This window comes from Nicotiana tomentosiformis, chromosome 8 (assembly GCF_000390325.3).
Source record: "Nicotiana tomentosiformis chromosome 8, ASM39032v3, whole genome shotgun sequence".
In the NCBI taxonomy this organism is placed as follows: Eukaryota; Viridiplantae; Streptophyta; class Magnoliopsida; order Solanales; family Solanaceae; genus Nicotiana; species Nicotiana tomentosiformis.
The window spans coordinates 91333753-91397369 of NC_090819.1; the positions used below are offsets into that span (position 1 = coordinate 91333753).

The following is a 63617-nucleotide window of genomic DNA, read 5'->3' on the forward strand; positions in this document are numbered from 1 at the left end:
CTTTAATGCTTGTTCTTTTGACTGGGGTGTATTATAGCTATCAACTCTAAATTACCCACTAAATACCTCTCGGTCAGAAAGTGGTTTGGCTTTCTCAAGACCAAATGGGTATCACACAAAACAGTTGATAAAAGCCCAAGTCGGGTTATTACTATCTTTAGGTTGAACCCTTTAATTGGGTTAATCAATCTCTCAATTGACCCAATTCCTTGTTAGCTAGGTTGTCCTAGACTAGGTCTCTCTTTCTCAAGAAGAGGCTAAAACAAATAGGCATGAACTAATGTTTGTAACCATTAATTCCATAATTAAAGCATTAACTAAGCTAAATAATAAATACCCAATCATAAACAAGCACTAAATTAGATACCCATAAGGGTTACACACTAGGGTTGGGTCACAATCCTATTAAAAATCTAGCTATCATACTTGGGTTTGAAGAAAATAGAGAAGAAAGACTAATTAAACTCATAATGAAAGCTTAAAATGATTAAATCTATTGTAAAATACACCAAATAAAAGTAAACTTCCAAAAATGGCAAAGAAAAATGGCTACAATAACTGCTGATGTTCAAACTTTACCTATTTTTGTGAAACTCGTCTATTTATACAAGGCTGAAAATCTCAAACAAAAATACCCCTCGGGAGGTTCTGCGACCGCACAATTCTATGTGCGGTCCATAAATTTTGGCTATAACAGAGTTTTGATAGTTTCATTAGGTCCGGATGGCGCTTTTGGACTTGGACGTATGCCTATATTTGCATTTGGATATTTCTAGAAGAATTCGGTACCAAATTGGCGAAAGTTGAAAATTTGAAGGTTTGGAAAGTTCATAAGTTTGACCGAGAGTTGACTTTGAGGATATCGGATTCAGATTGTGGTTTCGAAAATTTGAATAGTTTCGTTATGTCATTTGGGACTTGTGTGCAAAATTTGGGTTCATTCTGGGTTGATTTGATATGTTTCGATGCGAGGTTTAGAAGTTGAAAAGTTCAAAGTTCATTAAGTTCGTTTTGAGGTGTGATTCGTTGTTTTGAGGTGTGATTCATTGTTTCGATTCTGTTATACGTGATTTGAGGCCTCTAGTAGGCATGTATTATATTATGGGACTTTTTGGTATGTTCAGAGGTGGTCCCGAGGGGCTCGGGTGAGTTTCGGACGAGGTTCGGATTTGTTTGGACCATTTATTGGCTAAAGTTGCTGGTGGCAGATCTGGTGTCATCGCACCTGCGGCTGGATTGCGCAGGTGCAATTGTCGCAGAAGCGAGTCCATGAGCACATAAGCGAAAAGCACTACTGGGCAGGAGTCCACAAATGCGGAGCTTTCGTCGCATTCTCGAAGGCGCAGATGCGGACACTTCATCGCAGGAGCGGAATTGGACTACAGAAGCGGGTAGACGAACGCAGAAGTGATGGCAGCTAAGTTTGGACTTGTTCGCAGAAGCGGAGGTTGGACCGCATGTGAGAGTCCGCAGAAGCGGAAATTGGTTCGCAAATGCCAATTTGCTGGGCAGATTCTATATATTTTGAGGTTTTGGTTCTTTTATCATATGTTGTGATTGGGGGCTCGGATTGAGACAATTGTTGAAGTAATTTTCACCATGTGACTTGAGGTAAGTATTCTTGACTCACTTGTGATTATATTTCATGAATTAATCTTCGTTTTCGGCTTTGGATTATTGATTTTTAAAGAAATATCAGAGGAATTGTCTATAGTTTCATAAAACAAATTTTGAGATTTGAATATCGATTCGGAGTCATATTTGAGTTAAACTAGTATGGTTGGACTCATAATTGAATGGGTTGTCGGATTTTGTGAGTTTCGTCGGGTTCCGAGATATGGTCTCGGGTTTGGCTTTTTGGCTCATTTTGGGCTTTTGATTAAAGATTCGATCTTTATTTATCGGGTTGTTTCCTTTTACATTAATTGATATATTTGAGTTGCTTGTGACTAGTTTCGAGTCGTCCGGAGGTTGGTACACGCGAGATGGCATTTTTGGAGTGTCGTTTGGCTTAATCGGTATGGGATTTGGCCTGTTCGAGGTAAGTAACACTTCTAAACTTGGAGCTAAGGGTATGAACCCTGATTATACGTGTTATGTGATTTGTTTGGAGGTGACACACATGCTAGGTGACAGGCGTGTGGGCGTGCATCGTAGAAATTAAGACTTAGTCGATTTCGTAGAGCTGTATAGTCAATTAACTTGTATTTTTCCATGTATTTGTCATGTGTCAGAGAAACCGAGCTGTGACTCATGTTAGAAATTATGCTTAGGTAAATGCTGGTATTATTGGGACCCACTGAGGTCATTTCTGATGTCGAATTATATCTTTAAATTGTAATTTCATATTCAGTCATATACATTCATTGCATATCATATCTCAGTCTCTGTTGTTAATTCTTAATATATCACATCATCATTTTGGGCTAGTTTCATGACATAGTGAGCCCGAGAGACTGAAGAGATTGATGACTGAGTGAGGTCGAGGGCCTGATTGTGAGGTTATTGATACTATAGCATGTGAGTTATCCGTGCAACACATGAGTTGTCCGTGTAGTACTTGAGTTGTCCGTGCAGCATGTGAGTTGTCCGTGCGGATCCAGATATTGATACTATAGCACGTGAGTTATCCGTGCGGATCCAAAAATTGATACTATAGCATGTGAATTGTCTCTGCAGCACCTGAGTTGTCCGTGCGGATTTTAGCGCTTGGGCTGAAAGAGCCCCTCCGGAGTCTGCACACCCACAATGAGCGTAGGTACCTATTGAGTGCGAGTGCGAGTGCGAGTGCCGAGTGATTGTGAGGACTGAGTGGATTGATACTCTGAGAGTATGCATATGGTTATTCACTATGTTATACTGCATTCGACATGCACACTTGACATACAAGCACAGAGATGCATTTTTCCTCATGTTGTACGGTTACGGTATCATGTCATTCATGACTTCTCATATACATTGACATGTAGGCATAGAGATGTACTTTTTCTCATGCCATTTGATAATGAAACATTTACCTGTTGAAAAGTTTTGGAAGGAAAATCACGATTTTACAAACTTACTCATATTGATGTTTTCGGTAAAAGATTTGGGTTTTCACTGTTATACTTGAAAAACATGTCTATTTTCTGGAACTGTGAACGAGCTGAACATTTTATTTCTGAGTTATTTCCTGTACCACTTTTATTGTATTGTTATGAGCCGTTGTTGGCTATTGGTGTTGGACTTTGACTTGTGTTCCAACTCGTCACTACTTTCAACCTAAGGTTAGGTTTATTACTTATTGAGTATTGGGGTCAGTTGTACTTATACTACACTTCTATACCTTGCGTGCTGATATTGGATCCTGATGTTGCTGTGATCGATGGGAGCGGGATTTCAAGACGTACCTGCGTTCCGGTTGTAGCTGCCTCTTTTTCATGGTAGCCTTAGATTTATAAAAATCTGTTTATGTACATTTCGAATAGATGATATATTTATTTCATACCAGCCTTGTAAATTCTAATTTTAGGAGCTCATAATTTGTACTACCAGTCCTTGAGAAATGTATAAGGTTCAGGTATTTTCTTTCACTTAATTGTCTTATTAAATTTCATTGGAATTGGATAGTTGTTATTTGGCTTACCTAGCGAGTTGTGTTAGGTGCCATCACGACTAGTTAAATTTTGGGTCGCGATATTAACTAAGCTAAATAATAAACACTCAATCATAAACAAGCACTAAATTAGATACCCATAAGGGTTACACACTAGGATTGAGTCACAACCCTAGTAAAAATCTAGCTACTCATACTTGGGTTTGAAGAAAATAGAGAAGAAAGACTAATTAAACTCATAATGAAAGCTTAAAATGATTAAATCTATTGTAAAATACACCAAAGCAAAGTAAACTTCCAAAAATGGCAAAGAAAAATGGCTACAGTAATTGCTTATGTTCAAACTTTACCTAATTTTGTGAAACTCGTCTATTTATACAAGGCTGAAAATCTCAGACAAAAATACCCCTTGGAAGGTTCTGCGGCCGCACAATTCCATGTGTGGTCTGCAGATTTTTGCATCTGACAGGAGCTGGAGTTCTGCGGACGCACAATTCAGAACTGCGGCCGCGAAGCAACTTTTCTATGGTCCGCACATTTAGAACTGTGGCCGCAAGATAATCTTCTGCGGTCTACAATGTTAGGGTTACGGCCGCAAGGCAATCTTCTACGGCCGCACAAATATTATGCGGTCCGCAATTCATTGATGTTCTGGACTTGGTAATTTGCATACTCTTTGATCTTGACTCCTAGCCCAGCTTTTGCGGCCGCATAATTCATGTGCGGTCCGCAATTTGCACAATTGTCTACAGATTTTTCCTTCTTTGCTTGCGGCTGCAGATGGAATTCTGCGGTCCGTAATTTCTTCTGCGGCCGTAGAATTCCTTCTGCGGATCACACATTTTGTGCTTCTGTGTCCTCTATTGCTTTATGCTTAGACTGTCCCGTTTTGAGTCGGATTTTATCTGGGGAGTCAACTTTCTGCTTTCCTACAATTTTGCATAATTTTATTAGTTTCGGGCACACAATTCAATGCTTTTAGTCTAAAACAAAAGTTAAAAGGCGCTAATAAGTAGTCAAAATCCTCACTTATCAGTCCCATCTACACCAGTCTACCTCATGATTAATAAGTCTAGATAGCATTTCCATACAAATTATAAATATATAAGGAGACAAAGGGTCTCCTTGCCTAATGCCTCTAGTTGGTTTAAAAAAGTCAGTTTTCGAACCATTAATAAGAATAGAAGTAGAGGTAGAAGATATGCAGGACATTATGAGATCAATTGAACCCGTAGGGAAATTCAGAGAAATTAGGGAGAATCTGACCATTCTAACTTGTCGAAAGCTTTCTCTAAATCAATTTTGACCATCATTTTCCCCTTCCCCCCTTAGTATTATTAAAATAATTTAAAACTTCATGAACTATTGTGGCATTATCTGAAGCCCTTCTTCCTTTTATGAAGCTGGTTTGTGTCGGATGGATGATTTTATTAAGTAACAGCTTAATTCTATTAACAATAATCTTAGTAACTACTTTATAGGTAGTATTACAAAGGCTAATAGGCCTAAACTGTTTCAGAGACTCCGCATTTTATTTTTTTTGGAATTAAGCATATGAAAGTACTGTTCAAAATTTTTATCATTTTTTTGTTCTTAAAGGTATCTTGGTAGAAGCTAATTAGGAGGTTGTTTGATTCTTCCCAGAAATTTTGGTAGAAGAAGAGATCAAGCCCGTCTGGGCCTGGAGCTTTTAAAGGTTTAAAGGAGAATAAAGCTTCCTTAATTTCACTTTCTAAGGGTTCTCTAATAAGAAGTTCATAATCATGCAGGCTTAGGGTAGTATACGAGGGCATGCATAGATTGATTTTATAGGAAATAGTGTGCTCCGTGGTATAAAGATTTTTGTAAAACTCAGTGATGATGTATTTTAATTCTTTGTAGTCGTGATACTAATTCCCTACATCATCCTTAAGACTAAAAATCCTATTCTTTCTCCTTCTTTGCATGGTAGTGAGGTGAAAGTTTTTTGTGTTAGCATCCTCCTCTTGGATCCATTGAATTCTTGATTTTAATTTCCAAAATTCCTCTTCAAGCTTGAGAATGTTTTGGTATTCGTCTATAAGGTCACATTCTAGATTGATGAGGAAGGAGCTGGTAGTTATTTTTGGGGATTTTTGAATACCATCTAGTCTAGCAAGGATTTTATTCTTTATATATATATATATATATATATATATATATAGAGCATTAGTAATAGCTAATTGGTTGAGCCAAGATTGCTGCACGAGTCCTTTAAAGGTTGGGTATGATAGCTACATAGTTTCTAATGGAAAAATGTTGTTGCTTCTGCTAGGCCTCTTCATGAAGTCTAATTGAATGGGGAAATGATCCGAATGAGTTCTTGTTAAGTGTTTTACACAAGCTTCTTGAAAAATATTGATCCAGTTCCCGTTAGCTACGAATGTATCCAGTCTTTCCATGATCAAGGTCTTGCTCTTTTTCTTTTATTAGTTCGAGTAAACCTAGGCCATTTAAACCCTAGATCTAGTAGTTTACAATGATCAAGACATTCGATAAACTTAAAAATTCTATTGTTATTAACTGGTAGGCCACTAAATGTTTCGCTAGTCCTATTAACTTCATTAAAATCTCCTAAAACTAGCCAAAGCCCTTTAAAATTGTTAGCAAATGTTTTAAAATTATTCTATAATATTAAATGTTCCTCTAGTAAGCTATTTGCGTAGATAACTGAACAAAACTATTTTTTTGGAAGATTTTTTACCTTAACCATTGCGTGAATCTCTTGGCCTGTTCCCCCGATTTGATCCACAATTACCTCTTCGTTGTTCCACATGAGTACCATTCCTTCCGAGTTGCCTTATGCTGGCACTTGAGCCAATCCTGAAAAGCCAAAGTTCTCCATTATGTTGTGGTGGTCTGCTAGTCTAGTTTCCAGTAATGCTACCACGCTGGGTTTGTGGTAATCAAGCATCGATATGAATGCTCTTCTAAAATCAACATTTTCCGCCCCACGATAGTTCCAATAGATGAAACTCATACTAATGTTTCTGTTGTTTGAACTCCTCCTCTAGATGAGAGGTGAGCTCTGACTGCTCGACATTCCTTCCTAGTTCATCCAAAAGTTGGTAAACATTATTGGAACCATCACCAGACGTATTGATATATCCCCGGTGGGTTAGCTTCCCTAAGGTTATTGAGTATTTCCTCAAATCCAGCGGGCAGCTTAAGATGTACCTTTTTTCTTTTCTTGCTTTGAACACCAGAGTTCTTGAGGACCTCAACACTCCATGTTCCACTATCCTTTATGTTGGTATATCAACATCTTCTTCCTCCTCTTCCCTCTATGTTTGGATTGGATTTGTTTGTGTTATTGGAGGAGGGGATGTTATTGGTGTGATGTTTAGTTAGTTGTGGTATCCTGGGGTAGGTATCATTGTTGGTGGTTGGTTCATTGTTAAGTGCTGATGGCTTGGCATATTCTGAAAAATAGAAGCAGCATTTGGGGGGGGGGGGTGGACGTTTGGGAATAGTGGTGAGTCATGTTGAGAAGACTGGAGGGGTGTTGTGGTGTCCATGCATGCTGATTTTTCCATACATGTTGACTCTATGGTGATGGTATCCCCTAACTTAGGAGTGAAGAATGTGCTATCCATGGATTGTTCACTATATTGCTCATGGCTATCCTCAGTCCCTCCGCTACAATTTGGGCCAGGTAGCATGGATCCTCTATTTGGATCAGTATGTCCTCTCCATTGATATGTAAACTCAAGCTTAGGTTGTAGCCCGTTAGACCATGCTCTAGCCAGCTTTGAGGGACATGGTTCGAGGGTAAAAGTAAGGATGTGTATAGCGTTGGTGCATAGGAAGTGGGTGGTGGGGGAACCTGTTCATGGAGTTGTTTCTTTGGCGTTAGTCCCTCACCTGCACATTCCTCCTTGTCCTTACATTTCTCCTGTGGTAGTTGTTTGGAAGTCTTGGCATCTTTGATAGGCTTGTTTTTAATTTCTTCAAAATTGTTTGTGTTTATGGTGAGAGAGTTATGTGATAGGGATGTTGTATATATGTTAATAGGTGGATTTAAGTTAGTAACCGCTAGAGAATTTAAGTTGTCTTGCTCATTAATGCTCTCAGGCATTTCGATATCAAAACCATTAATGAGATTGTGATCTATTGTCGTAGGGGAGATGGATTGATGTGAGGTTGTGGAGCTTTCTAAGGAGATAAAACGATTTTGTAGAGCTACATTACCTGATTTTTAGCCCAATAGTGTGTACTTTCTCTTTACCCATTGTGTGCAACGAGTCTTTGCCTGTGGAGGCCTCCTTTTGTCCATTTTCTCTTTTGTTTGGTTGTTTGCCTTGGCTGCCTCCGCTGTGAGACTCCGACGAGCCTGCTTGGTAGTGACTCCCATTAGTGGTCTGCTTGAAGCTCAGAGTTTTGGTATTGTTTATTTGCCTCTCCTCTTGTTTCTTTTTCCTTTTTTGATGGAAAACTATTGTCCAATTTCCGATTTTGCTGGTTATGGAGTCCATGTCCTGAGTAATTTTGTTACTTTGTTTACCATGATGGTTTCCTTCTAGGGTGTCATTCTTGACGTGAGGACATATTGAGAGGTTATGTCCCAAGCAGCCACAGTTGGTGCATACAACATTAAAACCCTCACAAGAGACCCTTTGGAAGTGTTTACCTAGAATAATATGGGTCTTAAGAGGCTTTTCAATTGGGACTAGGATACATAATCTCACATATTTTCCTCTAAGAGCTGAGGAGGTACAAGCATTTATACGAATTAATTCCCCTAGTTTGTTTCCTATTTTTTTGTAAGAAGTTATAGTCATAAAATTATGTAGGAAGTTCTAGTAATCTAGCCCATATGGCCGAGTAGGTTAGAGAAACTTCAGAAACCACATATCTAGGCTCCCATTTTCTAACGGTAAAGAACTGATTTCCTATGAACCAAGGCCCCTCATGGAGAGCTTTGTTGTAGTTCTCTAATTTATTGAACTTAATAAGGTAGTAATCATTCCCCAGGTCAACGAGGGGTAAGGTTTCAGATGGTTTCCATATTGCTTGCAATTTTTTTTTTTTTTGTAGGAATTGATAACCCACCCTCTTCCCAAAGACTTTAATTATAAGGGCATTTGCCCAATTTTTATAAATACGATCTTTATCCGAAGATGTAATAGGTATGAAGACATTCTCTTCTTCGAAAACATCCTCAGTTTCATCCGTGGTGAAGTGGTTTTCTTCTATATCATTTTGAACAGAAATGTAGTTTGTGTTATTATTAATTAACAGGCTGTTACTTAGAATATTTAGGAAGGAAGGTTTGTCCACACAAGAGTCCATAGATTCCTTGAACTACATATCATGGCCCGACCTTGGAATGTTGGTATTAAGGCTGCTTAGTTCACGAGGTGATAGCTCCATATGAGAAGGACCAGTCATGATATTATGAGACTCATGATTTTGGAATTTAAAGGTTGTGCTATGGATCATAACCATGGTTTTCCTTAGGGTTTTGGGGAGGAAGATGAGCTTGCGTGACTTCCTAGCTAGGGATTTGGGTCAAGACTTCTTTAAATTGGATACTGGTACTTCAAAAGCTTGCTAATAATACATGAACTACTACTTGACTTAATAAACAAAACTTAGAGGGAGCTATAACGTGCTAGAGTTTTTCTTTCTAAATTTTGTTGGATTTTTCTGAATGGGTTAGGAAGGAAAACAAGAAGGGAGGACATCTGGTGGGATTTGGACTTATACCTTTTTCTTTTTTCCGATTTTGGACTTGTATTTTCATTGTCCAGCAAATAGCAATCGCTAGCCTGTTCAATTGCAGTAGAAGTAATTTCTTTTCAAAGAAAGAAGAAAAGGAAATGGAAAAAAATGCTTACCAATATATGTATCGAAAAGCAAATAACATACATTGACCAATCTTAAAAAACCCTAGACAAGAATTATATGGAAAAGAGGGTCCTCAACTACAAGTAGGAAATTAACCTAAAATAGAGGGGATCGAAATTAACAATAGTAACCTAGTAATTAATCTTTTAACAACTTTGTGCCAATTCTATAGGCAAGAAAAGTTTCCAACGATCCAAATTTAACCTTTTCATCTGAAAGAAAGTCTTGAAGGCGATAATCTGCATTGGCCCACCAGTTCATGTTAGTAGGCTCCTTCACATCCCATTCATCACCCAAAACCTTCTTAGCCAATGTCACCACACTACAATTATTAGCAATTTGACCATAACCCTTTTTTCTAGCCTCAATTCTCAAATCAACCCATTTGCTAATCTTTATATTAAAATCGTTCTCAAGTTTCTTGGCCACATCCTCAATCCCTATGCCAACTACTATATTCTTGTTATCAGAGAGAAATTTCAAGAGAGAAGTTGGGGGACTATATTTACGATAAACATGATGCTTATTTGTTGGAATCTCGGTTTGATGAAAAAGGCAGTGATTATCAACACATACTTGTAATAGCTCAAAGGGATTTTTTGACAAGTGGTCTAGCCAATCATATCTCCATAAAAAAAGTGCTATTCCTGTAATGTTCACTACGATCGGCCAAAAGACTAATGATTAGTGACTTTTCTCTCTTCTTTTCTTGAATTGTTTTGATCATAGATATCCAATTGTTAACGGGGGCCTCATCTGAATAATTATAAAGGCGTCTACCATGCCATAACGTTTCCAATATGGTGTCTTTATTATTGACACTTATAGTAGTTGTGTAGATCATCTTCTCCACTTCATCCTTTTCTATAGTGATTTCCATGGCCACAAGTATAGAGGTCTGCTTTTAAAGGGTTTAGGGTTTCATTGTTATATATAGGGAGTTATAACCGACATAGTCTTTTTATTCCACCTTTTTTCTAGGAAAGAAAATATAACATGGGGCATAACTATTGGAATATGGAAAACTAACTTTATTAGTAGTAACTAACATAAATGTATTTCCTTTTGAGAGGGATTATGATAAGGTAAAATTCCTTATATTTTGGAACGATCCGTGTTGTAAGCAAAGTTTTATACCGACGAATTGTTACCATTCTTTTAAAATGTGTGATAATGACATAAAAATTACAAAATTGGCATTTATTTCTTCTAAGAAGGTGTTTGACTGAGCTTATAAACTGGTTAAATCGGCTTATAATTCTTTTTCAACTTCTCTACACGTTTGGTAAAATTAAATTTGCTTATAAGTCAAGTGCTTATAAGCCAAAATAAATTATAAGTTGATCACTCCTAACTCATCAAATTTCAGCTTACAAGCATTTTAGGTTTGACCAAAACTTTTAGTACTATTCTATCCCTAATATTAATATACTACTTCCAACGAGGAGATCGTCGAACGAGATGCTGATATCCATCGCTGCCACTTTTCTTTGCATCAATATACGGATGGTTTCATCATAAGAACCACATGATTTCCTCGTAACTCTTTACAAATGTTCTTTAAATGCATTAAGTACCAAAATCTGGTTATGAAAATCAAGAAATTTGTTGGTTCAAGATTTTACTTCAGTTAATCATAAAAATCTAATAAACTTCGTATTAAAAATAAATTGAGACATAAAATTATTTTGTATTTGAATCGCCGTAGAATATAAAATTTTGTAATCATCATGCCCTTATTAGGGTTAACAACTTTGAGGTATTTAAGTCAATTAATAGAAAAAGTGCTTATCTGCATTTTTTCCATCAAATATTTCAACAACTTATTATCAGTTTCATCACTTTTATCCAAACACATAACTGCTTATTTATTAAATCAGTTTCAACATTTAAAAGTGTTTTTCAACACTTGATGTTTATCAGGTAATTTAAATCAGCTAAGCCAAACATGCTCTAAGTTACTTTCTCCGATCCATATTAGTAATCCTGGTTACTAAATATATCTGGTCCAAAATAGTTGTCACTTTTAAAATATCAAGGTAAAATTAACTTTTTTCCCATTTTGCCCTTACTAAATAATATTCTTGAAAGTAGAAATATTGACTACATAGCATAAGAAACATAGAATTGAAGAGTATTAAATAAGGGTATAGTAATAAAAAATCCTCTTATTAATAATTTCTAAAAAAGAAACAAGATAATTAAAATGAACCGAAGGGAGCACTTAAGTACACTAAAGAGGTAAAAAAAGAAAAGAAAAGGAATGGTCCGTTAAAGTAATGACAAACTAGTATTGCCATTGTATTCGTCCAAGGTACATGAATACAACACAAAGGATCATATCTCAACATAACTTCGCTGCCATGCGTGAACCCATCCAAATGCTGGTCCATATTATATACCTCGAGCCACCTTGCTCAAAATCAATAACCACGCGAAATTCGACATCAAGTACCCCAAGTGCATTACCATAACCGTGGAGCTGAAGTAACCCAATAACACAATCCGGAAAGAACATAGCCAACGCGCAATCAATCATGCAATACCCAAATACTCATCTTGCTCAAATTCTGCTATAAAGCTCAAATAGAACCGCACCAGATGTGCGTATAACCAACGAATCACAACTCCTCGTGGCATAGAAGAGTAATTCACAAATCATTTCAGAACACGAATAAGCTCAACAACAACCGAATGGCACATCCTTCAACAATGGCAGTTTGGAGCCAACCAGTCCGACTCGGTGCAGAACACACATCCATATTGGGCCTACCAATGAACACCAAATCAACTCTCGTCACCCACAATAGATAAATAACCCTCTGAAAGTTCACAATAACTGAATCACAACACATACTATCTTCTGACTAACCTTGGCTACATTTTCACAGTCCACAACTACGAAACAATCTACTCATGAGAACTCCCAATCTCCAAATCTATAGAACACACGAATCACCATATCTGATCTCAACTCCACCGCCTGAATATCTGACACATCTCTCATACACGATTATCCCACGAGGAATACTCCTAAAATTCTTCTGTGCCACAAAGCAAAATTGAATATCAGCCGTCGACCAACTAGGAGAGTGCCACAATGCCCATGAAGTATCCATAAATCAAAACACAATCCTCCTTCTGAAATGTACACCCTCATCAAGCAATACCAAATAGTAATATCATTTACCTAGTCCTCTGAAACCGTCCGTGCTGCCTAAGGATCCATGACCTCCCCTTCAAAACTGAACCGTGACCTTACACATGCAATTCTCAATCCTACACAACACACCGCACATACCATGCCATCATACGAAAAATACGAGAGCTTCGTAATCCACTTCGAGTCACAAGCAACTGCATATTTAATTAGCCAAGAACTTTACATTTGATCCCATCCAGGAGAAAATCACTATACATCATATGCTTCTCACGCCGGTAGGAAATATACATCTCTAACCGTGGTATAAACTATCAAGAACTTTCCGAATCCTATTTGCACAAATCCAGCCCGTCAGGATTGAATCCCTCTAACTCAACCAAGCTATGCAGGTCGCCAAAAACACCAAGAGCATTGCCATGAAATACCTGTAGAAACTCGCTACATCATAAGAACCAAAAGAGCCAATCACATCTGTTACTGTGCTGATCCAACCCGTTACCAAGCTGTCCTCATTCTCTGAGTTCCTTCCGAGTTGCCTTCGAATTGATACATTTCCTTGCTAGAACACTACTAACCTTGACCAAAACTTGCCCCACGAACTTTAGCATATGATCACACATCCCTACGGCTTATAAGCCCCTGAATTCCCTCTTTATGTATCCCAAAAGTACCACAACCAAAATACTTACTCTGAAGAGACCTTCTGTGAATTTCAAGTTGTTCATCTTACCTTCCTGATACTGAAATGTAGAATCCACAATGATGTATAAATACTGTGAGTCTCGACACCATCCAGTGTAACCCTCTGATTTTAGTCATGCACAAATCTGCAAAATTCTCAATCGCCATATTTAAATCTTGCATCCATTAGAACTATTCTCGAGAGTCATCCACTCTACTCAAATCCCAATTAAACTGATCAAATATACCAAACGACATGTGCCCCATTTGCACACCAACACCCTAAGAAGTAATCCACACTTCTAAGCAACCGAGTGAATTCCCTACTCCATGCACCCTACATTCTTTACGGATAACAACTCAATCATTCAGTGTTTCCTATATGCCCAGAAGTATAATAAAACCCGTATCCAGAAATTCCTTTACTCGAGTCATCCTCGAACTCCACCTCTGCCAGTCATAACTGATTCACCAGTATGCCTCAAATTGAAACCAATTCAACACATAACAGTGCAATCAACTTATCCATAACAGACTCCCCCACTTGGCTCCAAGCCATAGATCAGGGCACACAATAACTCACAATGCCCATACTCTATTACTGCTATAATTCCGTAGTGAAATTCAACTAAATCCTTCCTAAGCTCATGTGACACAAACCATATAATACCTCAATCATTTGCAAATCTGGCATTCATCCTCGTAACAGTCAAGCCAGATTCCACAAGCGATCCAAACTCAAATTACACTACATATAATGCACTGGTAAAAGAGAACTCTCAACAAAACAACATAGGGATCGCGCAACCTCAGGACATCCCTCAAGAGATACCCCACCTGCTTAGCCTAAACTAACATCCTTCTATACCCTTCTACAGTCATATCTATTAAGCAACCCCTTAATCCTCCTGAGTCTGAACTCATATCACGACATGAAAATCTACTTCATTCCCCAACTAAATAACATGAAAAGATCCTTCAACACACCCATAACTCGAGACTATACGTCAAATCAAGACGGAAATCAAGCACCAAATTTACATCTCAATCAAACTCTTTTCGTCACATTCAAACAATCTGAATACTTTCCGCAGTCATATCATACTCGTTATATAGCCATCCAACAGCTCATCGAGCCACAAATTTCACTCATAGGGACGCTACCGGACATATAAGTCCAAAATCACGTGCTCACACAATCAACATCTCTGTGCTCAAGCTACAGTCAAACCCGGCCTCAAGTCCTTCAGACTGGCCCATCATCAGCATACTGAAATCACATCTCACACCTCTTCCATGGAATCACAAACCGTCAATGCACAACTGATATTGAGCGCTCATGTGCGCACACGAATGTGTGGAAGGAATTCAAAGAGTTAGGCTTCAAGCTGAATCAATGCCGCACGATAAGGAAAGAAATATGGGAAGTATATCCTAAATGTCCTATAGTCTCTCAAAGATAGGTATGGACGCCATCATACCGATCTGCAAGACTCTACTGGACACTTGCTCATGACTTGTAGAATCTATGAACCTAGAGCTCTTATACCAATCTATCACGACCCCAAATCCACTAGTCGTGATGGCACCTAACCCAACCCGCTAGGTAAGTCAATTAACTTCTAACCAATTCCAATAACAATCAATAAAGTGATTAACTAAAGAAATATCTGAATCTTATACATTCCCTAAGAACTGGTAGTACAAATCATGAGCTTCTAACAATAGAGTTTACAAAGCGAAAATGAAATAAATACATAGTCTGTTTGAAAAGTACACAAACAGAGTTTTACAGATCTAAAGCTACCACGAACAACAGTGTCACGACCCAAAACTAACCCCTGTCGTGATGGCGCCTATCGTGGAACTAGGAAAGCCGACTCATTTCCAAAATAAAATGATATTTTTATTTCAAAGATAATTTCAAGGTTATTTAACATAAAACCTCCATTTAAAGAGTTCAAATAAAAGAAAAACAGAAGTGCGAAAAAGAAAAGACCGATATCGGGGTGTCACTAGTTATGAGCACATACTACAATCTGTCTAACAATATCAAGGCTAACTCAGCCCGGAAAATAGCTAAATACAACTAGAGGAAGATAAGAGGGAGAAGAGCAGGGGCTACAATCGCCAAACAGCTACCTTGCTATCTCCAAAAAAAATCTGCAACCAGAACACTCAATAACCGCTACCATGTCCAGTTACACCTGGATCTGCACACAAGGTGCAGGGAGTAATGTGAGTACGCCGACTCAGTAAGTAATAAAGACTGATCAGTAGTGACGAGTAATAAAGCATATAACGTTCATATCAGGAAATCTCAATAAAATACCACATGCTCTTAAAAATCAGGATTTGAATCAAACATCTCGTTTAAACCTAATTCCAGTAAAAATCATTTAAAGACATTTTCCAACAGTTTTTCAAACAAAGGCTCAATGCAAATGTGAGCAAAAATGATGAAATCATAAACAACCCCTTGGGCAAAACATCACTCATATACAGCCCCTCGGGCAAACCTCACAGTCACTCGTGCCACTCGGGCATACGTCACAATCACTCTTCCTATTCGGGCATACCTCACAATCACTCTTTCCACTCGGGCATACCTCACAATCGCTCATGCCTCCCAGTCACTCAGCACTCGGCACTCGCACTCAGTAGGTACCTGCGCTCATTGGGGTTATGTACAGACTCTGGAGGGGCTCCTTCATCCTAAGTGCTATAATCTACACAGACAACTCACGTGCGATAATAATAAAGTATGCTGCAGGCGGGCAACCTCGATCCACACTCATCCTCACAAATCAGGCCCTCGGCCTCACTCAGTCATAAATTATGCTGCAGGCGGGCAGCCCCGATCCACACTAATCCTCACAAATCAAGCCACTCGGGCATTTCAGTAAAACAGGGCATTCGGCCCAAAATATTTATATGCATCAAAATGGAGTCATAAAACTGAGTTATGCGGTAAACAAGTATAAACATGACTGAGTATAGATTTTCAATCGAAAACAGTGAGAGGATGATAAGAAACAACCCCTAAGGGTCCAAACAGCATTGGCGCAAGGCCCAAACATGGCATTCAGCCCGATTTACAGAAAATCTTTCTAAATCATATAAGTATAAATGGTTTTAACAAAGTATGCAACTTTACAGTTGCTACGGGATGGACCAAGTCACAAATCCCCAATAGTGCACGCCCACACGCCCGTCACCTAGCATGTGCGCCACTTCAAAATAATAGAATGATACGAAATCTGGGGTTTCATACCCTCGGGACTAGATTTATAATCGTTACTTACCTCAAACCGGTCAAATCTCTATCCCACAATGATCTTGCCTCTAGACTCGGCCTCCAAATGCTCCGAATCTATTCAAAATCAGTACAATACCATCAATACGTGCTAATGGAATAAATTCCACAAGAAAAATTACAAAAATTAGACCAAAACCCGAAATTAGCTCAAAAATCGCCTGTGGGGCCCACGTCTCGGAACCCAACAAAAGTTACAAAATCCGAAAGCCCATTCAACCACGAGTCTACCCATACCAATTTTACCAAAATCCGACCCAACTCGACCCTCAAATCTACAAATCTTATTTCCAAATTTCTAAGTTCCAGTCTCCGATTTACACCTCAAAATCATGTAATCTAGTCGGATTATTCGATGATAATTCACTATTATGGAGTAGAAATGATCACAAGGGACTTACCTCAAGTTTTCCTTGAAAATATATCAAAAATCGCCTCTCCTCAAAGTCCAATTTGTCAAAAATGGCAAATGGGATGAAGTCCCTGTTTTTATAATTCTGCCCAGACATCCTCGGTTCTGCCTCGATCTTGGCCTTCGATCGAGGTCCTCGATCCCGCCCCTCGATCCTGGCCCTCGATTATGCCTTCGATCGTGGCCCTCGACTCTGGACTCGATTATGGCTTCGATCGTGGCCCTCGACTCTGGGCTCGATCTGGGCTTCGATCGTGTCCCTCGACCCTGAGCTCACATCTGGGCTCGATTTCTGGGCAGAAGCAATTTCCAACAGAAGAAAATTGCAGCAGCTGTTCTATTTCAATTGTTTTGATCCGTTAACCATCCGAAACTCACCCGAGGCCCTCGGGACCTCAACCAAATATACCAACAAGTCCTAAAACATCATACGAACTTAGTCGAATCCTCAAATCACCTCAAACAATGCTAAAACCATGAATTACACCCCAATTCAAGCCTAATGAACTTTGAAATTTCTAATTTCTACAAACAACTCCGGAACCTATCAAATCACGTCTGATTGACCTCAAATTTTGCACACAAGTCCTAAATGACATAACAGTAGTATTCCAATTTTTACAATCGGATTCCGACCCCGATATCAAAAAGTCAAACCCTCGGTCAAACTTCTCGAAAATAAAACTTTCGGCATTTCAAGCCTAATTCCTCTACGGACTTCCAAATAATATTCCGGACACGCTCCTAAGCCCAAAATCACCATACAGATCTATTGGAATCATCAAAATTCAAATCCGAGGTCGTTTACACATAGGTCCATATCCGATCCACTTTTCTAACTCAATTTTTGTTTTTTCAATTATGAGACTAAGTGTCTCATTTCACTCCGAGTTCCTTCTGGACTCGAACCCACTAACCCGATATAACATAATATAACTGAATAACACAAAAAGAAGTAGAGATGGGGAAAACGGGGTTATAACTCTCAAAATGACCGACCGGGTCGTTACATCACCCCCCTCTTAAATATCCATTCGTCCTCGAACGGGTCTAGAAACATACCTGGAGTCTCGAATAAGCGTGGATATCTGCTCCGCATCTCCCGCTCGGTCTCCCAGGTGGCCTCCACAGGCTGACCCCTCCATTGCACCTTTACTGAAGCTATATCCTTTGACCTTAACCTTCGAACCTGCCGATCCAAAATAGCCACCGGCTCCACATCATAAGTCATATCACCCTCCAACTGAACCGTGCTGAAATCCAAAACATGGGACGGATCTCCAATATACTTTCGGAGCATGGAAACATGAAACACTGGAAACTGGGACACCATGCAGGCGAACAACCTCTCAGATGTAAATCTCAACCAACCACTCTGAAGAGTAAGTAGTACCAACTGGAATGAAGTGCGCGGACTTGGTTAGCCGATCCACAATAACCCAAATAGCATCGAACTTCCTCGAAGTCCGTGGGATCCCAACTACAAAGTACATAGTGATCCGCTCTCACTACCACTCTAGGATCTCTAACCTCTGAAGCAAGCCACCCGGTCTCTGATGCTCATACTTAACCTGCTGACAGTTTAGACACCGAGCCACAAATCCAACTATATTCTTCTTCATCCGCCTCCACCAATAGTGCTGCCTCAAATCCTGGTACATCTTCGCGGCACCCGGATGGATGGAATACCGCGAGCTGTGGGCCTCCTCAAGAATCAGCTCTCGAAGCCCATCTACATTAGGCACACATATCCGGCCCTGCATTCTTAGCACCCCGTCATCACCAATAGTCACATCCCTAACATCACCTCTCTGAACCCTGTCCTGAAGAACGAGCAAGTGAGGGTCATCATACTGACGCCCCCTGATATGGTCATAAAGAGAAGACCTGGAGACCACACAAGCCAATACCCGACTAGGCTCCGAAATATCCAATCTGACAAGCTGGCCTGCTAAGGTCTGAACATCTAATGCCAAAGGTCTCTCCGCTGCTGGAAGATATACTAAACTCCCCAAACTCTCTGTCCGGTGACTCAAAGCATCGGCCACCACATTGGCCTTCCCCGGATGGTACAAAATAGTGATATCATAGTCCTTAAGAAGCTCCAACCATCTCCACTGACACAAATTAAGATCCTTCTGCTTTAACAGATACTGCAGACTCTGGTGATCAGTATAGATCTGACAATGAACCCCATACAAATAATGACGCCAAATCTTCAAGGCATGAACAATGGCTGCTAACTCAAGATCATAGATATGATAGTTCTTCTCATGGGTCTTCAACTGGCACGAGGCATAGGCAATCACCCTACCCTCCTGCATCAAAACACAACCAATGCCTATCCTCGAGGCATCACAATACACGGTGTAAGAACCTAAAGCTGATGGCAAAACTAACACTGGAGCTGTGGTCAAAGCAGTCTTGAGCTTCTGAAAGCTCTCCTCACATTCATCCGACCACCTGAATAGAGCACCCTTTTGGGTAAATTTGGTCAAGGGCGATGCAATAGATGAAAATCCCTCCACAAAGCGACGGTAGTAACCTGCCAAACCAAGAAAGCTCCTAATCTCCGTGGCTGAGGACGTTCTGGGCTAATTCTGCACCGCCTCTATCTTCTTCGGATCCACCTGAATACCCTCACTGGACACCACATGTCCCAAGAATGCTACTGAACTGAGCCAAAACTCACATTTAGAGAACTTTGTATAAAGCTTCTCCTCTCTCAATCTCTGCAATACAACCCTCAAATGCTGAGCGTGCTCTTCCTGGCTACGAGAGTACACCAGGATGTCGTCAATGAATACAATGATGAATGAGTCCAAATAGGGCTGGAATACACTGTTCATCAGATGCATGAACGCTGTTGGGGCATTGGTCAGCCCAAAAGACATCACCAAGAACTCATAATGGCCATATCGGGTTCTGAAAGCTGTCTTGAGAATATTTGAATCCCGAATCTTCAACTGGTGATAACCGGACCTCAAATCAATCTTGGAGAACACCCTCGCTCCCTGAAGCTGGTCGAATAAATCATCAATACGAGGCAAAGGATATTTGTTCTTGACTGTGACCTTGTTCAACTGCCTGTAGTCAATACACATTCTCATGGAACCATCCTTCTTTTTCACAAATAGAACTGGTGCACCCCAAGGTGACACACTAGGCCGAATAAACCCCTTATCAAGGAGTTCCTGAAGCTGTTCTTTCAATTCCTTCAACTCCGCCGGTGCCATACGATACGGTGGAATAGAAATGGGCTGAGTGCCCGGCACCAAATCAATACCAAAGTCAATATCCCTGTCAGGCGGCATGCCCGGTAGGTCTGCAGGAAACACATCCGGAAAATCACGTACCACCGGAACAGAATAAATGACTGGAGTCTCTACACTAACATCCCTCACAAAAGCCAAATAAGATAGGCAACCTTTCTCAACCATGCGCTGAGCCTTCAAATATGAAATCACCCTACTTGGTACATAATCTACAGAACCACTCCACTCAACCCTCGGAATTCTCGGCATAGCCAACGTCACCGTCTTAGCGTGACAATCTAGAACAGCATGACATGGAGATAACCAATCCATACCCAATATCACATCAAAGTCAACCATACTGAGCAATAATAGATCTACTCGGGTCTCCAGACCCCCAATTGTCACCGCACATGATCGATATACGCTGTCCACAATAATAGTATCGCCTACAGGAGTAGATACATGTACATATAAAACTAAGGACTCACGGGGCATATCCAGAAAATGAGCAAAATTCGAGGAAACATATGAATACGTGGAACCAGGGTCAAATAATACTGAGGCATCTCTGTGGCAAACTGAGACAATACCTGTAATCACAACATCTGAAGCAATAGCATCTGGTCTGGCAGAGAGAGCATAGAAATGGGCCTGACCACCCCCTGATCTGCCTCCCCCTCTAGGGCGACCCCTAGCTGACTGACCTCCACCCCGAGCTAACTGGGCGGATGGTGAGGTAGCTGGTGCTGTAGTCGGAGGCTGACTCCTCTGCTGAGATAGACCTCTATGACGACGAGGACACTGCCTCCACATATGCTCAAGCTCCCCAAACTCAAAACAACTCCCTGGTGCTGGCGGCAGAAACTGAAGGGAACCCCTAGCACCAGGATGACTGGTAGAAGAACCTGGCATGGAAGAGCCCTGAACAGGTGGAGCACGGGACGAACTCTGAACTGGAAGGGCACTAAGTGATGAGTGGCCCTGATGAGAACTGTGAGAACCATGGCCAGATGATGCACCCCGATGAAATGGCCGAGCTGACTGAGCCTGTCTGAAATGACGACCTCTACCGTGCTGGAACTGACCCCCAAAAGGAGCACCGCTAAATCTACCCTGACCACGAGGCCTCTTGGCCTCCCGCTCAACCCTCTCCTGACTGCGAACCATCTTAATCTGCCGAGCAATGTCGACAACCTCATCAAAGGTAGCACCCGAAACCCGCTCCCTTGTCATGAGCAACTGTAGCTGATATCCTCGGTTCTGCCCAGACATCCTCAGTTCTGCCTCGATCTTGGCCTCAATAACATAAGAAGGTGGACAAAACCACTACTCCCAGTTTACTTTAATTGATTTTATTTTGTAGTTCATAATATTTAATTTTTTCAGATATTAAAAAGGAATTAACATTTTTTTTGAAGTTGCCATTGGAGTGAAGAGTCTTGGAATGTCTATTATATTTTCAATAAATAAATTCAGGTTAATATGATCAATTTTATTGTTAATTAATGCTAAAAGGTAAATTCTTTAATATATTTGAAAATAACCAAAAAAATCAATTAAATTGGACCGGAGGGAACATCATTTATGGGATGGGCTCTGCTCCAGTAACGCTAGCTCCAGCATTTGTCAATAGTCCTCTTGATAAATACCACGTGGACAAAAGAACTTTTAAAGGCTAGATTTGTTTTTTCATTAATTAAGTGATACTCCCTCCGTTCACTTTTACTTAGTACGTTTTAACTTTTTACGCATCTTAAGAAATAATGATTGGCATGATAATTTTACCACAATAACCCTATTAATTGATACTCAATAATTGAACCGAAATTTCCAAATAACTTCTAAAGAAAAAAATGCTCAAAAGAACAAAAGAATAAAGATGACTTTAGTATTTAACGAAGGGGGATAATAAAGAGTTCTCTGTGAATTCTAATATTAAGCATTGGAAATCTAAAAATTGATCATTATTTATTCAATAAATGTTGGTTAATGAATTAAGGGTAAAACATGAAAAAAATTGTCTTCTCTTGATATGCGTAAAGTGACAAATAAAAATGAAAATATATTTTCAGTATACGTACCAAGTAAAAGTGAACGGAAGGAGTAATTCTATAACCAAAATGTAACAAAACAAAGAAATTGTTATGAAATATAGATCAAAATAAAAATATAGAACAAGAAAAAATAAGTTAAGAGATATAGAGAGAAATAGAGAAGAGATTCTTATTTCTTCTTCAATTGTGTGATCTTTCCATCTATTACAAGGACTTTATATAGGCATGAAAAGTAAATAAATATGTCATTAAGTATTTGAGATCATGAAGGAAGATCATGGGGAGGTTATGGAGTTACAATCATAACTCCATAGGTATTATAGTAGTGAAAGTTATGGAGATAATGGAGAAGAGTAGTGAGCATTACTCCTTTGGTGGTTGTGGACATCCAACATAATTCAAGATTTTATAACACTCTCCCTTAGATGTTCATAGATAATATGCCTCGTTAAAACATTGATAGGAAAAAATACTATGGAAAAAAAATCCCAGTGAAGAAAAAAGAGTACACATATCATGTAATACGCATTCCTTGCTGCCTCATTAAAAACCTTGACAGGAAAACCCAGTGGAATAAAACCGTAGCTAAGAGAAAAAGAGTACATCGCGTATTTGACTCCCCCTGATGAAAACCTCAATTTATTTCACCTAGATGATGTGTTTCGATCCTGTATACCTTCTCAAATGTTGAGGTGGATCATGCTTCGTTGAATAGAATCACCAAATTATCAAGCGAACAAATTCATTAAACATCTATTTCACCGTTCGGTCAAGATTGTATCTGATAAAGAACTTTGATGAAATATATGATTTATTATGTCTCTTTCAATATATATTTTTTTCAATTGAGATTAGAAAACATCATCGTCTTCACTATTATTGGAGTCTTCTCTTCAAAGTAAAGTCACACATCGATTGTGTGTTGAGTGACTTGATTTATTAGTTGCTAGTATATTGACATTGTTGAATAAGTATCAACAATTGATTGTCTTGTGAAATAATAATATAGCAGTACCCTCACATACAAATAGATTGTTTGAAGAACGAACTTCAGAAAATGCCTGCATTTGCATAACCAACAAAACTTTGGCAATATTTGTTAGAATAAACAATCTATATCAAGGATTCCTTTTGCAATATAATCCTAATAGTATTCCAATATCTTCATATAGGAATAAACCTCTATCTTGCTTGCATATTGTTGTGCTCATAGTTCTAGCAAGATACATTAGTGCACCAATTATATTAGACACAAACAAATCATGTACGCCATGATCGCTCTAATTCACATAAGAATTTTCTGAAGCTTTATTTAATAAATTTCCTGGGAACCTTAATATGCTTCAGAATAATTTAAATCCTTCGATAATTTCCATTATATGCATGTCAAGGTTTTCATGTATTGCCAGATTAAAATCTGAAATGACTCTACCACCACAGGAGAACATGTCTCCATATAATCAATGCTAGGATATTTACAAATCTTCTTGTGTCACAAGTCGTCTTTATGTCAATCGACTTGACCTTTTTCGTACAAGAACACATTTATACCACCACTGAATTTATACTTTCAGTTGTTGGGATTATCTGTCCAACTTCACATTTTTCAGGTGAAGTCAAATTTCATTGCGTATTTTTCATTTGACTAATCATTTATCTGTCCAAATTTCATGACAGATTTGAGCTCAAGATCCTCGTCAATATTAATGTCATGACCCAAAATACATTAAAGGTCGTGATGGCGCCTAACATCGCGGTCAGGCAAGCCAACAATAAATGATTATCCTAGTTACTCATATTAGTATTTGAAATTAAAATTTTCTTTAATTACATAATACAAAATGGGATTTACAAAGTGAATGAAAATATTTTTTGCAACTACATTAATGAATAACCCGTAAGCACCCCCAAAATCCGATGTGACAAGTGCATGAGCATCAACTAAGAAGTAAAATAAAATACAGCATCTGTCAGGAATACAAATTAGACAGAAAAAATATAAATAACTCTGAAGGAGACTCTGTCGGCCACAAATCGTAACATGAAATGCAGCTCGCGGTATGTCCCCGCATCATCCGCGCCTACGCGCCAAAGGACCAACAAACATAAATGTACCTGCACAAAAATGTGCAGCAAGGGTAGTATGAGTACGCAAATCAACGTGTACCCAGTAAGTATCCAGCCTAACCCCGGAGAGGTAGTGACGAGGGGTCGACATCAACACTTACTAGTGGTCCAATAATATCGGGTACAGTAAAGAGGTGAACAATTATGAGGCAACGTAAATAAACAAAATAAACAAGTATACATACGTGGTACAATTCTCCTCTTTACAATAAACTCGAACCCTCAATTAGCAATTTCCTCCTTGACCGGAGCATATATATGTATGTGTGTGTATATATATATATATATATATATATATATATATATATATATATATATATATATATATATATATATATATATATATATATAATGGACCTCACCAAATAGGTTAGAATAATTCAAATCAGGAAAAGTTCACAGATACACTGGCTTCTTGCCATATGTTACGCACGATTTCATGAGGAAATTTTATAGAAATGCCGAGGCGTATGGCCTAATCCCACCATAATCTGTGCACCGCCGAGGGTCGAACGACACAAACCATAGATGCATCTATTAATCTGCCGAGGCGAACGACCCGCTCCCATGAGAGTGTGGTACATAAATTCTACCGAGGCGAACTACCCGATCCTATTAGAATAAGAAGCTTAAACGGGTCCTTGACCCCTACTCACGAATAAATGCGTGAGTTATAATTTTTTTAAAGGAAAACCTTTCAATGAAAACGCATGACGCGTGGGAAATCTGTAAGAGGAACACCATTATTGCGCGGCAAATCATGAAACTTATCAAATCTCTACAAATGCGAGTCTATCACTCTACGCATTTCTAGTCTCAAGTCGTAAAGCGAAATAAAGGAATTTAACGAGCAAGGAGAACCCATATAATATAAGTATAGTATGGTGTGAACCTAAGTCTACACGGACAATGACATGAATCTAGCTACGTACGGACTCTCGCCACCTCGTGCGTACGTAGCCCCCGCAACAAGTAATAAATATCAATTACAACACCTAGGGGGTAGTTTCCCCCTCACCGAGTTAGACAAGAGACTTACCTCGCTCCGAAATTGTCACGACCCCAAATCCACTAGTTGTGATGGCACCTAACCCAACCCGCTAGGTAAGCCAATTAACCTCTAACCAATTCCAATAACAATCAATAAACTGATAAAGTAAATAAATATCTGAATCTTATACATTCCCCAAGAACTGGTAGTACAAATTATGAGTTTCTAAGAATAGAGTTTACAAAGCGAAAATGAAATAAATACAGAATCTGTTTGAAAAGTACATAAACAGAGTTTTACAGATCTAAAGCTATCACGAACAAGAGGCAGCTACAACCGGGACACAGGTACATCTTCAATCCAGCTCCCATCGAACGCAACAACATCAGCAGCCAACATCTGCACGCAAGGTGCAGAAGTATAGTATGAGTACAACCGACCCCATGTACTCAATAAGTAACAAACCTAACCTTAGGTTGAAAGTAGTGACGAGCTTGTACCAAGGTCGGGTCCTAACTTCAATAACCAACAATAGTTCATAACAACATAAAACAAGTAATAGCAGAAGTAATCCAACAATCAAATGCTCCACAAAAATATGATTTCTGAAAATAGTTCTGCCTTTCAAGTACTTCAATGAAACCCAAATCGTTTACCAAAGTTACCAAAAATATGAATAAGTTTGAAAACAATAATTTTTCCAAAATTCTTTCCATAATAAATAAGATGTTTCATTTTCTTTCCAGATAACCAGTGTAAAACAAATGCATCACTATATCCATCTGTCAATATATGTGAGAAATCATGAATGATGTGATACCGTACAACATGAGGAAAATACATCTCTATGCCGGTATGTCATGTGTGCATGTCAATGCAATGTATCTCAGAGATGAACTCATGTACTCACACTCTCAGAGTACTCAATCTCACTGTCTCGCATTCTCTCTCACTATGCTCAAGGCTCTGCACACTCAATCACTCAGCGCTGTACAATACCTGCTGTGGCGTGCAACCTGATCCACACATATATATATAGTCGACTGCGCTCACTGGGGGTGTGCAGACTCCGGAGGGGATCCTTCAGCCCAAGCGCTATATTGTTGCGGCGTGCAACCCGATCTAATATTGTTGCGGCGTGCAACCCGATCCAATATCGTTGCGGTGTGCAACTCGATCAAATAATATATATATATAGCCCGAAGTCTTGTTGCGGCGTGCAGCCCGATCCATAAAAAATATAATCAATATCATATGCTGCGGTGTGCAGCCCGATCCCAAAATGTCACTCTCACTCAGGCCCTCGGCCTCACTCAGTCATCAATCTCTCCAGTCTCACTCATGGGCTCACAATGCCATGAAACTAGCCCGACAACAATGATATGATGTATCAATAAATAACAACTGAGACTGAGATATGATATGAATGCATGAATATGACTCAGTATAATATATCAATGAAATCAGTGAGATGACAACAAGAAACAACCACTATGGGTCCTAACAATATCAGCATAAAGCCTAAACATGATATTTAGCATGATCGACAGCTTAACTACTTTATCACATGGTGAAAACACGGATATCAACAAAATAGGACCACTATACAGTGCCATGGGAACAAAGAGTCTAAATTCACATGGTGCACGCCCACACGCCCGTCACCTAGCATGTGCGCCAGCTCAATACCAATCACATAACACGTATTTCGTAGTTTCATACCCTCAGCACTAAGATTAGAAGAGTTACTTACCTCGAACAAGCCAATATCAATGCCGAGCAAGTCAAACGATGCTCCGAAGATGCCACCCCGCGCGTTCCGACCTCCGAATGGCTCGAAACTGACCAACAACAATTCAAATACATCAAACAATGCTAAAGGAACCAATCCCGATCGTAAAAGATCAAATCTTGAATCAAAGCCCGAAATCGGCCCAAAAGCCCAACCTGAGCCCGCACCTCGGAACCCAACAAAACTCACAAAAAGTCAACAACCCATCCGTTTACGAGTCCAACCATACTAGTTTCACTCAATTCAGACTCCAATTCGATGTTCAAAACTCAAAAATCTATATTATAAGACTTTAGGCCAAAACCCCCAATTTCTCTTTAAAATTCATCAACCAATTGCCAAAAATGAAGATAGATTCGTGAAATATAATCAAAACTGATTAGAGAACACTTACCCCAATCCTTGTGATGAAATTTGCTTCAAATAATCGCCTCAATCCGAGTCCCACATCTCAAAATATGGAGAAATAACCAAAACCTCACCAAAACCTCGATTTTTTTATAACTCTGCCCAGCTATTCCGCATTTGCGGTTTAAATGTCGCATCTGCGACCTCCGCTTCTGCGAAGCCCATGGAGACTAGCCCTTCCACACCTGCGGATATCTCCCCGCTTCTGCGCACACGCAGGTGCACCCACAACCTTCGCTTCTGCATCACTCGCCGCTTCTGCGGCTCCACTGTCGCTTCTACGACCATCGCACCTGTGCAAACCAGCCGTAGGTGCGGTCACACCAGAACCAGCAGCAATGAACCTTAGCCAAAGTTTCCAAAATGCTCCAAAATCAATCCGAAACACGCCCGAGCCCCTCGGGACCACGTCCAAACATACCAACAAGTCCCATAACATAGCACGGACCTACTCGAGGCCTTAAAACACATATAACAACATCGAAACGACGAATCACACCTCAATTCAAAATCATTGAACTTTGAAACTTCAACTTCTACAATCGATGCCGAAACCTATCAAATCACGTCCGATTGACCTCAAATTTTGCTTACAAGTTACATTTGACATTACGGACCTACTCCAACTTTCGGAATCGAAATTCGATCTCGATATCAAAAAGTCCATTCCCGGTCAAACTTTACAAAATTCCAACTTTCGCCATTTCAAGCTAAATTCTACTATGGATCTCCGACCCACAATCCGGACGCGCTCTTAAGTCCAAAATCGCCCAATAGAGCCAACGGAACTATCAGAAATCCAATCCGAGGTCAAATACTAAAAGGTCTAACTTGGTCAAACCTTTCAAATTTAAAGCTTCTAGCTGAGAATCTTTCTTCCAAATCAATTCTGAATAACCTGAAAACCAAAACCGATGATTCACATAAGTCATAATACATCATACATAGCTACTCATGCCCTAAAACTACCGAGCGAAGTGCAATTGCTCAGAACGACCGGTCAGGTCGTTACATCCTCCCCTACTTAAACATACGTTCATCCTCGAACGTGCCCAGAGTTGTTCTCATAACCATCAAACCGCAGTGTAACCTTACCTTGCACATACCCGGGGGTGATCCCACATCACCCTATCCTATATAGGTGTGATAACACAACATGACTGAAATTTATTAATCCAACCTAGGCCATAAGCCTTAGAATCCAATTTCCACATCCGAAATTTTAGATAAGATCAGAATCTCGCATATACACACTGTATAAGTCTGAACAAGTTGAATCCAGTCATAGCCATAACTCAAGATGAAATCACATGATATACCACATAACTCAAACACTCATAGCGATAATAGATAAATACAGTAGCTGCTCAAAACAACCCAATGCTAGTAATAAACCTCTTATCAAACAAAGCCTTATTCTAACAACTTCATATACTGCCAACGATGAAAGAAACATGCAGAAACTCAAAACCATTCGCCAGATCAACAAGTTGTGGAACTCCCTCACCTTCGATAGGAACTATAGCAAATTTCTAAGCCGATAAGCATCAATATCCTTCCAAATATACTGTAATCAGATCCGATAGCACCCATTCTAGTACGATGACCTCATCCCATCTAACATAATCACTCTGGTGACATGACACATCAATACAGCTTAAAGCCACAATCCGTGCACCAAATAACAACATACCAAATGTACTGAATCCTGAAAATGACTCAAACGAGAGGACTGTCCCGCCAACTTAACAAGTACCATCACAACACCATGCTAAGAGCCTAGTACACACCGTAGAACCAAAACACATGAATACAACACAAAGGATCATATCTCAACATAACTTCGCTACCATGAGCGAAAATATATATAAATATGTAGCCACACATATTTATATTCGCGTACATTCGATATAAAAAATTGAAATATATATAAGTATGAAGCAAAACCACTCAATCAAACACAACTGCTAGATAAGGAAGCATTGTAACATTGCAGAGAGCGAATATATTACCAAAGCTTGAACAATTCCTTTGTACTCCTTTTTTTTCCTCCCTTAAATTCAGCCGCCACTTTTTTTCTTTTTAGAGAAAAAGCATTGTAACATTGAAGAAAGTGAAAATATTACCAAAGCTTGAACAACTCCTTTGTACTCCTCTTTTTTTTCCCTTAAATTCAGCCGCCACCTTTTTTCTTGCTAACCTAAAAAATAATCTAATACAAATTTCTTTGACTACGATGCTAAAAACGTTTTATAACCATATGAATAATGTGAATCCTAATAGTAAACAACTACCCAATAGTAAATAACTACCCAGGCTCGCGAACGCAATTGCCGGGGACAAACCATCACAAACGCGTACAACCCCTCACGAACGCGAAGGCCACTGCACTTCGTGATAGCGTCAGGCCAAGAAGGGCTGGCGCCTAGTGATTTAAATGTCCCAAAGATAGGATTTCCTTCATTTTTCACCATCTTCACAATAGAGCTCAGCCTAAAGGCGGTTTTGAAGAGGAATTTTATCCCCAATTTATAGGTTAGTATATTTTAACTCGTTTTCTTCCATTTCCATCAACACCCATTAACTTCTAACCTTAATCTATGTTCTTTCATGGTAGAAAATTAGGAATTTGGGTAGAATTGGGGGTTCTTTGTAAAATTAAAATTTAGACCTCAAATTGAGGTTGAATTTCGAAACTAATCACAAAATCGGCCCCGTAGGTGAATGGATAATTGGGTTTTGGTCCGAATCTCGGGTTTTGACCAAGCGAGCCCAAGATTGACTTTTGTTGACTTTTTGAAAAAGTATAAATATCTTTGCTTTATATTGTAATTAATTTTTCTAGTGTTGTTTGATGATATTAAGTCGATTTTGGTTAGATTCGATTGGTGTGAAGGCAAAATTTAGAGAAAAGGCCCCGGTTGAGCTTTGACTTGATTGCGGAGTGAGGTAAGTATTGGGTTTAACCTTGATTTGAGGGAATGAGGTACACTTGAACTATATGTTATGTGAATTACGTGTGTAACGCCGAGGTGACGAGTATATATATGCCGTCAAAATAATTATTTCCATGCTTTCTCATATTTCATGATTGTCTTATTCCATGTCTTAACTGTTACATGTATTAATTACTTTCTATGCTGTAATTTATTACTTAGTCATTAATTATTCTTGTATTGGAATGTTTGTCCCTTCCATGACCCCGTGATTAATTGCTACTTACTTTAATTGTTTTACTTGTACTCCTTAATTGTCACGTACTTGACTTGTCTTGTTGCTATTGTATTATTCGTAGCATTCCTTTTATTTGTACATGGTTCCTTTATTGGTTTTGTCACGACCCAATTTCCCCTCCATGTGACATCGTGACGGCACCTAGTCTCTACAACTAGGTAAGCCTAACATTTTGCGGCATAATAAAATAAAAATATAAATTTAACCAACTATTTAAAAATACACAACAAATCCCAAAATTCGGAACATCGTGAATCACAAACTACAAAAGAAAAAATCTAGTGTCTCTATACATCAGAATCTAACAAGGAAAAATACAGAGGATAATGGACATGAGAAAGAGTAGAAGGGGACTCCGAGGTCTGCGGACGCGGCAGATATACCTTGAAGTCTCCAAAGCTGTCCCGGCTCACTGATAGTGCGGCTGATAAGGTGCACCTGGATCTGCACACGAAAAAACATGTGCAGAGAGTAGCATGAGTACACCACAATCGGTACTTAGTAACTGCCAAGCCTAACATCGGTCGAGTAGTGACGAGGTCAGGTCAGGGCCCTACTGGTAAATATATAATAAAATAATATAGAGTGTAATACCGCAATAAAATAAAGGCTGAAATTTAACAACAATGAAATCATAGAAGGTAACAACTCAGTACACAGAAACACAACAGGGGATCTCCCGAGATACCGTCTCGTAGTCCCAAACGTAAATGTGCAGGGGGATCTCCCGGAATACCGTTCCATAGTCCCAAAGTAAATATGCAAGACAGAGGGATCTCCCAGAATACCGTTCCATAGTCCCAAAGTAAATATGCAGCGCGAACGATAGAAATACAACTACATCACAACATTCTTACAATTTAGACTAAGTACCGGCCAGAGAAGAAGAAGGAAATTCACTAAGCATGCTGCACAGAATTCACATGAACAATTAAGACACATAGACATATTATATTAGACTAAACATGATAGATACACATATTGGAATAACTCAATTAAGAATGAAAATAGATTTGTACTCATAAAAATGGTATAACTCAAAATAACAGGAAAACATGTTGTTGCTCAGTAAGAAAATTGATTTTTACCACAACTAACCCGTGTACGTACTCGTCACCTCACGTACATGGCACTCACATATCACAATAGTTCCAAATCTTAAGGGGATTTCCCCCACACAAAGTTAGGCAAGCCACTTACCTCGAACCAAGCTCAATCAATCGGTCACAATGCCTTTCCCACGAATATCCGGCTCTGAATGGCCCAAATCTAAACAAAAGCAATTACATATCATAAATACAACCATAATAGACTCATCTAATTAATGAAATCAACACTTTAACAAAAATTCCGAAATTAACTCAAAAATTTTCTGTGGGGCCCACATCTCATCGGGTAAAAGTCACAAAATACAAACACTCATTCATTCACGAGTCTAACCATATAAAAATTACTCAAATTCGACCACAAATCCCCTTTCAAAACTCGAAATCTTTGTTGAAGAAGTTCTTCCAAAGTTTTCCCAATTTCAACCCCAAAATCCGAAATTAAATGATGAAATCAACCTTAGATTAGTGGAATATAACCATAAAATAGTTAGGAATCATTACCCAAAAACATCCTCCGAATATCTCTCAAAATTCCGCCTTCTACCGAGCTCTCAATCAAATTTTTGTGTTATGAACTCAACCCTCATTTTTGAACCTTAAATTCTGCCCAGGTGCGTTCTTCTTCGCGAACGCGACATCACGATCGCAAACGCGATGAACAATCTTCCACTGGCCCAAGATTCCTCCTTCTCAAATGCGAGGGGACTCTCACGAATGCATACCGTCCACTGACGGACCCTTCGCGAATGCGTAGGCTTAATGCCCGAAGCTCCTTCTGCCCCGTTCCTCTACGCGAACACGAGAACCATATCGCGAACGCGTAGGCTTAAGATCCCACACCTTCGCAAATGTGGGAACAACATTGCCAACGCGAAGAACAACTTAGCTGCCTTTCCCAGATGCTCTACGCGATCGCGAGGCACCTCTCGCGAACGCGATGAAGGATATTTCTGCAATAAAACACCAGAAATCTACTACTTCTCTAAGTCCAAAAATGACCCGTTGAGCATCCGAAACGCACCCGAGGCTCCCAGGACCTCAACTAAAAACACCAACAGGTCCTAAAACACCATACAAACTTAGTCGAGCCCTCAAATCACATCAAACAATGCTAAAATCACGAATCACCCTCCAATTCAAACTTAAAGAACTTGAAACTTCAAAATTCTACAACTGATACTGAAACCTATCAAACCACGTCCGATTGACCCCAAATTATGCACACAAATCATATTGAACATTACAAACCTACTCCAACTTCCAGAATTGGAATTCGACCCCGATATCAAAATTTCTACTACCGGTCCAAAACTCCAAAAAATTCGACTTTCTGCAATTCAAGCCTAAATAAGATACGGACCTCCAAAACACAATTCGAACACGCCCCTAAGTCCAAAATTACCTATCGGGGCTAACAGAACCGACAGAACTCCATTCCGGAGTCGTCTTCGCACAGTTTTGACTATGGTCAAAATTCTAAGACTTAAGCTCCCGTTTTAGGGACTAAGTGTCCCAAAAACTCTAAAAACTAAAATGAACCCTCCCGACAAGTCACAATAACAGAAATAAATATGGGAGAAGTAGTAAATAGGGGATCGGGGCTATTACTCTCAAAACGACCGCCCGGGTCGTTACATCCTTCCCCTCTAAAAATAATCGTTTGTCCTCGAACGAGCATAAATACATACCTGAAGTGGTAAAAAGGTGAGGGTAACGGATGCGCATAACATGCTCGGTTTCCCAAGTCGCCTCCTTGACCGGCTGTCCCCTCCATTGAACCTTCACAGAAGCAATGTTCTTTGATCTTAACTTTCTGACCTGCCTGTTTAAAATAACCACTAGCTCCTCAACTTAAGATAGATCCTTGTCCAACTAGATTGAGATGAAATCCAACACATGAGACGGATTGCCGTGATACTTCCGGAGCATAGAAACATGGAATACCGGATGAACTCTTGCTAGAGTGGGAGGCAGGGCAAGCTTATAAGCAACCTCCCCAACTCGCCGCAACACCTCAAATGGACCAATGAACCTTGGGCTCAGCTTGCCCTTCTTTCCAAACCTCATAATGCCCTTCATAGGCGAAACCCAGAGCAAGACTCGCTCTCCAATCATGAATGCCACATCACGAACCTTTCGATCCGCATAACTCTTCTATTTGGACTGGGCTGTGTGAAGTCTATCCTGAATCACCTTCACTTTTTCCAAGGCATCCTGAACCAAGTCTGTACCCAATAATCTGGCCTCACCGGGCTCGAACCAACCCATTAGGAACCGACACCGCCTACCGTACAGAGCCTCATACGGTTCCATCTGAATGCTGGACTATGATGACCCAAAATGTCATCTTTAAATTTATTAAGTAATTCTGTATTCTAAAACCTCAAAAAGTACCATTTATTATTTCTTGACTTGCGTGCATAGTCCGTACAATTTTTCGGAAAGTTTTCATGTGAAAAATGGATTAAAATATGAAAATGAGCCTTAACACTCAACTGAGTTGACTTTGGTCAACATTTTGAGAAAACGGACCCGGATCAGTATTTTGACAATTTCGGTAGCTCCATATCGTGATATGGGACTTGGGCGTATGCCCGAAATTTAATTTGGAGGTCCCTAGCTCAGGTTATGACCATTTAACTGAAACTAATAATTTAAAGAATAAAGATTTCCAAGTTTGACCACGGGGTTGACTTTTTGATATCGGAGCCGGAATCCAATTCTGGAAATTTGAACAGATCCGTTATGTCATTTATGACTTGTGTGCCAAATTTGAAGTCATTCCAGATTCATTTAATATGTTTTGGCACGAGATTTGCAAATTGAAAGTTTAAAACTCAAAGTTCGAATTGGGGCGTGAATTGTAATTTTTGTATCAGTATTGTTTGACATGATTTTAGACCCCGAGTTAGTCCGTATTATGTTACGGGACTTGTTGGTATATTCGGACGGGGTCCCGAGTACCCCGAGAGTGATTCGAATCAAAATCGAAACAAGAATTGGACTTAAGCAAAATCTGAAATTTTGGGTTCTGGTGTAATCGCACCTGCGGATTTTTGACCACAGGTGCTAGCTCGCAGAAGCAAGCCTTCCATCGCAGATGCGGGACTGAGCTGGCCTGGGGTTTTCACAGGTGCAGCCTTTTTGCGCAGATGCGGATGTCGCAGGTGCGATAGGGGTGTCCGCAGATACGGAACTTCACCTGGCAGCGTGGCATCGCAAATGCGAGTCCGCAAATGCGAAAATTTTATATGCAGATGCGAAATGACTGGGCAGAGCCCATAAATTCGGAAGTCGTCATTTTCACTCATTTTTTAGTTTTAGGTCTCGGATTTTGGGCGATTTCTAGGGGGATTTTTACGACTTTGAATTGGGTAAGTGTTCTTTAACCAAAAGTGATTATATTTCACAAATCCGTGTCTATATTCAACATTTATTTCGGATTGATATGGGAGAAATTGGAATTTTTGTAAAACTTTCCAAAAATAAAAAATTAAGATTTGAAGGTCCATTTGATATCGGAATAGGACAGATTTGGTATGGTTGAACTCGTATCGGAACGGGTGTTCGAATTTTGTGAGTTTTTCCGGAATTTGAGACGTGGGTCCCACTGCCGAATATTTTAATGAATTTCGGATTTTTATCTGCAAAATTTATAAATTCATATGCAATTAATTCCTATGATTTGTATTGAATATATCGAATTGTTTGTGAATAGATTTGAAGCTTTCGGAGGCAAATTTAAAAGGAAAAGCTGTGGTTGAATAATTGATTGGAATTTGCAAAGCGAGGTAAATGTCGGGGTTGACCTTGACTTGAGGGAATAAAACCCTTAAATTATTTGTTATGTGAATTGCATGTGAATGACGTATAGGTGAGGTGACGAGTGTCTATGCGTCGTCAAATTAATTGTTTGCCTGCTTACTTGAAAAATCATTATTTTTAATCATAAATTAATTATTATAATAATTATTTCTCTCTTATTCTTTGCCAAATATTAATTCTTGACTTCCTGCATTAATTGTTTCGTGCTATTTGAATTATGTGTTTTAATTATTATATGACATTTAACATATTAAATATTAAACTGCCTATTTTCTCCCTGATCTCTATAATAATTTCCTATTTGTCATTGTTTATTTCATGATTAAATCATAATTGTTGTATTCTTGTTGTCTTATGATTTTATATTAATTGTTGCATTTATTGGGGAAATTTTTTCTATAAGAATTGATTGAAATGGAAATATTAGAGGATCGGGTTGCATGCCGCAACAGACTTATTAAAAGTTAATATTGGAGGATCGGGTTGCACGCCGCAACAGACTTATTAAAAAGTTAATATTTGAGGATCGGGTTGCACGCCGCAACAGACTTATTAAAAGTCTATATATATACTTAATTGAAATAAAGATATGACAGACTTGATTAAAAGGAAAATATTGGGAGAGCAGGTTGCACGCTGCAATAGAATTGGTTGAAATAATAATGGATTATGACTGCTGGGTTGGCTTCAATTATGATAAATGAGTTACCTGATTTATTTCTATTATTTGTGGTTGTTATTAATATTGCATACAGGTTAATGTAAGTAAACCGCCTTAGCCTCCTCACTACTTCGTCCAAGTTAGGCTTTGCACTTAGCAGTACATGGGGTCAGTTGTACTAATACTACACTGTGCACTTTTTGTGCATATTTTGGAGTTGGTCCCAGCGGTGTACCATAGACTTGCTCGGATTTCAGCTACCAGAGGGGAGACTTAAGGTATAACTGCATGGCGTCCGTAGTTCTGAAGTCCCCGTCTATTTTACTTTAGCTGTGTGTTTATTTCCAGACATCTTTATTGTATTCAGACCTTTATTTGTATTTATTCTAGAAGCTCGTGCACTTGTGACACCAATTCTGGGATGGTATTTAGACACCGTTGTTTTTATGGATATATTTCAAACTTTGCTTCCGCATTTGTTTATTTGATTATTAATAATTTATATATTGTTTAAAAATTGGTTAATATCATTCTAACGTTGGCTTGCCTAGCAAGTTAAATGTTAGGCGCCATCACGGTCCGAAGGTGGGAATTTTGGGTCGTGATAGTTGGTATCAGAGCACTAGGTTACATAGGTCTCACGAGTCACGAGCAAGCTTAGTAGAGTCTGAAGGATCGGTACGGAGACGTCTGTACTTATCTCTCAGAGGCTATGAAGTTTAGGAACAATATCACTTCTTTCTTATTCTGTCGTGCGGTTTTATTCTATCATCGATGATTGAACCATTCTACTCTTATTCTCTCGTAGATGGTGAGAACACATAATACCTCTACTGATGGACAGGGACCAGAACCCCCGGTGGCAACTATGACCAGGGGTCGAGGTCGTGCTAGTGGCCGAGGCAGAGGCTGAGGTAGAGCTCAGTCCAGAGCTCGAGCAGTTGCACCTGTTGTAGAACCTCAGGTAGACCTTCAGGAGGAGGTCCCAGTTCAGAATGTACCAGTTGGTCCAGTTCAGGTCCCGAAAGGATTCATAGCCACTCTAGTGCTTCAGGACGCTCTAGTCCGATTGATGAGTCTTATAGAGGGTGTGGCCCAGAATGATACATTTCCAGTGGCACCGGCCATCTCACAGGATGGGGGAGGAGCACAAACTTCCACTACTCCTGCTCCGAAGCAGATGGCTCCCCAGAATCAGGCTCCAGCAGCCCCACCAATTGGGGTAGTTCAGCCAGTTGTTGCGGCACAGACTGGTGATAGGCCCGCCATGTCTGTTGAGGCCTTATTGAGACTGGATAAGTTCACTAAGCTCTTTCCAGTTCACTTCAGTGGTACACCTTCTGAGGACCCACAAGATTATCTTGAATGCTGCCATGAGGTGCTGCAAAATATAGGTATAGTTGAGACCAATGGAGTTGATTTTGTTGTATTCCAGATGACGGGTTCCGCCAAGAGGTGGTGGAGAGATTACACATTGACCCGATTAGTCGGATCACCTGCACTTACCTGGGAGCAGTTCTCTCAGCTATTTCTGGAGAAGTTCCTCCCTATCACACTGGGAGAGGAATTCCGCAATCAATTTGAGCGTCTACAACAGGGCAGTATGACTGTTACTCAGTATGAGTCCCGTTTTGTGGATTTGGCCCGTTATGCTCTCCTTTTACTACCTACGAAGGAAGAGAGAGTGGGGAGGTTCATTCAGGGACTCACTCACCCTATCAGACTTCAGATGGCCAAGGAGACCAGAAGTGAGATTTCTTTTCAGGCTGCTGCTAATGTCGCAAGGAGGAGCGAGATGGTTCTTGCACAGGAAAGAGGGCAGAGGTCCGATAAGAGGCCTCGTCAGTTCGGTGGTTACAGTGGTGCCTCGTCTGGAGGCAGGGGTAATTTTGGTAGGGGTCATCCTCCCAGACCATTTCATTCAGCACTTCATGTATCTCCCGGTGCTTCAAGGAGTCACGGTCCTATTATGCCTTACTCTATGCAGCCAGTATTCAATGCACATTCAGCTCCTATCAGTGCACCACCACTCCAGAGTTACTATAGTGGTTATCCGTCCCATCTGGGCCAGCTTCAGCTTCAGCATCTATGGCATCAAGATGGGTGTTATGAGTGTGGGAACATTGGTCACGTCAGGAGGTATTGCCCTAGATTGGCGAGTAACAGATCTTGACAAGATTCTCGTGCCATCATACCGGCACCGGTTGCTTCACCGCCTGCTCAGCCAGCTAGAGGTAGGGGTCAGGCAGCTAGAGGTGGAGATCAGACCATTAGAGGTGGAGGTCAGACCGTTAGAGGTGGAGGCCAGCCAGTTAGAGGCCGTCCCAGAGATGCAGTTCAGAGTGGTGGGGCCCAGCCCCGATTTTATGCTTTTCTAGCTAGGCCTAAGGCCGAGTCATCTGATGTTGTGATCACAGGTATTATTCCAGTTTGCCATAGAGATGCTTTAGTTCTATTTGATCCAGGATCTACTTATTCCTATGTGTCCTCCTATTTTGCTTCATAATTAGTTGTGCCTTGTGATTCTCTGAGTGCTTCTGTGTGTGTATCTACATCGGTGGGAGACCCTGTTATAGTAGATCATGTCTATCATTCGTGTGTGGTTACTATTGGTAATCTTGAGACTAGTGTGGATCTTCTACTTCTTGATATGGTAGATTTTGATGTCATCTTGGGTATGGATTGGCTGTCTCCTTATCATGCTATATTGGACTGTCATGCCAAGACAGTTACCCTAGCTATGCTGGGGTTACCTCGGTTAGAGTGGAAAGGAACTTCTAGCCATTCTGCCAGCGGGGTTATTTCTTATTTGAAAGCTCGGCGTATGGTAGAGAAAGGGTGTCTAGCCTATTTGGCTTATATTCGCGATCCTAGTGCGGATGTCCCTTCTATGGACTCATTACTAGTTGTTCGTGAATTTTCAGAAGTATTTCCTGCAGATCTGCCGGGGATGCCACCCGACAGAGATATTGACTTCTGTATTGATTTGGCTCCGGGCACTCAGCCCATTTCTATTCCACCATACCGTATGGCCCCGCCAGAGTTGAAAGAATTGAAAGAGTAGTTACAAGACTTGCTTGATCAGGGGTTCATTAGACCCGGTGTCTCGCCCTGGGGTGCACCATTATTATTTGTAAAGAAGAAAGATGGCTCGATGCAGATGTGTATAGACTATCGGCAGTTGAACAAGGCCACTATCAAAAACAGATATCCGCTACCAAGAATTGATGACTTATTTGATCAGCTTCAGGGTGCCAAGGTATTTTTGAAGATTGATTTGAGATCTGGTTACCATTAGTTGAAGATTAGGGCATCTGATGTCCCTAAGATAGCTTTTGGGACTCGGTATAGGAAGTACGAGTTCCTAGTGATGTCATTTGGGTGGACAAATGCTCCAGCAACATTTATGGATTTGATGAATCGGGTGTTCAAGCCTTATTTGGATTATTTTGTGGTTTTATTCATTGATGATATCTTGATTTACTCCAACAGTCGAGAGGAGCATGAGCAGCATCTTCGAAGTGTGCTTCACACCTTGAAGAATAATCAGTTATATGCCAAATTTTCAAAATGTGATTTTTGGTTAGACTCAGTTGCCTTTTTGGGACATGTTGTATCGGCAGAAGGCATAAAGGTGGATCCTAAGAATATTGAGGCTATTCAGAATTGGCCTAGACCTACTTCGGTTACAGAGATCCGGAGTTTTCTGGGTTTGACAGGTTATTATCGTCGGTTCGTGGAAGGGTTTTCATCTATAGCAAGCACATTGACCAGACTAACCCAGAAGGGTTTTCCATTCAGATGGTCAGATGAGTGTGAGTTGAGATTTCAGAAACTCAAGACCACTTTGACTACGGCACCAGTATTGGTATGACCCACATGTAGGGGTGGCTAGTGGGCTGGTTAGGACCGGGACCGGCCCAGGACAGCAAGCCCACATGGGCGGTGGGCCTAAACGGTCCTAATCGGATAGGACCGGGACCGTGGGGTGGTGGGCCGGGTAGTGGGCCGGTCTCATAGGGGAGGCCCGCGAGACCGGGACCATTTAGGATCGGGACCGGCTTAGAAGTGGGCCGGTTCAAGGGGTCCTAAACGGGCCCAACGGATAATTTTTTTAAAAAAAAAAAATTTGACCGTTTGGCCATTTAAAAACTAGCCGTTTGGTCTGCCAAAATAACCGTTGGCTATTTGCAAAATAGCCATTTAACCCCCCAAATTTTATTTTAACCCCAAACTTTTTATAATTACACTTTTTCCCTATTTTCAACTATAAATACCCCCTCATTCTTTCATTTTTCTCACAAAGTTATCAATCTCTCTCAATCTCTCTCTAATATTCTTCTATAATTGCTTACTTAATTGTCACAATTTGTGCAAAATTGTGAAGTTGGTGAATTGAAGTCTTCAAGTCTTCAACGATAATTATTTTTTAACAAGTTGTTCGTCAATTCGGTAAACTCGTTCCAACTCTTAAGTTTTAATATTATAGTTTTGTTTGTTTTATTTACTTTGCTTGATTAAAATATTTAGTAAAAATAAGAAAAAATCCAAGAGTGGTGAATCTAGTGGCCAATCTGTTCCTCCTCCACTTCCCCCGGCTCCCTGGCCGAAACCTGTTACCCGTCCTACACCTGCTATTCTTGATAGCGATAATAGTTTATTACAATTTACCGAGAGTTAATTTTGCCATAATATTGCACCCGGTGAACAATTAAACCATGAATATATGAATGCTCTTTATGGTAATCCAACTATTGATGAAAATGATGATGAAGAAATAGATTTTGATGAAACGCAACCGGATGACGATATACCCACTAGTCCTGCTCCTGAAGTTAACCCAACTAATAATAATCCAAATGATCCCCCATCTGACCCTCCTGTTACTGCCCCTACTTTTTCTAGACAACCTTCTAAACGGGCAGAAACATCTCTTGTTTGGCCATATTTTACTCAACTAAGAGAAAAAAATAGGGCTAAGTGTAAAACTTGTGGCAAAGAGTTAGTTTTTAAATATGTTGGAAGTCGGGGGGGGGGGGGGGGGAGGGGGAAGTTTGACTAGACACATATTGCTACACCCTCAAGATAAAGCTAGATATTTTCGTATGAAAGCTTTGGCCGAGGGAAAAAGTGCACCTAGTATGGCTGACCTTAGTACCGGTTCAAATCAATTTCAACCGGGAATTAACACTGTTACCGGTGGTATTTTATATTATGATCCAAAAAAAGATCGGTAAGAACTGGCAAAAATGGTTACTGTTATGTGCTTACCCTATAGTTTTCCTTCTAACCCTCACTTTGTGCATTATATTAGAAAATTTTATAATCCTACTTATAAAGGTTTTCCTCGCACAACCGTAAAGAGTGATATTTATAAATATAAACATGAATATAAACAATATTTGCGCTATTTATTTACTCATATAAATTATAGTGTTGCTATTACAACTGATATTGGTAGAAGTGGTAATGACTGTGATTACCTTACTGTTACCAGTCATTGGATTGATGCGGATTGGATAATGCAAAAGCACATTATTGCTTATAGAATAATTAATTCACGTCACACATGGCAATTTATTTCTAGCGCGATTACGGATATTTGTAGATATTTTTACATTAGTGATAAAATAATGTCAGTTTCAATGGATAATGCTACTAGTAACACAAATGTTGTAGCCTTGCTTACCACTACACTAAGTCCTGCATTTAGTAACATTTTTCATGTTAGATTTATTTGTCATATTTACCATTTAATTGTGGGTGATGGTATGCGAATTTTAAATGTTGAAATTGAAAAGGTTAAAATGGATCTTAATTGGCTTTTTAATTCAAACCGTAGAAGTAGACTTAGAGAATATTTTAAAAGATGCGATGAATTTGGCCTAAGAGAAAGAAAGGTTCCTAAACCTTGTCCAACTAGATGGAATTACATGAATGAAAGTTTAGTTGTTGCATATGAATATAGAAACCCCATAAACTCAACGTTTAATGCTCATATAAGTGATGATGATGAGCACCTTACAAATGCGGATTGGGCTAATGTTAAAATGCTTGTAGATTTTTTTTTAAAATTTCATATTGCTACAAATGAATTTTTTGGGCAATATTATCCTACTATTTCTATTTGTTTAGTTTATATTGCAGAACTTGCAAATTTGTTTGATCATTTTTCAGAGGGTGGGGAAATTTATCAACTTGCTATTGATTCCATGAGAAAAAAATTTAAAAAATATTTTTTCCCTACTCCCCCTATTTATGGTGTTGCTGCATTGTTAAATCCTACTATGAAATTAGGAGGTCCTCAATTTTGGTATGAAACTACTTATAATGGTTTAGCACTTGAAGATGAGGAGTTGTCTACACTGACGGACACAATAGCCTCAATTAAAATAAATGTTCAAACTATTTATAATGCTTATCAAGTTGTATTAGATCATGCTAGACCAAATGTTCCAACTCCTTCTTCTTCTAGTTCTCAATCATCTAAAAGAACTGCGGGAGTAAGAGCACTTAGTGCTTGGGCAGGGTTCGGGGGTTCTCAAGGTTCTAGTACTAGTGATTTTTCACAAATAAATGAGCTTGAAGTTTATTTGTCACAGGGAATTGAGGAAGTGAATCCCGACGGCTCCTTTAATATTTTGGAATGGTGGAAGGACAAAGAAAAACACTTTCCGATTCTTTCAAGGATGGCCCGAGACATTTTAACTATTCAAGCTTCAATAGTGGCATCAGAGAGTGCTTTCAGTCAAGCAAGACTTCAACTCGGTGATTATAGAGCGTCTATGAGGGAGAGCTTGGAAAATCAGTACTTTTCAGAGATTGGATCCGTTCGGAAAGAAGAAATTTTGGACTTGCTGAATCACAACCAGAGGTAGACGAAGCTTATGAAGAAATGCTAGCTGAACTTGCAGAGGATGATGCTTCGCCTGGAAGCGGTGATGACCAAACTTCATTTCCGCCACTACCAACAGAAATTCCTCCGGACCTTGAAGGATTTATGAAATTTGTAAGAGATACCATGTAAATTAATATGTAACTTGTATTTTGGCACATCTTGATTAGTTTCTTTTTCTTCTCAATGGTGGTATTAGCACCTTGTTGTGCTCATTCCATAGGGGGGAGGAAGACTAAGAAAGATATTGCCATGATTTTTTAATGCTATAATAAAAATATAACGCATTGCTTTGAATATCTCTTTACAATATTTTTGTCTTTTTATATACCTTAAGCTATACATATAGTATAATATAGTATATACTATCTCTCTCTCTCTCTCTCTCTCTCTCTCTCTCTCTCTCTCTCTCTCTCTCTATATATATATATATATATATATATATATATATATCTTAAGATGTATATATAGTATATAAATCGAATATTAATGTATAAATCTTAAGATGTATATATAGTAAATCGAATATAGCTTATATATCTTAAGATGTATATATAGTATAGTATAGTATATATATTATAACGCATTGCTTTGAATATCTCTTTACAATATTTTTGTCTTTAAATTTGAATTAAAAAATTTAGGTGATAATTCTATAATATAATTTACTAGGAATTGCCTTAGATATATTTATTATCATTTTTTTCTCTAACTTGAATAAAAATAATTTAAAAAATAGAAAGTTTCCGTTGGGCCCACTTGGGCCCGCTTAGGACCGTTTGGGCCCGCTTAGGCCAGGGACCGGCCCACTTAACACGGGACCGCTAGTTCGTGGTCCCGGTCCCGGACCGGTTCCAACAAGAAGCACGCGAAGCCCCGGACCGCTTAGGACCTGCCCGCCTAGGACCGGCCCACTTAGGACCGGACCACTTAGGACCGGGCCTGCGAAGCCCACTTAGGACGGGCCCGGCCCACATGCCACCCCTACCCACAGGATGAGGATCGTATACGGTCTACTGTGACGCATCTCACATTGGACGTGGTATAGTATTAATGCAAAATGGCAAGGTAATTGCATATGCGTTACGACAGTTGAAAGTTCACGAGAAGAATTATCCTGTTCATGACTTAGAATTGGCAGCCATTGTTCATGCGCTGAAGATTTGGAGGCATTACCTCTACGGTGTCTCGTGTGAGGTATTTACTGATCATCGTAGCCTTCAGTATCTGTTCAAAAAAAAGATCTTAATTTGAGGTAGAGAAGATGGTTGGAGTTATTGAAAGACTATGATATCACCATTTTGTATCACCCCGGAAAGGCCAATGTGGTGGCCGATACTTTGAGTAGAAAGGCTGTGAGTATGGGCAGTATTGCGTATATTCCGGTTGGTGAGAGGCCATTAGCTGCAGATGTTCAGACTTTGGCTAATCAGTTCGTGAGGTTAGATGTTTTAGAACCCAGTCGGGTTCTAGCTTGCACAGTCGCTCGGTCTTCTTTATATGAGTGCATCAGAGAGAGGCAATATGGTGATCCTCATTTACTTGTCCTTAAGGACACGGTGCGGCACGGTGATGACAAACAAGTTGCTGTGGGGGGGAAGATAGAGTTCTGCGAATGCAGGGCCGTATTTGTGTGCCTAATGTGGATGGGCTTCGTGAATAAATTCTTGAAGAGGCACACAGTTCCAGTTATTCTATTCATCCAGGTACCGCTAAAATGTATCAAGATTTGCGGCAACATTATTGGTGGAGGAGAATGAAAAGGGATATAATTGCACATGTAGCTCTGTGTCTTAATTGTCAGCAAGTTAAGTACGAGCATCAGAGACCTGGTGGTTTGCTTCAGAAATTAGAAATTCCTGAGTGGAAGTGGGAGCGTATCACTATGGATTTTGTTTTTGGGCTCTCACAGACTCAGAGAAAATTTGATGCAGTTTGGGTCATTATGGACAGGTTGACCAAGTCAGCCCATTTCATTCCAGTGGCAGTTACCTATTCTTTAGAGAGGTTAGCTGAAATTTACATTCGTGAGATTGTCCTCCTTCACGGTGTGCCCGTGTCTATTATTTCAAATCGAGGTACGCAGTTTACCTCACATTTCTGGAGGGCTGTACATTGTGAGTTAGGCATGCGGGTGGAGTTGAGTACAACATTTCATCCACAGACAGACAGACAGTCAGAGCGTACTATTCAGATATTGAAAGATATGCTTCGCGCTTGTGTTATAGACTTTGGAGGTTCTTGGGATCATTTATTACCACTTGCAGTGTTTGCTTATAATAATAGCTACCAGTCAAGCATTCAGATGGCTCTATATGAGGCATTATACGGAAGGCGATGCCGATCGCCAGTTGGTTGGTTTGAACCAGGAGAGGCTCGGTTGTTGGGTACCGATTTGGTACAGGATGCCTTGGATAAGGTCAAGATTATTTAGGATCAACTTCGCACAGCTCATTCTAGGCAAAAGAGTTATGCCGACCGTAAAGTTTTTGATAATGCATTCATGTTTGGAGAACGAATATTGTTCCAGGTTTCACCTATGAAAGGTGTAATGAGGTTCAGAAAGAAGGGCAAGTTGAGCCCTAGGGATATCGGACCCTTTGAAATTCTTGAAATGGTGGGTGAAGTAGCCTACGGGCTTGCATTACCACCTAGTTTATCAGCGGTTCATCCGGTGTTCCATGTGTCTATGCTCCAAAAATATCATGGTGTTCCATCCCATGTGTTAGATTTTAGCTCAGTCCAATTGGACAAAGATTTGACTTACGAGGAGGAGCCGGTGGCTATTCTAGCCCGGCAGGTCTGATAGTTGAGGTCAAAGAGTTATCCTTCAGTTAGGGTGCAATGGAGAGGTCAGCCGGTAGAGGCATCTACCTGGGAGTCCGAGTCGGACATAAGGAGTAAATATCCACACCTTTTCTCTAGCTCAGGTACTTTTTCTAACTCCGTTCGAGGACGAACGTTTGTTTTAGAGGTGGAGAATGTGATGACCCAAAATGTTATTTTTAAATTTAATAAGTAATTTTGTGTTTTAAGACCTTGAAAAGCACCATTTATCATTCATCCACTTGCGTGTGCAGTCCGTACAATTTTCCGAAAAGTTTTCATGTGAAAAATGGATTAAAATGCGAAATAGAGCCTTAAAACTCAACTGAGTTGACTTTGGTCAACATTTTGAGCAAACGGACCCAGATCAGTGTTTTGACGATTCCGGTAGCTCCGTATCGTGATTTGGGACTTGGACGTATGCCCGAAATTTTATTTGGAGGTCCCTAGCTCAAGTTATGACTATTTAACGGAAACTAGTAATTTATAGGCTAAAGATTTCCAAATTTGACCACGGGGTTGACTTTTTGATATCGGAGCCGGAATCCGATTCTGGAAATTTGAACAGCTCCGTTATGTCATTTATGACTTGTGTGCCAAATTTGAAGTCATTCCGGATTCATTTAATATGTTTTGGCACGAGATTTGCAAATTGAAAGTTTAAAACTCAAAGTTCGAATCGGGGCGTGAATTATAATTTCAGTGTTGTTTGACGTGATTTTAGACCCCGAGTCAGTCCGTATTATGTTACGGGACTTGTTGGTATATTCGGACAGGGTCCCGAGTACCTAGAGTGTGATTCGAATCGAAATCGGAACAAGAATTAGACTTAAGCAAAATCTGAAATTTTGGGTTCTGGTGTAATCGCACCTGCAGATTTTTGACCGCAGGTGCGAGCTCGCAGAAGTGAGCCTTCCATCGCAGATGCGGGACTAGGCTGACCTGGGGTTTTCGCAAGTGCGGCCTTTTTGCGCAGATGCGGATGTCGTGTTCGCAGATGCGGAACTTCACCTGGCAGCCTAGCATCGCAAATGCGAGCTTTGTCTCGCAAATGCGGAACTTTTATACGCAGATGCGAAATGACTGGGCAGAGCCCATAAATTCGGAAGTCGCCATTTTTAATCATTTTTGAGTTTGATTTTGGCGATTTCCAGGGGGATTTTCACGACTTTGAATTGGGTAAGTGTTCTTTAACCAAAAATGATTATATTTCACAAATCCATGTCTATATTCATTATTTATTTCGGATTTAGATGGGAGAAATTGAAATTTTTGTAAAACTTTCCAAAAATGAAAAATTAAGATTTGAAGGTCCATTTGATATCGGAATTGGACAGATTTGGTATGATTGAACTCGTATCGGAACGGGTGTTCGAATTTCGTAAGTTTTTCGGGATTTGAGATGTGGGTCCCACTGCCGAATATTTTAATGAATTTTGGATTTTTATCCGGAAAATTTGTAAATTCATATGGAATTAATTCCTATGATTCGTATTGAATATATCGAATTGTTTGTGAATAGATTTGAAGCTTTCAGAGGCAAATTTAAAAGAAAAAGCTGTGGTTGAATAATTGATTGGAATTTTCAAAGCGAGGTAAGTGTCGGGGTTAACCTTGACTTGAGGGAATAGAACCCTTAAATTATTTGTTATGTGAATTGCATGTGAACAACGTATAGGCGAGGTGACGAGTGTCTATGCTTCGTCAAATTAATTATTTGCCTTCTTACTTGAAAAAATCATAAATTATTTTTAATCATAAATTAATTACTGTAATAATTGTTTCTCTCTTATTCTTTGCCAAATATTAATTCTTGACTTCCTGCATTAATTATTACATGCTATTTGAATTATGTGTTTTAATTGTTATATGACATTTAGCATATTAAATATTAAACTGCCTATTTTCTCCCTGATTTCTATAATAATTTGCTATTTGTCATTGTTTGTTTCATGATTAAATCATAATTGTTGTATGCTTGTTGTCTTATGATTTTATATTAATTATTATATTTATTGGGAAAATTTCTTCTATAAGAATTGATTGAAATGGAAATATTGAAGATCGGGTTGCACGCCGCAACAGACTTATTAACAGTTAATATTGGAGGGTTGCACGCCGCAATAGACTTATTAAAAATTTATTATTCGAGGATCGAGTTGCACGCCGCAACAGACTTATTAAAAGTCTATATATATACTTAATTGAAATAAATATATGACAAACTTGATTAAAAGGAAAATATTGGGAGAGCGGGTTGCACGCTGCAATAGAATTGGTTGAAATAATAATGGATTATGACTGCTGGGTTGGCTTCAATTATGATAAATTAGTTACCTGATTTATTTCTATTATTTGTGGTTGTTATTAATATTGCGTACAGGTTAATGTAAGTGAACCGCCTTAGCCTCGTCACTACTTCATCCAAGTTAGGCTCAGCACTTACCAGTACATGGGGTCAGTTGTACTGATACTACACTCTGCACTTTTTGTGCATATTTTGGAGGTGGTCCCAGCAGCGTACCATAGACTTGCTCGGATTTCAGCTACCAGAGGAGACTTAATGTATAACTGTATGGCGTCCGCAGTTCTGAAGTCCCCGTCTATTTTACTTTAGCTGTGTATTTATTTCCAGACAGCTTTATTTTATTCAGACCTTTATTTGTATTTATTCTAGAAGCTCGTGCACTTGTGACACCAATTCTGAGATGGTATTTAGACACCGTTATTTTTATGGATATATTTCAAACTTTGCTTCCGCACTTGTTTCTTTGATTATTAATAATTTAAAAATTATTGAAAAATTAGTTAATATCATTCTAACGTTGGCTTGCCTAGCAAGTGAAATGTTAGGCGCCATCACGGTCCGAAGGTGGGAATTTTGGGTCGTGACATGGACTGATAACTGTTGTTGTAAGAAAACTCCGCAAGTGACAAGAACTGGTCCCAAGCACCCCCAAAATCTATAACACACGCACAGAGCATATCCTCTAATATCTGAATGGACTGCCCGTCCGTCTGAGGGTGAAAAGTTGTGCTCAACTCAACTCGAGTACCTAAGTCATGCTGTATAGCTCTCCAGAATCATGATGTAAAATGCGTACCCCAGTCAGAGATAATAGATACCGGTACGCCATGAAGCCTGACGATCTCACGGATGTAGATTCGAGCTAGCTGCTCGTAAGAATAGGTAGTCATCACATGAATGAAATGAGCCGACTTGGTCAGTCTATCCACAATCACCCAACTGCATCAAACCTCCGCTGAGTCCGTGGGAGTTCAACAACGAAATCCATAGTGATCCGCTCCTATTTCCACTCTGGAATCTCTAACTTCTGAAGCAATCCACCTGGTCGTTGATGCTCATATTTTACCTGCTGGCAATTCAGACATCGAGCCACATACTCTACTATGTTATTCTTTATTCTCCTCTACCAGTAATGCTGTTTCAAGTCCTGATACATCTTTGCGGCACCCGGATGAATAGAGTATCGCGAACTATGAGCTTCCTGGAGAATCAACTCACGCGAACGATCTATATTGGGCACACATAGCCTGCCATGCATCCTCAATGCACCATCATCTCCAATAGTAACCATCTTAGAATCACCGTGCTGGACCATGTCCTTAAGGACAAGCAGATAGGGGTCATCATACTGACGCTCCCTGATACGATCATAAAGAGAAGAATGAGAGACCACACAATCCAATACTCGACTCGGCTCAGAAATATCCAATCTCACAAAATGGATGGCTAAGGCCTGAACATCCAATGCCAATGGCCTCTCTGCTGCTGGTAGATATGCTAAACTCCCCAAACTCTCTGCCCGGCGACTCAAAGCATTGGCCACCACATTGGCCTTCCCAAGGTGGTATAAAATAGTGATATCATAATCCTTAAGCAGCTCCAACCACCTCCGCTGACATAAGTTAAGATCTTTCTGCTTAAACAGATGCTGCAAACTCCGATGATCGGTGTAAATCTCACAAGGAACACCGTACAAATAATGTCGCCATATTTTCAAGGCATGAACAATAGCTGCTAACTCAAGGTTGTGGAGAGAATAGTTCTTTTCGTGCACCTTCAGCTATCTGGATGCGTAGGCAATCACCCTACCATCCTGCGTCAACACTGCACCGAGACCAATCCGCGATGCATCACAATATACAGTATAAGACCCTGAACCTATAGGTAATACCAATAATGGGGCTGTAGTCAAAGTTGTCTTGAGCTTTTGAAAGCTCTCCTCACATTCCTCTGTACACCTGAACGGAGCACCCTTCTAGGTCAGCCTGGTCATAGTTGCTGCAATAGACGAGAAACCCTCTACAAATCGACGGTAATACCCTGCCAAACAAAGAAAATTCCGGATCTCTATAGCTGAGGACGGTCTGGGCCAACTCTGCACTGCTTCAATCTTCTTCGGATCCACCTGGATCCCCTTCACTCGATACTATATGACCCAAGAATGCCATTGAGTCTAGCCAAAACTCACACTTTAAAAATTTTGCATATAACTTCTTTTCTCTCAAGGTCTGAAGTGCAGTCCTCAGGTGCTGCTCATAATCCTCCCGACTCTGGGAGTATACCAGAATGTCGTCAATAAACACAATGATGAATGAGTCAAGATTGGGCCGGAACACACTGTGCATCAAGTGCATGAAAGTTGTTGGGGCATTGGTCAGCCCAAAAGACATAACAAGAAACTTATAGTGACCATATCTGGTCCTGAAAGCAGTCTTCGAGATATCTGGCTCCTTAATCTTCAACTGATGATAACCTGAACGTAAGTCAATCTTGGGAAACACTCTGGCACCCTGTAACTGATCAAATAAGTCATTAATACGGGGTAATGGATACTTGTTCTTCACTGTGACTTTATTCAACTGGCGGTAATCAATACACATCCGCATAGAACTATCCTTCTTCTTCACAAATAAAACAGGAGCATCCCAAGGTGACACGCTGGGCCGAATGAATCCCTTATCAAGTAATTCATGTAACTGCTCTTTCAACTCCTTCAATTTAAGAAGAGCCATGCGATATGGAGGAATAGAGATGGGCTGAGTGCCCAGCAACAAATCAATGCAAAAATCAATATCTCTGTCGGGCGGCATGCCCGGAAGATCAGCTAGAAACACATCTGGAAAGTCCCTCACTACTGGAACTGACTCAACTGTAAGGATATCAATACTGACATCTCTCACATAAGCTAGATACGCGTCACACCCCTTCTTAACCATTCGTTGATCTTTAAGAAATGAAATAACTCTGCTATGAGTATACTCTAAGGTACCTCTCCACTCAAATTGCAAAAATCCTGGCATAGCCAGCGTCACGGTCTTAGCATCACAATCAAGAATAGCATAATGGGGTGACAACCAGTCCATGCCCAAAATAATATCAAAGTCCACCATGCTGAGAAATAATAAATCGGCTCTTGTCTCAAAACCACTAAGAGCAATCAAACACGACTGATACACGCGGTCCAAAACAAGAGAATCTACCACACGAGAAGATACATAAATAGGGGAACTCAAAGAATCCCTAGATACGCCCAAATACGGGGAAAAATAAGAGGACACATAAGAATAGGTAGAGCCAGGGTCAAATAATACTGATGCATCTCTATGACAGACCGGAACAATATATGTAATGATAGAATCAAAAGCAATTGCCTCTGTACAAGGAGGAAGTGCATAATATCTGGCCGACCTCCCTCTCATGACGACCTCTACCTCCCCGACCTCCGCCTCGAGCTCGTTGAGTAGGTGGGGTGGCAGTTGGTGCTGTAATCATAGCCTGAGGACCCGGTAGATCAAGCTTTGGCTGAAAATTCTGTGGAGGTGCACCCCTCCTAATCCTGGGGCAATCCCTCACCATGTGGCGAGTGTCACCACACTCAAAACAAGCTCTGGGAGGGCGTGGCTGCTGTGACTGGCTCGGGCCAGGTCTGCTGGACTGGCTGCTAGGAAAACCCCGTGCAAGAGGCACACTAGACACTGGCGGTGCATAATAAGGCTCCTAGGGTCTAGAAGGAGCTGGAACACCGCTGGCGGATGGAAGAGCTGAATGAATGGGGCGGCTCATATAACCCCTACCATGGCGAGCTGCTGGGACACGAGCTCCAAAATAATAACTAGTCTCTCAAGACCTCTTGGCCTCCCTCTCCTCTCTATCCCGGGAAAACATGCCCTCAAACCTCCTGGCAATACTTATAACCTACTGATAAGAAATATGCATCTCCAACTCCCTGGCCATACTACTCTGGATGCTGGGATGGAGCCCCTCAATAAACCGCCGAACCCTCTCTCGAACTATGGCAACTAAGGCTAGTGCATGTCAGGCCAAATCACTGAAGTGAACTGGATACTCTGACATAGTCATGGCACCCTGGTGCAGCTGCTCAAACTCCACGCACCATGAGTCCCTGAGGCTCTGAGGGACATACTTTCTCAAAAACATATCCGAGAACTGAGTCCATGTAAGTGAAGCTGCCTCAGCCGGACTACTCAACTCATAAGCACGCCACTACTGATAGCCTGCTCCTCTAACCTGGAATGTAGTAAAAATAACCCGCTCATCTCCGCTACATCCATAGTATGGAGAATACGATGACATTCCTCCAGAAAACCCTGAGCATAATCTGTAGACAATCCGTTGAAGGTAAGTGGGTGGTACTTCTTGTACCTTTCAAGTCTGAGCTGCTCCACCTCAGAAGCTAATGCCTTAACCTTGGGCTGAGCTGGAGCTACCAGCTGCATTGGTACAACCTCTGGAACCTGGTCGACCTGAACCCGCTGATCTGGAGTATCGGCGATGGGAGTCTGTGATCCTCCCCCGCATGAGGATGCCTGGCTAGTTATGTAGAAATAGCATGGTTGATGTCCATTGATGTTCAGATTTGGTTACATGCTGCGGAAGGTTGTGGAAGTGTATTCCACGGGGAAAATTGTATAAGTGTGATATGTTGGTCACTTGAGTACTAAAGATTTTTAAAAAACCAAGTATGGATTTTTTGGGTACCATCGTTGATGTGAGAGTTTGTTCCGGATTGGGACAACTGCTCGTGTGTGCCGTGAATAGGGCCATTATGAATCCTTGAAAGGTTATTAGCCCAGTATGGTATTATCATAATTGGTTTGAGGTCCGTTGGTGGGACTAATGTGAATGTGTACTCTACGTAAGCTCGGATATGTTCATTCTTCATAACATTCCTTACTAAGGAGTGGTCGGGCATTGGATCTTATTTCCGCCGTCAGTTATTTCGTGTAGCCTATATTGTGCCATATGGGTTGTGAGATGGCTTGATTATTCACATGTGTGTTTAGGCTCGTGTAGCTTGCGGTGTTATATGAGCAGGATAGCTCTCGAGATGCAGGTCATTTATCGCACCTTAGTTGTGCTTGAGTTTCGTAGCGCGTGGCGCTATTCGCCTTCTCAGGATTTGTATTATGCACTGTTCGTGCTTGTGATTGATATTCAGGTATTTCATAAGTATAAGTGTTGTGACTTGATGTGTGTTTTCTTTTTGATTGTTATGTGAGGATCGGGTGGCACGTTGCCACATGTATAATGTTTAGATCGGGTTGCATGCCACAACAGTGTCGTGATGAGTCGGGTTGCATGCCAAAACAATGAGATGTTGGGTACGGTTCCATATATTTATTTCTGAGTATTTTGTTTCTCATTCACTGAGGAGAGTTCATAGCGTGAGGTCGACCGTTTTATTTGTTACGCCGACTAGGAAGTTCCATTCCAGAGTTTGCTTTTCCTTATGTATCGCATTCAAGTTTGAAGCCTATTGGCGCATTGTTGGCATCATACGAGATTTGGGCCAGTGTTTGATGTGGCCTATTGTCTGTGTAGCTTATACTGGGTGAGACGAGACTATTGGACCTGAAATCAGGGCAATCAGATTTATAAAACGTATAATAAGGAACAAATATTGCTATTCAGTTCAGAATGAGTTAATGGTCCTTGTCAGGAGAAGAGACTCCATGATTTGATTGATTCAACAGGTGGTTATGAATTTCTACACATATTCTCTGTCATGGAAGTATTGAGAGGATTGAAATCGAGCTTATTTGTATTATGAGGTGTATTGCGAGCATCAGGTTCGTAAAATTCCAGTTATTATGGTCGAAGGATGTTGCCTTGGGCAAATGAGTTATGCGGTACGTGGTGTGATTTATGCATAGATGCACAATCATGTTTTAGCACAGTGTGTAGTGATTGATAATGTGTTCGTATGTTAGAATAAGGTAATGTAAAGAAATTCGAAAGTTGGAATTTGGTTCTAAGGCTTATTTATTGAATAAAAAGAGATGGCCTTCAGTCCGGCTCGAGCTGAGGTGCCAAACTGGGATGGTGATGGCACGGGTATGTGTACAAGGTGTTAAACAGTAATTTTGGACAACTCCGAAGCATCTCTTAGCACGTTCGAGGCCAAACGTATGTTTAAGTGGGAGAGAATATAACGACCCGACCGGTCGTTTTGAGCTCTAGCGCATCGTTTGGTGGTTTGAGGCCTTGAGTAGCTTCACTTCAAGTATTATGACTTGTACGTGTGGTCGCAATCGAATTTCGGGATGTTTGGAGTTAATTTGGGAAGGAAATTCTAAATTTAGAAGCTTGAAGTTGGAAGAATTGACTAAGGTTTGCATTTATAGTAAACGACTTCAAAATTGGGATTTGAAGGTTCGAATAGGTTCGTATGATCATTTTGGACTTGGGCGTATGTTCGAATCGGGTTTTGGACAACCCGGGAGTATTTCGGCACTTATCACGAAAAGTTAGTATTTTGAAGGCTTAATAATTTCCTAAGTTTAGGTTGGAATGGATTTTTATGTTATCAATGTCTGTTTGGGATTCCGAGCATAGGAATAGTTTTGTATGGTGATTCTGATCTTATGAACGTGTCTGGACGTTGATTTGGAGGTCCGTAGGTCAATTCGGTGTCAATGGGCGAAAGTTGGAAATTTGGATGATTTTGAGAAGTTTGACCGGGAGTGGACTTTTTGATATTGGGGTCGGATTCCGATTCTGGAAGTTGAAGTAGGTCTGTAATGTCAATTATGACTTGTGTGCAAAATTTGAGATCAATCATACGTGATTTGATAGGTTCCGGCATCGATTGTAGAAGTTTGAAGTTTCAAAGTTCGTTAAGTTTGAATTGGAGGGTGATTCGTATTTTTTGTGTTGTTTGATGTGATTTAAAGGATCAACTAAGTTTGTATGATATTTTAGGACTTGTTGGTATGTTTGGTTGGGGTCCCAGTGGCCTCAGGTTTGTGTTAGATGCTTAACGGATCGATTTTTGAACTAAGGGAATGATGGGTTTTTTCTGGTTGCTGGTGTAATCCCACCTACGGAAAAAGGGCCATAGGTGCGACGCCGCAAAAAGCAGTCAGGCAAGCGCAGAAGCGGCTCTTGCAAGTGCGCATATTGATCGTAGAAGCGGCGCTCGCAGGTACGCATACGGATCGCAAAAGCGACTCTCGCAGGTGCGACTCTCTAGGCCGCAGAAGCGGAAATCGCGACTGGACAGAACCCTTTAAGTTTGAGGGTTTGATATTTTCACCCATTTTTCGGATTTTGGAACTCGGGTTGGGCGACTTTTGAGAGGAATTTCACCACACAACCTGGGGTAAGTGTTCTTGACTCACTTGTAATTATATTGCATGAATTAATCTTCATTTTTGGTGTATGATTATCGAATCTTCAAGGGAAATCGAAGGAAATTTTTATAATTTCATAAAAACAAATTTTCGGGTTTAAGTTCCAATTCTGAGTCGGATTTGAGTGAAATTAGTGTGATTGAACTCGTAATTGGATGGGTTGTCGGATTTTATGAGTTTCATCGGGTGCCGAGATGTGGGCCCCACTACCAACTTTCGAGCGGAGTTGAGAATTTTTATAAATTGTTAAATTTCAAACATTGGAGTATAATGAAAATTTTGATTGGTTTGCACATTGTTTGCATAGTTTTGGATCGACAAGCATCGATTTGAGGTGTTAAAGTGGCGTTAGAACCGGTTTTGGAACTCTGGAGCGAGGTAAATCTCTTGTCTGCCCTTGTAAGAGGGAATTTAGCCCATATGTGATTTAAAGTAATAATTGGTGCTAATTGTAGAGGTTGCGTATGCACAATGTGACGAGGGTCCGTGCGTAGCTACTAATCATGATAGGTCGGGGTAGTTTAGGACTCAAATCATGAATTACTTGTGATAATTGCATCATTTATTTATTCAAAATACTGAAATTATGTTGTGAATTGTTAGAAGAGATAGTAAAAGACTGGGATTTCATATACTTGAATTTTTGTACAAATTATTTAACTGTTAATAGAAAATGTACATCCGTATATATTAACCTTGTGATAACTTCTCGTTTCGGAGGTTCATAATAAAATGTCCTCCTTTCTTGTGGAGCGGGCCGAACGCCTCGGCAGTATAGATGCATCTATGGATAGTGCCGCACGTCCCTCGGCAGTGTACACGACACTCTGGATCAGGCCATATGACCTAGACAGAAATCGTGCTTAATAATAATAATTACACGATATCTTGACATCCTATTGCAGCTTGTGAAGCTAATTGATAAATTTGGAAATTATTGAATTTGAAAGAATTATTTATTTTCCGCCTGTTATGAAAACTACTATTATTCACATAAATCATGTCCATTTAAATATTTCTATTTTAATATTATTGGACCTTAGTAATTATCGATGTCGACCTCTCATCACTACTTCTTCGAGGTTAGACTTGATACTTACTGGGTACACGTTGATCTACGTACTCATGCTACACTTGCTGCATATTTTTATGCGGGTACATATATGTTTAGCGATATTTTGGGTGCAGAGGCGCAACTATTGCGGGGACTTATGGTGAGTTGAATTTCCATGTTACGAATTCGCAGCATACAAAGTCTCCATCAGTGTTATTTACATACTCATGCCTAATTTGTACTCCAGACAGATGTTGCATTTATCATATTTCCTAGTTGAGGCTCATTCACTTGTCACACCAGGTCTTGGCACACACAATAGAAGAATTGTGGATTTAAGTATTTTTATTGATTTTTTAATTTATTTAGAACCTTTGTATTTTTCTTAAATATTGCAAGTAAGAAGATTTTAATTACTCGGAAACTTTTTTGAAGGAATATCACATGTTTAATTCACTAGTTAGCTTGCCTAGCTGTGATGTTGGGCACCATCACGATCGATAGGTGAAATTAGGTCGTGACATTCTTGAGGAGGCCCATATTTCCCAGTATTTGATATATCCGAGTGCCGCCAAGATGTATCAGGACTTGCAGTGAATTCTAGCATCCATCTTCACGGTGTGCCCGTGTCCATCATTTCTGATCGAGATATGTAGTTCACCTCGCACTTCTGGAGGGCCGTACAACGTGAGTTAGGCACACAAGTTGAGTTGAGTATATCATTTCACCCCTAGACGGACGAACAGTCTGAGTGCATTATTCAGATATTAGAGGATATGCTTCGCGCTTGCGTTATGGATTACGGGGGTTCTTGGGATCAGTTCTTGCCACTTGCGGAGTTTACCTACAACAACAACTACCAGTCGAATATTCAGATGGCTCCCAATGAGGAATTATATGGGAGAGAGTGCCGTTCGCTAGTTGGATGGTTCGAGCTGGTAGAGGCTCGGTTGTTGGGTAACGATTTAGTTCAGGATGCCTTGGAAAAAGGTCAAGATGATTCAGGATCGACTTCACACAGCTCAATCTAGGAAAAGGAGTTATGTCGATCGGAGAGTTCATGATTTTGCATTCAGGGTTGGGAAGAGGGTATTACTCCGGGTTTCACCCATGAAGGGTATAATGAGGTTCGGAAATAAAGGCAAGTTGAGCCGTAGGTATATCAGACCCTTTCAGATTCTTGAGAGAGTGGGTGAGGTGGCCTACATACTGGAATTTCCACCTAGTTTATTAGCAGTCCATTTGGTGTTCGATGTGTCCATGCTCCGGAAGTATCACGGTGATTCGTCCCATGTGTTAGATTTCATCTCCATCCTATTGGACAAGGATTTGACTTATGAGGAGGAGTCGGTGGCTATTCTAGCTCGGCAGGTCCGAAAGTTGAGGTTTAAGAACTATCCTTCAGTTGGAGTGCAATGGAGAGATCAGCCAATCTAAGCAGCCATGTGGGAGTCCGAGTCGGACATGCGGAGTAGATATCCACACCTTTTCACCAGTCTAGGTACCTTTCTATGTCCATTTGAGGATGAGCGTTGTTTTAGATGTGGGGAATGTGATGACCCGATAGGTCATTTTGAGTTTTAGCCTTCATTTCTATGTTCTGAGACATCGAATAGCTCTATTTAGCTTTCCTCAATTTGCGTGGTCCGTATTTTTTTCTGGAAAATATTAAGTGACTAATTGAAGAAAATGGGAAATTTAACCTTAAAATGATTTGAGTTGACTATGCTCAACATTTTGTGTAAACGAACCGACAGTTTTCTGACGGTCCCGGTGGGTCCATTTCGTGATTTGGGACTTGGGCGTATGCCTGGAATCGAATTCGGAAGTCCCTAACTTGATTTAACATGATTTGTTGAAAACTAGTAATTAGACGGTTTAAAGAATTTCTAAGTTTGACGGTATGTTGACTTTGTCGCTACCGGGTTCTGATTTCGGTTCGGTAACTTGGTATAGGTTCGTTTGACTATTTATGACTTGTCTGCAAAATTTGGTGCAAAACAGAGTTGATTTGACGTGATTCGCACGTTTGGAAGTAAATTTGCATTATCTTGAGCTTCTTTTAAAATTTCATTCATTTTGCTGTCTAATTCGTAGTTCTAGCTGTTATTTTGGATTTTTGATCGCGCGAACAATTTTGTATGATGTTATTACACTTGTGTGCATGTTTGGTTTGGAGCCGGAGGGGCTCGGGTGAGTTTTGGATAGGCTACAGATCGGTTTTAGACTTAGAAGGTTGTCGGTTTTCATTGTTGTTGATGTGTGGTGTGTTGTTCTTCGCGATCGTGAAGCTACTCATGCGATCGTGAAGGGTAACTTGGTCTATGGTGGTTTTCTTCTATGCGAACACGGAGAAGCGGAAGCGAACGCGAACGCGAATGCAAAGCATATGAGGAATTAGCCTTCGCGAATGCGACCCTTCACTCGCGAACGCGATATGTATAGGTTCCTGGGGGAGGAATGGGTTTGTTCTACACGAACGCGAACACGATGGCTAGGGGGGATAGAACATCATGAACGCGTGCAAACCCTCGCGAACGTGAAGGCCACTTGGGCCGCTGCACTTCACTCCCGCGCCAGGCCCTTCGCGAATGTGAAGAAGGTCTAACGCCCCGTGACTTAAATGTCCCAAAGACGGGTTTACCTTCATTTTTCACCATCTTCACATTAGAGCTCGTCCTAGAGGCGATTTTGAATTGTAATTTCATCCCCACTTCGTAGGTTAGTATATTTTAACTCGCTTTCTTCCATTCCCATTAACACCCATTGATTTCTAACTTTAATTTATGTTCTTTCATGGTATAAACTTAGGGATTTGGGTAGAGTTGTGGGGGGTTTTGTAAAATTGAGATTTGGACCTCAAATTAAGGTCGGATTTCGAAACTATATAATCAATCCCGAGGGTGAATGAGAAATTGGGTTTTGGTCTGAATCTCGGGTTTTGACCAAGCAGGCCCAGGGTTGACTTTTGTTGACTTTTTGGAAAAAGTATAAAGATATTTGATTTATCTATTGTAATTGATTTCTCTAGTATTGTTTGATGATATTAAGTCTATTTTGGATAGATTCGATTGGTTTGGAGGCGAATTTTAGAGGAAAGGCGCCAGTTGACCTTTGACTTGATTGCAGAGCAAGGTAAGTGTTGGGTCTAACCTTGATTTGAGGGAATTAGGAACTCTTGAACTATATGTTATGTGAATTACGTGTGTAAAGGTGTATATGTGAGGTGACGAGTGTATATACACCGTCAAAATAATTGTTTCCATGCTTTCTCGTATTTCATGAATTATCTTATTCCATGTCTTAATTGTTACATGCTTTAGTTATTTTCCATGCCGTAATTTGTTACTTGTCATTAATTATTCTTATATTTGAGTGTTCGTCCCTTCCATGGCCCCATGATTTATTGCTACTTGCTTTAATTGTTTTACTTGTACTCCTTAATTGTCACGTACTTGACTTGTCTTGTTGCTATTGTATTATTTGTAGCATTCCTTTGATTTGTACATGGTTTCTTTATTTCTTTACTTTCATATCATTTAATAATAGAGGTTCTTGAGAATTGAGCTATTGGATTGATTACATTTATTGAATTTGTTTATGGATCGGGTTGCACGCCGCAACGGTTATGATATGGTAGAATAAGGGAGGATTTTGATATTGATATGGTGGGATCGAGTTGCGTGCCGCAACGGTTGTATACGTAATACTTGATATTGATAAATTGTGACATTATGAAATAAGGGAGGATTATGATATTGATTATGATAATATGGTGGGATCGGGTTGCACGTCGCAACGGATTTTATATGTGATTCTTGATATTTATATGGTGAAACAAGGGAGGATTATGTGTGTACGGTAGGATCGGGTTGTGCGACGCAACAGATTGTGTGTGTTGTATTCATTATTATGAATGTATTGGTTTCGAGCTTTGTTATATGAGATTATGAGATCGGTTATTCTGGTTTCTCTGACTGCTAGGGTTGCGCTCATTTTTATAAATTAAGTGTTTTGCCGTCATTTCCTGTTTTCTTCCCATATATTATTATCATTACATTGTCCAGGCTATTATAAGTGACCCGACTTAGCCTTGTCACTACTTCGTCGAGGTTAGGCTCGGCACTTACAGAGTACATGGGGTCGGTTGTACTCATACTACACTATACACTTCTTGTGCAGATTTTGGAGTTGGTCCTAGTGACGGTCAGTAGATTGCTCGGATCCAGTGCTTGACAGAGACTTGAGGTACAGCTGCATAGCGTTCGCAGCCTTAAAGTCCCCTTCTACATTACCTTAGCTATTTATTTCGATTCAGACAGCTATTGTTTTTTCAAACTACTATTTGTAGCAATCTAGACACTCGTGTACTTGTGACACCAGTTTTGGTATTGTATCTGGATATCACTGTTATTTTAGTTCATTCACTCTATTTTAGTTTATTCAGCTTATTGGTTTTCATTTAATTTGAATTGTTAAAAATGGCTAATAACTATATCTAACGTTGTCTTACCTAGCAAGTGAAATGATAGGCGCCATCATGGTCCCGAGGGTGGGAATTCCTAGGTCTCACAAGTCACGAATGAGCTTAGTAGAGTCTGGAAGATCGGTACGAAGACGTCTATACTTATCTTCATGGGGCTATGGAGTTTAGAAAAATAAATTCACTTCTTTCCTTATCTATCAGGAGATTTTATTCTATCATTGATGATTGAACCATTTTATTCTTTTTCTCTCGCAGATGGCGAGAATACGCACAACATCTACAGTCGGACAGGAGATGGAGCCCCCTGTGGCAGCAACTACAAGGGGCAGAGGTCGAGGTCGAGGTCGAGGTCGAGATAGAGCCAAAGGCCGAGGCAGAGCTCAACCTAGAGCTGGGGCAGCAACACCCGCAGTAGAGCCTCAGGTGGATCATGATGATGAGGTCCCATCTCAGACCGTACCCGTCGGACCAACTTAGGTCCTGGAGGGGTTCATAGCCACTCTGGTGCCTCAGGATGCTCTAGTCTGCTTGGTGGGTCTTATGGAGAGTGTGACACAGACTAGTGCATTTCCGGTGGCACCAGCCGTCTCTCGGGCTGGGGGAGGAGCACAGACTCCCGTTACTTACACCCCGAAGTAGGCGGCTCACCTATATCAGACTCCAGCAGTCCAGCCAGTTGGGATTGTCCAGCAAGTTGTTGCGATACAGGCAGGTGATAGGCCCTATGTCTTTGGAGGCCTTGTTGAGGTTGGATAAGTCGACCAAGATCTTCCCTGTTCATTTCAGCAGTACATCTTCTGAGGACCCACATGATCACCTGGATCGTTGCCACGAGGTATTGCACAACATGGGTATTGTTGAGACCAATGGGGTCGACTTTGCAGTGTTCCAGATGACCGGTTATGCCAAGAGATGGTAGAGAGATTATATGTTGACTAGACCAGCTGGTTCGCCTACACTTACCTAGGATTATTTTTCACAGTTATTTCTAGAGAAGTTCATTCCTGTCACTCTGAGAGAGGATTACCACAGGCAGTTTGAGCGTCTTCAACAGGGTAGTATGATTGTTACCCATTATGAGACTCGATTTGTGGACCTAGCTCGCCACACCATTATCTTGCTTCCTACTGAGAGGGAGAGAGTGAGGATATTCATTGATGGGCTCACTTTCACTATCAGGCTATAGATGGCCAAAGAGACCGGAGAAGAAACTCCTTTTCAAAGGGCCGTAGATATTGCTAGAAGGATCGAGATGGTTCATGGTCAGGAGAGGGGGCTGATGTCTGATAAGAGGCCTCACCATTCTGGTAGTTCCAGTGGTGCCTCATCTGGAGGCAGGGGTTCTTTTTGTAGAGGCCATCCTCCTAGGTAATTTCAGTCAGTGCTTCAGGCATCACACAGTGCTTCGGGGAGTCGTGATCCTTATGTATCTCTTTCTAGGCAGCCACCCTACAGTGCACCATCAGCTCATATTAGTGTGCCTCTGATCCAGACCTACCACCATGGTTATCCTACCCGTTCGGGTCAGTTTAAGCTTCAGCAGCCACAACAGCAGGATGGGTGTTTTGAGTATGGGGGTACTGGTCGCATCATGAGGTTCTGTCCTAGATTGTTGAGCATCATGCCACAACAGAGTTCTCGTGCCATGGTCCTGGCACTAGTTGCTTCACCGCCCTCTCAGCCAGCTAGAGGCAGGGGTCAAGCAACTAGAGGTGAAGGTCAGGCTGTTAGAGGTGGAGGCCAGCCAACTAAAGGCCATCCGAGAGACAGAGTTTAGGGTGGCGGGCCTTAGTCCTGATTTTATGCATTCCCAGCTAGACTTGAGGCCGAGTCATCTGGCGTCGTCATCACATGTATTATTCCAGTCTACCATAAAGATACCTCAGTTCTATTTGATCGGGGCTCTACTTACTCCTACGTGTCATCCTATTTTGCTTCATATCTGGTTGTGCCTCATGAATTTTTGAGTGCTCCTGTGTATGTATCCATGCCTGTGGGAGATTTTATTGTTGTTGATCGTGTCTATTGCTCGTGTGTGATTACTATTAGGAGTCTTGAGACAAGTGTAGATCTCCTACTTCTTGATATGGTAGACATTGATGTTATTTTGGGCATGGATTGGTTATCACATTATCATGCTATATTTGATTGTCACGCCAAGACAGTGACCTTATACATGTCG

General features: G+C 40.4%; 1 protein-coding gene across 1 annotated transcript; it reads right to left on the reverse strand.

The window, feature by feature from the left end:
* Positions 1 to 9601: 9601 nt before the first annotated feature.
* On the reverse strand, positions 9602 to 52979 carry LOC138897823 (uncharacterized). Its single transcript, XM_070183842.1, has 2 exons — positions 52771 to 52979; positions 9602 to 9962 (listed from the first exon to the last, which is right to left on the reverse strand). The coding sequence occupies exons 1-2, from the start codon at positions 52977 to 52979 to the stop codon at positions 9602 to 9604; spliced, it is 570 nt and encodes a 189-aa protein (XP_070039943.1).
* Between the last annotated feature and the right edge of the window lie 10638 nt (positions 52980 to 63617).

Coding starts and splice junctions, on each gene's coding strand:
- LOC138897823 (XM_070183842.1), bottom strand. CDS start 52,979: ATGCAGCTGGTAGCTCCAGCTCAGCCCAAGGTTAAGGCATTAGCTTCT. Junction 9,963..52,770: donor TTATTTTTACTACATTCCAG/GTTAGAGGAGCA, acceptor TCGTAAATATAG/TCCCCCAACTTCTCTCTTGA.